The following is a 72,089-nucleotide window of genomic DNA, read 5'->3' as shown; positions in this document are numbered from 1 at the left end:
GCAGAATTTTGCTTTCTTTTGAAATAAAAGTATAAACAGTATGATTACGGTAATTGATGTGCACCCAAAAGCCAAGTGAGATTGTTGCTAAATGACACCATTTGAAAACATTTTCATTTGTTTTCATTTTGAATGCCAGTTACCTAAAGTAGGTTACTAGGATTTTAAAATTCATAGCCCAGTGTGGAGGAAAAAGATGGTGTAAATGTCTCTAGCTGTGACAATGACAAAAATTAATCTGAAATGTTTGGCCCATCCTGCCGAGGAATCAAAAGCTATATGTCTGGAACAATCCTTCCCAGGAAAAAAAAAGTGTATTTATTAGAGAATAACTGCCATTTCCAAAAAATATATATGCACAACATGGTAACACTAAACAATTGAAATTCATTGGGTAATTCATCATAATTAATCCAAGCTTTGAGTGGAATTTGCATTGGACTGGATTGGAAGTATCAAAATTCCATCTGCTTATATGATCATAATGGATAATATTCCAACCCTAAACAAGCCACAACCATGTTGAACATTGATTTTTAAGATTTCAAAACGAATCTTGAAATGTGCCTCCTGCATCATTTTTATTACCTCCATTGTTGTTATTAGTTGTGATGTTGTGTCCAGCCCATCGCAACCCCATGGACAACATTCCTCCAGGCTTTCCTATCCTCTACCATTCTCTGGAGTCTATTTAAGCTCATTCCTACTGTTTCAGTGACTCCATCCAGCCACCTCATTCTCTGCTGTCCCGTTCTTCTTTTGCCCTCGATCTTTCCCGGCATTAGGCTCTTCTCCAGTGAGTCCTCCATGCAGTGGTGGAATTCAGATTTCTTTTACTACCAGTTCTGTGGGTGTGGCTTGGTGGCCATGGCAGGGGAAGGATACTGCAAAATCTCCATTCCCACCCCACTCTGGGGCCAGCCACAGGCGGTATTTGCCAGTTCTCCAAACTATTCAAAATTTCTGTTACCGGTTCTCCAGAACCTGTCAGAACCTGCTGAATAGAACCCCTTTCTCCATGATATTAACCATCCAATTGTTAAGGTATACAAGACTTCTAAATCCTTTGCTGGCACACTCAGTGGTGGGATTCAAGTAATTTAACAACCGGTTCTCTGCCTAATGATTTCTTCCAACAACCAGTTTGCCAAACTGCTCAGAAAGTTAACAACCGGTTTTCCCGAAGTGGTGCGAAGTGGATATATCCCACCACTGGGAATACTCCTTATAGCAGAGGTAGCAGATCACATGAGGATACATATGAATAAAATCCACTTATGTCAATCAGTTGTTTTGGACTGCAGCTCCTACAGTCTGCTACCATGGGTCATATTGGTTGAGGCTAATGGCAATTGAAGGATAATATGTCTGGAAGGCACACATTTATTTAACCATGTGGGAACATAATATATCATAATATGAATATTATTATGTGGGAACATAATATACCATAATATGAATTGCTATAGTTTCCTGCTACTGCATTCAGCATAATAGATGTTGGTATAAACATAGATGCTATTAAGGAAACAAGATACTGTATATGTGTCCAAATGATTGGCATATAAAGCTCTCATGTTCTCACTTTGAAGGAGATTGGAGAGACTTCATGCTTTTCTTCAAATATAATAAAACTTTCACCCGGTAAGTTTTTTCTTATAAAAAGCTGTGAAAAAGGAACAAATTTATTAGCTTAAATTGTTATATATAGTTGTGGTCATCATAGGGCATTTTGACTGCTTTCTTCCTTCTTCTTCCTCCACCCTCCACGCTGTATTTCATTTGTTCACAGAAAATGAGAAGATGGAGAAGAACATAAGCCAATTTCCATCATACAGTGTAAACCTATTATTCAGGAGTATATGTAGTCCATTTTTTTTAAAAAAAAGTCTAGTTATGAAAACTTATCTTTGTATTTTGAAATATTTGCCTTTTGACTATTTGCACTAATCAGATGTTAATACTTTTATGTTTGCACATCGCTTGGTCTTTTGTAGGCATATGGATTAAAACTACGTTTGCTGTGTGAATGAATATCAGAAACAACTCCTTTGTTCTATCATAGCCAACCTCAGTTGCTACTGCTGCAATATATTCTGTTGGAAATTTAGATTTGGATGCAAGGTTCCAACCCATAAAAACACTAGCTCTTCTATAATGGCTGTTACTTCCTGCTCATTAAATTCTGCAGAATTGAATGCATGTGTACCCTACTTTGTGCAATGCATTGTTATGGTGCCCAGTTTGAGGTAATGCTGTTGCTAATTTACAGGACTAAAAGACGCTAATTGAACCTTTGGTTGAGCAGTCAAATAAACTCCCAGTGGCTAAAATATTCTGATGTTGCATTCCAAACATATTTGAAGACCATCTTGGATAGCAATTGCCAATCATGGAAACATTTATTGTGTTGGATTTCACCAGCGATGACATTCCCTATGAATGGCTGCAGATCCTTGGAAAGGTCCTGTACCAAAGAATCAGTTGGATAAAGCAGTAGAGTACATATGTTCTTTTCTTTGGATAAAGCAATCAATTTAACCATTTCTGCTTTTTTACCTTGCTGTGGTAATGAATATATATATATATATATATATATATATATATATATATATATATATATATATATATACATAGATATATATATATATATATATATATATCTGTTTGCAATTATTAATCTTTATGGACTACCATTTATATTAACAAAATTTACCTTAATCATAGAGATTCTTCCCAGCAATGAGAACTCATTTTATTAGAATAGAATAGAATAGAATTTTTATTGGCCAAGTGTGATTGGACACACAAGGAATTTGTCTTGGTGCATATGCTCTCAGTGTACATAAAAGAAAAGATACGTTCATCAAGGTACAACATTTACAACACAATTGATGATCAATATATCAATATAAATCATAAGGATTGCCAGCAACAAGTTATAGTCATACAGTCATAAATGGAAAGAGATTGGTGATGGGAACTATGAGAAGATTAATAGTAGTGCAGAGTCAGTAAATAGTTTGACAGTGTTGATGGAATTATTTGTTTAGCAGAGTGATGGCCTTCGGGAAAAAACTGTTCTTGTGTCTAGTTGTTCTGGTGTGCAGTGCTCTATAGCGTCGTTTTGAGGGTAGGAGTTGAAACAGTTTATGTCCAGGATGTGAGGGGTCTGTAAATATTTTCACGGCCCTCTTTTTGACTCGTGCAGTATACAGGTCCTCAATGGATGGCAGGTTGGTAGCAATTATTTTTTTCTGCAGTTCTAATTATCCTCTGAAGTCTGTGTTTTTCTTGTTGGGTTGCAGAACCGAACCAGGCAGTTATAGAGGTGCAAATGGCAGACTCAATAATTCCTCTGTAGAACTGAATCAGCAGCTCCTTGGGCAGTTTGAGCTTACTGAGTTGGCGCAGAAAGAACATTCTTTGTTGTCCTTTTTTAATGATGTTTTTGATGTTAGCTGTCCATTTTAGATCTTGCGATATGATAGAACCTAGAAATTTGAAGGTTTCTACTGTTGATACTATGTTGTCTAGTATTGTGAGAGGTGGAAGTATGGAAGGGTTTCTCCTAAAGTCTACTACCATTTCTACGGTTTTGAGTGTGTTCAGTTCCAGATTGTTTTGGTTGCACCACAAGGTAGTCGTTTGACCTCTCATCTATATGCGGATTCGTCATTGTCTCGAATGAGACCAATCACTGTTGTGTCATCTGCGAACTTCAGTAGCTTAACAGATGGATCATTGGAGATGCAGTCATTGGTATACAGAGAGAAGAGAAGTGGGGAGAGCACACAGCCTTGGGGGGCCCCTGTGCTAATTGTACAGGTATTTGATGTGATCTTGCTTCACCTGCTGCTTCCTGTTTGTTAGGAAGCTTGTGATCCACTTACAAGCCTGTTCTGGTACCTGTAGCTGGTTTAGCTTAGTTAGAAGAATGTCTGGAATGATGGTATTGAATTCTGAACTAAAGTCTACAAAAAGGACCCTTACATAGGTCTTTAGAGACTCAAGATGTTGTAGGATGTAGTGCATAGCCATATTAACAGCATCATCTGTTGATCTATTTGCTCGGTATGCAAATTGCAAGGGGTCTAATAGCGGATCCGTGATGGTTTTCAAGTAGGAAAGCACTAGCCTTTCAAAGGTTTTCATGACTACAGATGTTAAAGCAACTGGTCTGTAGTCAATCAGTTCCTTGATGGTGGGCTTCTTCGGCACTGGGATGATGGTAGAGCGTTTGAAGCAAGAAGGAACACAATACATCTCTAGTGATTTATTGAAAATATGGGTGAAGATGGGGGCCAATTGGTCAGCACAGACTTTTAAGCAAGAAGGAGTTATCTTGTCTGGGCCTGGAGCTTTATTCTACCTCAACATGCTTTTTTTTAAATGTTATTTGATATTTTAACATAATTTTTTAAAATAACGCACAATTCATATATGTAAAAGTAACTTCCAAATACTTTTATTTATTTGTTTATTTGTTTGTTTGTTTGTTTGTCAACAAGTACAAGGAAACAAGTAATAGTATAGCCATAGACATGAACACATGAAAAATTTTGCATAATAAAAGGAAATAAATAAGCAAAACATAGCCATAAACACATAAAATGAGTACATATAAATGGGAACAGTAGGACAGGGACAGTAGGCATGCTGATGCGCTTATGCACACCCCTTAGGGACCTCTTAAAAAACATGAAAGGTCCACGGTAGACAGTTTAAGGTAAAAGGTATGGGGATTAGAGAGACTAACAACAGGATCAGGTAGATTGTTCCAGACGTTTACTACTCTATTGCAGAAATCATATTTCCTACAATCAAGATGAAAGTGAATTACATTGAGTTTGAATCTATTGATAGCCCTTGTGTTATTGCGGTTGAAATTAAAGTAGTCATTTACAGGTAGGATATTTTGGTAAATAATCTTATGAACTAAGCTTAGATCGGAATGTAGACGGCATAGATCGAGGCTATCAAGGCCTAAAATTTCAAGCCTGGTGGTATAGGGAAGTTTATTTTGAGCAGAGGATTTGAGTACTCTTCTAGTAAAATATCTAAGTAAAATACCTTACTTAGAAGTAAACCTGTTTCCAAAAGCTGCTCAGTGTTGTGATGGAGTTAAATGTCCTAAAAATCATTTCCAGGGACCACACTTCCATTGATGAAATCAAATTCTGAATGTCAAGCACCTACATTTTAAGTCACAGTCAGCCTGCTTTCACTGATAACAGAATAATCTAAACTATTTCTATTGCATTTGGATGTCTTTGTTTTCACTGGAGCCCAGGACTATCTTCCTGATGGTACCACTGGATGGCAGCAAAATATTGTGGACTTCTTATTCACATTTAAAATATGGCATTTTACACTAACTTATCTCTGCGGCAGAACACTGGACACTCTCTTAAGATCCATTCAAGTGATAATTATAGTTGTCGCTTGCTAATGTGAACATGTGAACCACCAAAATCAGTTATTCTGTGATCAATCATCATGAATCATTTGTCTCAGGCAATTATTTCATTCTAGAAGGTCATAAATCTACCTTGGGGTAGCTGTTCCTCAGATTGTATTAGCTATCATTCAACTGAATGTATCTACTAAACTGTTTTAATTGTAGCTATTAAATTGATAGTTCAACACCTCTTTTACTCAATTACATTTCTATGGAATTGTGTACTTAGTATAGTAATTATTCTTGAGTTCAGTCCACATTGCTATGTAGTGGCTTTATCTACCTTAGATAAAATAAGAAAACCTTGATATTTTTTACTGTGGGCACACTAGTCCACCCACACATACATAATACACACACATCATATGTATGTGTGTGTGTGTGTGCAAATATATATACAGACATACACACAAACACATTTACATTTTACATATTGGTTAAGGAAGCAAAGAATAGCAAGTTTAGTTTAGTTGTTAAAGCACAGGCTAAAAATGAGTTCTAGTCCTGCCTTAGACATAAAGCCAGCTGGGGGACCGTAGGTCAGTCACTATACCTCAGCCCTAGGAAGCAGGCAATGACAAGACACTTGTTAAATCTTTCCAAGAAAACTGCAGGGACATGTGTGGACAATTGCCAGGACTCAAGACTGCTGACTCAATGGCACACACATGCATGTGTGTACACAAACAAAGAAACACACATAAACAAAATTTGGTCTGCTCAAAAATCAGCTTTCTACTAGGGCCCTAGTGCAAGATTTGTGAAAAGCATGAGGGAATATGCAGCATTCTTTACTTTTTAGCATTTTTATTTTCCATGCTGTTCAGAGGTCTTTATTCTAACGCCAACCCAACTGAAAAAAATGTTTAATTCAATAAAGCATCTTGTATGTATACTTTAGAGCAGAGATGGCTAACCTTTTCTGGACCGAGTGCCCAAAGCATGCACATGCGCACAAATACGCATGAATGTGCATGGATGCATTCACATGGCTCCAAACCCCCAAAATGCAATGCATGTGCTGCCCATGCACATGTGCCTCACCCCCCACACATGAACATGCTGCCCCCTGCATGGGCCTTCCCTCCACACTGTGTGCATGGCCCCTCCCACATGCGCCCCACTCCCGTGCATGCACAGCAAAGACCAGAAGACCAGCTGGCTGGTAGGAGGCGCAAGCACATGCACACTGAAGCTGAACTGGGGCAACAGATCACATGTTATCAGAGAGGGCGCTGCGTGCCACTTCTGGTATGTGTGCCATAGGTTTGCCATCACGTCTTTAGAGTTATTAAAAAAATACTCCCAAGATTTCATTTCTTAAAAGTGCTTTTATCTTGAATCTTAAGATTTTCATTTGTGGGTGATCCATGGAGACTTCTGGGTCATTTGTTTCTTTTAATTTGTAATGAAGAATTAGAACCAAATTGAAATATTTCCTTCCAATATATAGGATGAAAGAGCTATAAAGCCATCAATTTAAAAATGATTGCCCAGAAATAGATAAGGGATACATTAGCTAACATTGGAGAAGATTGTATTTAAAGTAATTGTGCTATATATTATGCATGCTTATTTATGAATTTTTAAGCACTGCTTTTCATAAAAGAAGTCAAAGTAACATTTAAAATAATTAATTATTCATATTGATGAAAATGGTGAAGTTGGCAAAGCACTCTTTTGACCTTTAATTGAAGCCAGACTATGAAGCAGCTCAAGAGCAGCATATACATTTATTCCTCTGCGAGGACAGGAGGGGGCAAAGGTTTGGGTTATGCAACACTGAAATACAAAGATGAAGCCAAAAGATATTAACAGTCCAGAAACCAATGCCAGCACTAGAAAAGTGCACAACACGTTCCCAAATGCAATATCCAAACAATATCAGCTGTGTTTTTAAAGGAAATAAATGTTTAGCTCCTATTATTGCAGATATGTTAGAAGGTGCCTGGCAATCCACAAATAATCTAAGGAAATCTTCTAGGTATTAGTGGATAAATTTCCATTCTCCATTAGCTGTTTGACTGGTACAAAAATGAAGATATAATATCACATAAGGGAATACTTTATTTCATTTGTCAAAGCAACCAGTATTTTGTCAAGCTGTATACTATATACTCTAAAAATTTAGAAAATTATATTCTAATTTTTTTTCTGTGTCAGCAATTTAACCTATAGTGAGAAATATGTCTCAGGATTGGGAGAAATTTTCTTGATTCATGTCTATGGAGATTCTCAGTCATCCAGGTCATGATTGTCCCAAAGGTGCTTTTTCAAGAGGCAACTGGACTTTCTGGTTTTTCTTTGAAGACGTTTCACTTCTTATACAAAGAAGCTTCAGTTTCAATTTGAATTTTACTAATTTATATTTATTAAGCCAATATACATCAAAAACCTTTCTCCATATTTTGTGAAACTGTTTTTTAATAAGCAAAAATTCATATAAGAAAATATACACCATCAATGTACAGTAATAATAATGATTTAATACAAGACAGTAGGGAAAACAGCCTCCAGTTTCCCATGCTGAAATCAAACCAAACACACGTTAGTGGAAATGCAATGCAAGAATATATTGGATTAATGTAAATCAGTGGTGGGTTGCTACTGGTTTGCTCCAAATTGGGTGAACCAGTGGAGGTGGCGGTGGGAGGCTCCGCCCACCCACCCGGACAGTTCTGTGCATACGCGCACACACAAACCAGTAGTGATGGGTTTTGAAACCCGCCCCTAATGTAAATGGCATATAAGTATGAATAATTTATAAGAAATATGCACAAAACTGCACTTTGGTGAGTGAATATTTAAGTCTCAAGAAAGATGGCAAGTTTCAAAAATGAGGGAGGGGATCAAATCGACAGAGTGCCCTATATTTGTTTTCTTCTTTCGAGAAATTGTTTAAAGGGCTTTTTTTACTTTTCTTCTTCCTTTAATCAAAACTGCCTCTTTAGAATTGAATGGACTTATAATTTGTTACTGAATTTAATGCAGTATTTTGTAGATGATGACATAAGGATGGTAGAAGAGCTAATCAGATTTTCCACATTTATAAATTAATGGAATAATGAACTGATAAAACAGTTATGAACCTATTCTACAGAGAAATGACATTTTTGGCTCTCTTCATTAAGATTTGTATCTCTGGGAAGCAGAAAGATTTTCTTAGACTAAACCCTTTAGAAATCACCATGACCTAGTTTTGAGAACAAAATTCTGAAAGATAAACTACTTTATTTGAAATATTAAGGCACTGCAGGAAGAAAAATGTCTGACAGAATTAAAATGAATACTTGGGGGGTGACTGAATCAATAGGGTCTAAAATCTGGGTAATGTGAAGTTTCACTGGGGTCATTCAGTTTGGAGGAAAGTTCAGACTGAATATTAGGTGTCTCTGAATCTTTCAAGAGAGATTCAGAGAAAATTCTGCCTTTGTACTGTCTTAAACATTGTTGCTGCTTTTCTTCCATGGGTGAATGAAGCCAGACTGGAGCTAAGTGATGTGATGAGCTCTTTCATGATTGACATGAGAGGTCAACTAAGGTTGGAGAGTTTGGGTATCTACTGCACTATTTCTTTCGCTCACTATTCTTGTTGAGAATGTTTAGGCAGATACAGCTGAGGAAAAAGGAAATGGCAAAGAGACATCTATTTTGCTTATCTTTTCCATCTTTCTTACGTGAACTTCCACCAACTTGTCTGGTTCCATTTCTGTGTGTAATACTTTGCTGTAGTTCCTGAATTCTTTTAGCCTCTATTTCTTTTCTTCTCATTAATCATTCTCACTCTCTGGAAAATCACACTAACACACACACTTCTGTTTTGTATTGAATAAGACATGATAGCAGTATTCCAAAATCTAAGGGTCTGCCACAAAGAAGAAAGAGTCAAGCTAAAAGTCAAGAGCCAGCAGTGTGCAGCAGCTGCTAAAAAAGCCAACACAGTTCTGGGCTGCATAAACAGAGGGCTGCATAAAGGGGCCTTAATAGGCCCCTTTCCCTTACCCTGTATGGTGCAATGATACATCTCATTTCCTTAACTATTTTACATTACAAGACCACGTGAAGTATTATAATGCCACTTTATAATGCCTTGGTAAGGCCACACTTGGAATACTGCATTCAGTTTTGGCCGCCGTGATGTAAAAAAGATGCTGAGACTCTAGAAAGAGTGCAGAGAAGAGCAACAAAGATGATTAGGGGACTGGAGGCTAGAACATACGAAGAACGGTTGCAGGAACTGGGTATGTCTAGTTTAATAAAAAGGACGAGGGGAGACATGATAGCAGTGTGCCAATATCTCAGGGGTTGCCACAGAGAAGAGGGAGTTGGGCTGTTCTCCAAAGCACCTGAGGGTAGAACAAGAAGCAATGGATGGAAACTGATCAAGGAAAGAAGCAACTTAGAACTAAGGAGAAATTTCCTGACAGTTAGAACAATTAATACGTGGAACGACTTGCCTGCAGAAGTTGTAAATGATCCAACACTGTAAATTTTTAAGAAAACATTGGATAACCATCTGTCTGAGAAGGTGTAGGGTTTCCTGCCTGGGCAGGGGGTTGGACTAGAAGGCCTCCAAGGTCCCTTCCAACTCTGTTGTTGTTATTGTTATTGTTATTGTATTCTCCAAAGCACCTGAAGGCAGGACAAGAAGCAATGGGTGGAAACTAATGAAGGAGAGAAGCAACTTAGAACAAAGGAGAACTTTCCTGATATTTAGAACAATTAATCAGTGGAACAACTTACCTCCAGAAATTGTAAATGCTCCAACACTAGAAGTTTTTAAGAAGAGATTGGATAACCATTGTCTGAAGTGGGGTAGGGGGTTGGACTAAAAGACCTCCAAGGTCCCTTCCAACTCTGTTCTGTTCTGTTCTGTTCTGTTCTGTTCTACTCTATTCATTGGCAGGGAGGTCAACCATGGCAAAAACCTGATAATCCAAGAAACATGAATGGTCAGAGCATGGGAGTTTGTTATGTTAAACGGTTTAACAAAAGGTGAATGTTGACACATTTTTACATTAGTTCAGTGTGATTTCTCTCTAAGCGTTTTACAGGAGACTGCTTTAATAGTCTACCTCATTCCTGCTAACTGTGCCTTTCAAGAGGGCAAACAATTTGGTTAAAACTTTGAAGAGTTAATGTTCTCTAAATAATCTATAATTGCCTTTATTTTTCATCTCATTACTAAAAGACTCTTGAATTAGCTACAAGTATTTTGATGGTCACCCGGGAATCTTTCACCAAATGGAATCTTGAAACTCACCATCTTTGAACAATGAGAAGATGACTGAATTGTAGACTCCTAATGTTGGCTACTTGACATAAGGACAGAGGAGAAAGTTGAACGTTATTGGAAAATTCTAAAGATAATGCCGGCTAAAAGCTGCAATATCATAAAAACATGTAAAAATTATACAACAGAATAACAGAGTTGGAATTGGACCTTGGAGGTCTTTTAGTCCAACCCCTGCTCAAGCAGGAAACCCTATACCATGTCAGACAAATGGTTTCCAATCTTTTTTAAAAAAAACTTCAGTATTGGAGAACCCAAAATTTCTAGAGGCAAGTTATTCCACTAAATTATTCTATCAGGAAATTTCTCCTTAGTTCTAGTTAGTTCTGTCCTTGATTAGTTTCCATCAACTGATTCTTGTCCTGCCCTCAGGTGTTTTGAAGACTAGATTGATCCTTCCTCTTTGGGACAGCCCCCCAGATATTGAAACACTCCTATCATGACATCCCTAATTCTTTTCATTAAACTAGACATGCTGAATTCCTGCAACCGTTCTTCATATGTTTTAGCCTCCAGATCCCTAATAATCTTTGTTGCTCTTCTCTACTCTCTTTCTAGAGTCTAAACATTTTTTTTTAATACTGTGGTGACCAAACCACAGTTCGCAATATTCCAAGTGTGGTCTTACCAAGGCATTATAAAGTCAAATTAACACTTCATGTGATCTTGATTCTGTCCTATTAATGCAGCCTAGGCATTAATAGGCATTAATGTAGCATCATATGTAAAAGATTATCAGCACATGGTTCACTACAACAATAAATGAAGCAATGTTGTCATTCCATGCATTGCAGGAATATTGGAAAAGCTCAGGAAAATCTTCAGCCAACACAACATACGTGCAAATTTCAAACCCAGGAATACTAAGGCAGAAGCTTGTCTGTCCACCCCAAGGATAAAACACCCAGATACATAATCATGTTATTATGGTATATGCAATACAATGCAGTGAGCCATATGCAGAACTGAACACTGGAGAAACAAAACAGCCACTTCATAATACATACATAGAACAGAACAGAACAGAACAGAACAGAACAGAACAGAACAGAACAGAACAGAACAGAACAGAATAGAATAGAATAGAATAGAATAGAATAGAATTTTTTATTGGCCAAGTGTGATTGGACACACAAGGAATTTGTCTTGGTGCATATGCTCTCAGTGTACATACTGTAAAAGAAAAGATCATCAAGAATTCTAAGGTAAAACACTTAATGATAGTCATAGGGTACAAATAAGCAATCAGGAACCAATCAATATCAATATAAATCGTAAGGATACTGGCAACAAAGTTACAGTCATACAGTCATAAGTGGAAGGAGATGGGTGATGGGAATGATGAGAAGATTAATAGTAGTGCAGATTTAGTAAATCATTTGACAGTGTTCGGGAATTATTTTTTAGCAGAGTGATGGCGTTCAGGAAGAAACTGTTCTTGTGTCTAGTTGTTCTGGTGTGTAGTGCTCTATAGCATCATTTTGAGGGTAGGAATTGAAACAATTTATGTCCAGGATGCAAGGGGTCTGTAAATATTTTCACAGCCCTCTTTTTGATTCGTGCAGTATACAGGTCCTAAATGGAAGGCAGGTTGGTAGCAACTGTTTTTTCTGCAGTCTAATTTTCCTCTGAAGTCTGTGTTTGTTTTGTTGGGTTGCAGAACCAAACCAGACAGTTATAGAGGTGCAGATAACAGACTCAATAATTCCTCTATAGAACTGTATCAGCAGCTCCTTGGGCAGTTTGAGCGTTCTGAGTTGGTACAGAAAGAACATTCTTTGTTGTGCTTTTTTGATGACGTTTTTGATGTTAGCTGTTTTAGATCTTGCAATATGGTAGAACCTAGAAATTTGATACATACACACACACACACAAACATATACATACATATATGCATACATACATAGGTATAGGTAAAGGTTCCCCTCGCACATATGTGCTAGTTGTTCCCAACTCTAGGTGACGGCACTCATCTCTGTTTCAAAGCCGAAGAGCCAGCACTGTCTGAAGACGTCTCCGTAGTCATGTGGCCAAAATGACTAAACACCAAAGGTTCATGGAACGCTGTTACCTTCCCACAAAAGGTGGTCCCTATTTCTGAACTTGCATTTTTTATGTGCTTTCGAATTGCTAGGTTGGCAGAAGCTGGGACAAGTAACAGGAGCTCACCCCACCAGGGATTCGAACCGCTGAACTGCCAACCTTTCAATTGACAAGCTCAGCATCTTAGCCAGTGAGCCACTGCATGCCTTCACATACATACATACATACATACATACATACATACAAATATGCCATAGGGAGGATGGACATGTCCCACTAACAAATCATTCCCCGATTATCACTTTTATGATACTTCTTCATGACATTTCTTCTTCTCATCCCCAACCTAAAGACATCTTAAAATTATCTGATCCATTTTCAAAGTGCAGAGTTTTACCTCATAGATAATTTTGGACATTATCTAGACCACTTCATTTATGATGCAGTGGATGACACATTACGGTTTATCCAGTCTCTAGTCGCAGTTTGAGAATGCTTCAGGCAGCAGTTCTTTCTTGTAGACACTGGGCGCAGTCCTCCATGGTCATTTTTATTTCAGCTGCAGAAGAAATTAGGCATCAGGCTTCTGCAGAGACATCTGCCACTGTAATGCCTGAATGGTGCTTTCCAAAGCACTTGTCAGGTATGATTTGATTCTTTACTATAAATATTTTAAATGCTCTTTTGAAGGGTGCTAGATTTGTATTAAAAGAAACAGGACTAGTAGCCCCTTGAAAAAGCAGTAGCTCTGCACCAAAGATCAATTTAATTATAAGTTTTCTGCTGCTTCTGCATGGCTTCAATTACTGTTTGCTGAGAAGAGAGAGCTTTTACGTCTCCATCCTGCTCACCAGATCTGGGAACAATGCTCTGAGAGAGAGAAGGTTAGGCAGAATAATATGTCAACTACAAAATGCTTATTGATAAGAACTAGCCACAGCGTTATTGAAAAGTTCAAGGAAAATACATTACCTAATTCAACATCACTACATAAATTATGCAGAGATTATTTAAAGAGATATTTTTTGACAGAGCAACATACCTAGAGAATTGTTTGTGAGAGCCGAGAGACTTTTCCATTTCACTGTAATACATATTCCTTGGAGCAGAAGAAAGCTGACCATCCATGTTGCTTCCTCTCCTGAAGATATATGTTAATTTCTTTTAGTTCTAAGAGAGTCTTGATGCTGTTACCATTCCAACTAAGTATAATCATGATGCAGTTTTCCTAGAACAGGGGTCTCCAACCTTGTCAACTTTAAGACTTGTGGACTTCAACTCCCAGAGTTCCTCAGCCAGCTTTGCAAAATTCTGGGAGTTGAAGTCCACAAGTCTTAAAGTTGACAAGGTTGGAGACCCCTGTCCTAGAACACTGTTCTGGTTTGTTGCTGTTATTCCATTGCAATATTCCTGGGATTTGCTTTGGGGATGGAGGAGTGAAAGCAGAGTTGCACAAGTATCTAAAGTGACCATCATCAGACTTGATACATTGAGGAAGAAGAAATCAATGCTTTGTCTTGGTTGAACATTCAAATTCCTGTGGGCCATTGTGTTTCTTCTTCCTCTGTTCATTCTAACTTTCAGGAAAGGTAGAAGGTTCCATGTTAATAAAATTATGCTAAGACCTAGTGTTTGAGTTTATAGTTTTGTTTCTTTTTGTTTACATTTATACCCCGCCCTTCTCCGAAGACTCAGGGCGGCTTACAGCGTATAAGGCATATAGTATATGAATATACTATAGTATAGTATAGTATAATATAGTATATAGTATATGAACCAGGGGTAAAATCCAGAAAGTTCTGACAGCTTCTGGAGAACCGGTAGCAGAAATTTTGAGTAATTCAGAGAACTGGCAAATACCACCTCTGGCTGGCCCCAGAGTGGGGAGGGAATGGGGATTTTGCGGTATCCTTCCCCTGGAGTAGGGTGGGAATGGAGATTTTGCAACATCCTTCCCCCAGGAGTGGAGAGGGAATGGAGATTTTGCAGTATCCTTCCTGTGCCACACCCACCAAGCCACACCACACCCATCAAGCCATGCCCACAGAACCAGTAGTAAAAAAAAATGGATTTCACCATTGATATGAACTTTCAGTTTATTTAATTGAGAGATTCAAAGGCAACAGGAGTCATGCAAACATATTTGGAGTCCCAAGTTCCATATTTCTGATGTTTATAATTTATAGGACTTATAAGAATAAAATAGAGATGGAAAGGGCCATCCAGGCAATAAAGTCCAACTTCTTTTTCAGTGCAGGGATCCAAATGAAAACATCCCAAGGTGGGCTATACAGAGTCTGTTTGAACATACCCACTGAAGGCGAACTCATCAACTTTCTGAGTAATTGGCTCCACTGTTGGACTGCTCTTGCTATTAGGATTTTTCTTCTTATATCCAGTTAGAAACTTCCTTCCTGTAACTTAAGCAAGTTCCTTCTTGCAGTCTAGAGCAATTATGAAAGGAAAAAAAAAGAGTTGTTATATGATATACTTTAGGTATCTCTTTTCATAGGCCTCAATTTCTAGTTCTTGGATTGTTCTCATTGCCCTTCTCTAAATCTGACCTACTTTCCTGAAACTTTTTTTTAAAAGTTTGGTGGCTAAAACTAGTTATACTACAAGAGGTGGAATACAATAAGAGCAAGAATGTATTGTGATTTGATATTATTATTCTGCTTAAAAAGAATAATAAAATTGCGACTGGCTCTTATTTTGCAGCCATGTCACTCTTCTGAGTCATATTCATATTGCAATCAACTACTATTCCCACCCCCACATACAGAAATACCATGCCTAAGAAAGAAAGATATATGCAGGGGAGTCCACAGTGATGGTCACCCACTTCAAAATGGCAGATGCGACTGGGTGAGCAAAGCTGTCCCCACTCCATTTATTGTTCTGTCCCCCTCACCTCAATCCAAGGGATGACTTAATTAGCTGGCACTATCAGCTCTGGCAGCAAACTAGCGAGCATCTGCCAAGTGTCTCTGTTATCTCCCTTGATGCCGATGAGTCAACAAACAGTACTTCAGCTCTAGTCAAGCAGTTGATTTGCCTGCTACAAAGCGGCATAGCAGCCTTTGCTGCTTTTATAGCCTGTGAGGTGTGGCTTTATGACTCAGCACTCCCTAGGCTTGCCCCATCCCTGCTTCTGTTGTTCCTGCCTACCTAGGGTCCAGCCAGGCCTGATTGCCATCAGCTGGGTCTGGAGGCATGGCCTGGGGGAAGAAAGAGTCAGGGGATGGAGGCCTCGTTATCTCCTCCACCTGGCCTGCCTCTGGCTCCTGGAGCTGAGCCAGGGAAGCCGGTGCTCCCAAGGTAAGCGTGATGGCCCTTCCCCCTCACTTTCCAAGTCACTTTCTGGCAGGGGGCCCGGCTCAGGGGTGCAGACACAACATTTATGTACATGGAAAGCATGCAATTCATGTTTTAAAAGAGGGAGCTTTGATTGCCCTGTTGCATCTATTGTGGCCCACAAGAATTTGGATGTTCAATCAAGATATAGTTGGTTGCATTTAAACGAAATGCTTTAGAATTTTGAAAACAAAATCTCCAATAGAAATTATGTCAATTGATATATCTATGGGATAATATCTTATTACTATGGTCATAAATATAGTCACCGACCCGTAAGCTCACACAGAGAGGAACTTCTCAGGGTGCCGTCCGCCAAGCAATGTCGGCTGGCGGCCCCCAGGGGAAGATCCTTCTCTGTGGGGGCTCCTACCCTCTGGAACGAGCTTCCCCCGGGCTTACGCCAAATACATGACCTTCGGACCTTCCGCCGTGAATTGAAAACACATTTATTTATTTGCGCGGGGCTGGCTTAAATTTTATTGGTTTAAAATTTTTTTTTTTTTTTTTTTTTTTCATCCAAAAAGTTTTTATTGGTCAAAAAAGGTTTATACAAATACATATCAGGTATGGTAAATTTTCATTTTTCTTATACAAGATAAGAATTTTACTCAAAATTTTAAACACATACAACAGCCATATGGCAAGCAGGTGATACGAAGTAGCTAAGTTTATCAATCTTACATACGCAATAAAGAAGGGTCAAGAATAATCAGAATATCATACAAAGGAGAATAAGGAAAACCAACACAATACCAAATATCATTGTCACTTCCTAGTTTTGGATCTCAGAACTCTGGGTTCAGCCTGACCCAACTCCAGGGCCGCAACAGCGGCAGCCGCCTCCTCCCCATGGTCTATAACCTCCCCTTCTTCAACTCCTGGGTCATCTAATTCCAGGAGGGCTTTGTGTTCCTCCACGTAGGCCGCAGCCTCCGCAATTGTACTAATTTTTTTCGTAATGCCCTCCCGGAAAATCATCAATCCCTCTGGCATCAGCCATCTGAAGCCTACTCCCTTCTGGTACAATTTGCTTGACAAAAAGTAATATTTCTTTCTCATTTCACGTACCTGTCTGGGAATCTGCCTCAGAATGGCTATCTCCCTGCCCCTATAAGTCAGTGCCCCACTCCTATGTTTTCTAAGAATTTCATCTCTCGTCTCTCTTCTCACAAATTTGACATGAACCTCTCTAGGAACTGCATGCGTGCATATTTTGAATTAACTCTATAAGCTCGATCCACATCCCAATTCATAAAGTCAACACCTCTCCCAAGAAATTCTCCCAACAGTTTAGTCACAACATCTCTCAAATCTTCTTGGTCCACTTCTTCCAGATTTTGAAACCTAAGGAAATAAGACATTTTATCCATCTGTAGTCCAAGCACAGCATTGCCTGTCGTCTCCTCTCTTTTCTGCACTGCCCGCATCTCTCCCTCCAGACCTTCCACTTTCTGCTTGTTTTCTGCTGAGACTTGTTGAGTGTCCTTTAAATCCTTTTGGATAGTCACAATTTCTGCTCTTATTTCATCCAGTTTCTTGTCCATATTAGATAACTTTTCCAAAATTCTCTCCATTTCTCCAGCAGTTGGTCTCTGACCTTTTGCCATTTAAAAGAATTTTTTAAAATCCTCAGGCAAGCACAGTATCCTTGTAATTTCCTCCGGATCCACCAGGGGGCACTCACAGGAGCAACGAGTCCAGAGTACAGTTAGTCAACCAGGAAGCCGAAGGGAAGTGATGTCATCAAGATTCTCATAGTGAAGGAGGAAGCTGGACGCCACCATTGTTCCCCAGAGGGAGGGGGGGCCTCAAACCCTCCCTCCTAAATTTCTCCATCACCTCTTCTCTCCAGAGCTCCACAAAACCGGTAATCTTGTTATTTTAAGTTCTCCTCTCTCCAAAGTGATTCGTGCTCCTTCCAGTCGCAGGGGAGAGAAACCCCCCCGCACTCCGGAGCACTCCACTCACATTTGCCGATATCTCCTTCCCTTCTCCCTTCCTCAATTCTTCTCCGTTCCCTGTTCGCCACCAGGCTGCTGCAATTATAAATCCAAAGCCCCGGTGTCACTGGGCACAGCGGCCTAGGCGACGACCAAAATAATGGCCGCGGCCTGAGGCCTCCGAACCCCTCCGAGCCTAGGACGCGCCAGCATCGGTCCCCCCAGTCCTGTATGTCGGCTGGGAGACCCCTGGCGAGCCGTCCGTGCGGCAGGTGTCCTTTTCGGAACACCTGGCCCCTAAGGGCCTCGGAGGCGGCCGGATTCGGACACTGGAGGCAGGAGAGGCACCTCCAGATGTCCGTTGCCGCCGGATACCGGAAGCTAGTCCCCATTGGTTTAAAATTTTTATTATTAATTTTTAAGGGGTTTTAGTTTTTATGTTCCAAAGTTTTAGGCCAATTATGTAATAAGTTTTTTAATTCGTATTTTAAATTGTATATTACATTGTTTGTTTTACCTTGGCTGTACACCGCCCTGAGTCCTTCGGGAGAAGGGCGGTATAAAAATTGAAATAATAATAATAATAATAATTAATAATTAATAATAATAATAATTAATAATAATAATAATAATAATAATAATAATAATAATAATAATAATAATAATAATAATAATAATAATAATAATAATAATAATAATAATAATAATAATAATAATAACGGTCCTTGGCAGAAAGTTAAGGTTTAAAATTGTTAATGTCTCGTTCTACTGTATCTCCAACACTGGAAACTTTATTTATTTATTTTTATTTATTTATTTGTCACAACAGTATATATAAGCATAAGCATGAAATAACTATATGATATATAAGCATATATATAAGCATAAGCATGAAATAACTATACGAATTGGATACAATCAAAGGGAACATTAGGACAGGAACGGTAGGCACATTGGTGCTCTTATGCACGCCCCTTAGAGTCCTCTTAGGAATGGGGTGAGGTCAATAGTAGATAGTCTTTGGTTAAAGCTTTCAGGATTTTGGGAAGAGACCACAGAGTCAGGTAGTGCATTCCAGGCATTGATAATTCTGTTACTGAAGTCATATTTTCTGCAATCAAGATTGGAACGGTTCACATTAAGCTTAAATCTATTGTGTGCTCGTGTATTGTTGCGATTGAAACTGAAGTAGTCTTCAACAGGAAGGACATTGTAACAGATTATTCTATGAGTTAAACTCAGGTCATGTCGAAGGTGGCGGAGTTCTAAATTTTCTAAACCCAGGATTTCAAGTCTGGTGGCATAAGGTATTTTGTTGTAATCAGAAGAGTGGAGAACTCTTCTTGTAAAATATTTCTGGACATGCTCAATCGTATTAATGTCCGAAATGAGGTGTGGGTTCTAGACAGGCGAGCTGTATTCTAGAATTGGTCTAGCAAATGTTTTATATGCTCTGGTTAGTAGTGTAATTTTTCTGGAGAAGAAGCTACGCAAGATTAAGTTTACAACTCTTAAAGCCTTTTTTGCGATGTAGTTGCAGTGGGCTTTGGCACTTAGATCATTTGATATGAAAACTCCGAGGTCTTTAACAGGGTGAGGGTCATCTACAAGGTAATGTCCATCGAGCTTGTATTTAGTGTTCTGATTCTTTTTTCCAATGTGTAAGACAGAGCATTTGCTGGTTGAGATTCGGAGTTGCCAAATTTTTGACCATTCCAACACAAAGTCAAGATCTTTTTGAAGGGTAGTGGTAATGTTGGTAGTGTTAAATAGTTCAACATCATCAGCAAAAAGAACATAATTACTGATAATATGGTCACAGAGGTCATTAATGTGTAATATGAAAGGCATTGGTCCTAGAACACTGCCTTGGGGAACACCGCTATTGACAGGAGCAGGATTTGATAGGGCAGTGCCTATTTAGACCATTTGTTGTCTGTTTGACAGGAACGCTGTTATCCAATTATGGAGGGGTCCGGAGATGCCATAGGATTTTAGTTTTAGAAGAAGTTTGTCATGTACCACAGAGTCAAAAGCTTTACAGAAGTCTATGTAAATTGCATCTATTGCTTTGCTCTGATCAAGATTTGTAGTCCATATGTTTTTGCAGTGAACTTGTTAAAGAGTAAGAGCTTGGGATATGCCATGTCTGGAGTATTGTAGAAAAGGGTGATTGAATGCCTGAAAGGATGAGTGAGTACTACATCTAAAGACTGGCTTAATCAAAATTCATCCATTTTCAGCTCACAAATTGGCCCTATGTTGACAGAAAGGAAATACTGCATAATAGGGGTCTAGGCACTTAATTGTTTTGTTCCAAAATTGAGTTTTTAAATTAATATGTGCATAAAAATATAGTTAAGATTCTTGCACTGAAAAAAAAAATAGTGTTGGTTTTTTGTTATTTTCCTTTTTCCACTATTTTTATTTTATTCTTTTTTCACATCTATTACTTGTTTTTTCCCCCTACAGATAAATTCTCAACTTAAAACCAGTTGCTTAGCAATCATTCAAAATTATGATGGATGTCCTGCCCCAAAGGCACTTATGATCAGGTTCTGAAGCTCCAATGGATGCCCAACTTGCAGTCAAGTGACTACATTTTGACTGCTTGCACTCAATCAGCCTGCATTGGTACAGCTTTCCTTAGTCATATGATTGTGATTTATGACATTTTTGTTGAAAATGTGACATTTATTTCTGATTTTTGGTAAAAAATTCCCTATAGCAAATGATAGATTTCCTTAAATTGAAGACTGCACTTAGATTTTAATTTATAGTCTTGTTTGAATTATGTGATGCTCTGCTTGTATCTTGTAACATGTGTAGCATCTTTCTGGAACTTAATCCAAGTCATAGTCTTCATAGTCTAAGAGACACGTTCTATTATGTTGTTTTAGTTTTAAAATCAAAATCATACACTTTCTTTGGTTTCTTACCTCCATGGTTAATACCTGTTAATTCTCCTTGTTCACTTGAAAAGTGACTTCGTCTTAAATCATCCATGCTGCACATGTCATGATTAGATGGAACTAATGTTGTTGCTAAAATGTATTATAGAATAATATGAATTGGGTAACCACAGTCATATAGAAAATGTTTTGTAAGTGCTGAATTAGACTAAGTGGAAAAGCTGAACAGAGGAAAGAGATGAATGTAAACAAACCTTGACATGAATTGGCCCAATAGTCAAGGATCAAAATTCTCATTATTAACTCATTTTTTATTTTATGTTAATTCTTTCTTTTTCTCTCTAAAGTGTAATGGGTGAAGGTAAAGAAAATATAAACAAAAGCACAATGTATTCAATTAAAACTGTAGTTTATGAAATAGCAGATTAAAATAAAATACTTTAAAATGCCACCTGCTATCAAATCACAAGAAAATCAACAAAATGAGACAGTAACAAAGACTTTAGATGGTAGAGAATGTACAACAGGCTGGACATATGGAGAATCATGGCTGAGGGGTGCCAGTGAAAATTCTGCTTTTAAATGCTAACAGTAAATTAGTTTTTAGAACTCACTATAAATTCGGATTATAATCTTCAAGAATTACCTAAGCGATCAAATAGAGATATATGGAAGAAGCACTACTTCAAATGTGAAGGTCCAAAGTATAGTAGGCACCAGAATTGTGGAAACCTTTTGGGAAAAGTGTATTTTTGAGGTTTGATGGCTAATAACACCACCTTTTTTTTTTTTTTTTTTGAGTTTCAAGATAATCATATTCCGCTGCTGGAATGGCCTGGAATATTCCAGACCTTAACCCAATTGAAATCAATGGAGCTGACTAAAGAAACTTGTTAGTCAGAAGTGACTCAGCAATAAAACACAGTTAATAGAAGCAATCATTCAATCTTGGTTTCATATTATAACAGCTGCAGAACTAAAAGACTTGGTTCATTCCATGAGAAGATGTAAGGCTAAAGGTTTCATGCTAAAGGTTACCCAACTAAGTATTAACTGACGTGATAATTTTTGTATATCTTGTTTTTTTCTACGTTTCACTTTCCTTCTTTATACTGTAACTGCTATTCTAATAGCAAATCCTTCATAAAAGTTATTGCATTAGATTCTTGATTAAATTATCTTTCCATTGATATGTATAATTTTATGTTACTACTTGAAAAAAAAGTGGTGTTAGTAGTTAGTTTTAGAAAATACACTTTTCCCAAAAGGTTTCCACAATTTTGGCCACTGCTATACAACCATGGACCACTATGATATGACAAAAATCAGTAGCTAATGTTGTGGCCTGTCAGCTGCCGGCCCCTCTAGCAGGAGGTGTGGGAGTCAGGGTCAGCATCAGGGCAACCTGGAAGCTCTGAGGGGGAAGAGGGAATGGAGCTGACAGAGAAACAGAGGCAGAGGCAGAGCTTGGGCCATTCATCAGCCCTCAGATGGAGAGTCAACAGCCTCCAGAACTAGAGGTGGTTGATGAAGAAGAGGAGGAACAGCTGGGTCCAGTCCCTGATGCGCGACTGCCCAGAAGGCAGAGAAGAAGAGAGCAGTGGAAAGCCATGGGCTGATCCTGGAGAAGGAAGAACCATCACTGTTAGCTATGCCGCACCCTAGCTCTGGGGGTAAAAGTCAGGAGGCGGAGATGAATAGGTGTGGCAGACAACTATTCATCTTCCAGCCAGCCAGACTTATTAGCCTGTGAGAGAAACATTTTTCAGGGACTGCTGGCACTCCTAATAAAGGATTTTTTTGAATTCACATTTTATCTATCTATCTATCTATCTATCTATCTATCTATCTATCTATCTATCTATCTATCTATCTATCTATCTTGTCAAATACATATTAGATAAAGTGTTGCCTATTTTAACCACTTGTTGCCTGTTTGATAGGAACACAGTTATCCAATTATGGAGGGGTCCGGAGATGCCGTAGGATTTTAGTTTTAGAAGTAGTTTGTTGTGTACCACTGAATCAAAGGCTTTACAGAAGTCTGTGTAAATTGCATCTATTGCTTTGCCCTGATCAAGATTTGTAGTCCATATGTTTTTGCAGTGTAGAAGTTGTAGATTACAGGATATTTTTTTTCTGAAACCAAATTGTTTATTAGAGAGTAGGTTGTTTGTTGCTAGGTGGAGGGTAATGGATTGGTTGATGATTGATTCCATTACTTTGCAGGAGATGTAGCATAAAGAAATTGATCTGTAATTTTCAACTAGGCTGGGGTCTCCTTTTTGAAGATAGGGATGACTGTGGCTAGTGACCATAGATTGGGAAGGGAGCTGGTCCTGAAAGATTTTTCAAAGATTATGCTTAGGGGTTCTGCTATAACAGTGGAAAGCTTTTTTAAGAAGCATGCACATATTCCATCAGAGATGGTTTCAGACTACGTAGTGTCTTTTCAACATTATCTTCTGTGAAATCTATTTATGTTAGATTGTTGTAGTCATTATTGGTACAACTAGGGAATGTTGGGTATGAGCCATTGCTTTTAACAAAGACTGAGCAGAAAAATGTGTTAAAGAGGTTTGCTTTAACTGCTTCATCATTGCATTCTTTACCGTTAGATCCTTTTAGGGGTGGGATGGATCTCGAGTCTTTAAGTTTGTTGTTTACAAAATTATAGAAAGCACGATTGGATTTTGTGTGCAGAAGGTTTTCTTCTTGTTTGATGTGGTAATTGGTGCATTCAATCTTTATTTGGTGGCATATATTTTTGTAGCGGCTTTTAAAGTTAGCCACGTAGCCAGTTTTGTTTTTTCATCAGTGGGGTTTTTTTGGGGGGGATTGGAGCTTTTTTATTGATATGGGTAATTTGTTTTTCCTGGTTTTGGTGGTGATTTGTGGTACATATAATTTGATAACTCTACTGACTTCAAGCAAGAAAATATTATAGTAGTCTTTGGCAGTGATAAAGTTAGAGAATAGAATTTGCCAGTCAAGAGATGAGAGGTTAGTGTCTATGAGATCATAGTTGGCTTTTTTGAAGTTGTAGTTTGGTGTTCCATTATTATGGAGATTTTTATAAGGGCGTATATTGAGATAAAAGTCTACCATGCTGTGGTTACTGTTGGAAAAGGGTTCTTTTAATTGTAGTCCATAATTTGAGTTTAAGTTGTTGCATCAGAAGGTTTCTCAGGTTTGGGGAGCTGGATCAGAACAGCTAATTACTTTGACGGGGACTGAGAAATGCCTGCTGTTTTGTTTCCTTTTTGTGAAAGATCCATACACCATTTGATAGAACAGTTGCTTTACATACAAAAAGAAAAAACGTAGGTTCATTTCACAGTATAGATAATATACTGTACCTGGTAACCTTCCCTTTAAGCAAAGTGGAGCTGGATGGATTAACCATACAACATTTTATAAAATATGTTCCTATATTTCCTGGTACCTCATTTACCTATGGGAAAGTGGCTTCACTAAGTGGTAACCCCATTTGTGCTCAAATTTGGGTGTAAGTCACTAACAACTCAATATAATTATCCATTGTTTCACCGCTGCAAAAAGTGCTTACATCTACTCTTTAACCATACTCATTATTTCCTTAGCTGTAAATTCTAAAATGAATACATAAGCTGGCATGCCTTACTTCCTCTAACCTAATTTCCACTCCTTCCTTTCTGTTAATGAATGGATTGGGTAATTCAAAAGTCCCCTTTGAGTTATGTTGCCTTTCTGACAACAATGGAAAAATGTGAAAGCCGTTGGATCTAGTTTCGCTTTCTCCACTGAAAATACAGATTTGCATTATTGTTAGCATGACACTCATTTATTAGTTAATTGACTCATTGCACTTTTATCATCAAAGTTAGTTAATAGTAAGGTTACTTTGTTAAACATTCTCTCGTTGTTCTTTATCTACCCTACTATTTATCTTCTCTTCTATCTTACCTTATTTTTCCAACAGACAATCCAAAGTGTGCACACTAAATAATTTTTTTTTCTGTAGTCTTATAATTACTTTGGTATCCTTCTTCCAGTTCTGTCAATTTAATTATGCTGAGAAGGATATGAAATCAACCGATTTTTAGCCAAGGGCAAAAGTGACCTTTTAACCATACACACAGTTACTCATCATTTGTCCCCAACCAATGTCATTTCAGGTAAGAGGGCTGTCACCAATCCAACCATTTTATTTCTTGATATGCATGGTTTCCTTTTAGAGTCTTTGGCTCAATAATTTTGAAAAGGCAGAATCTCTCAATTCTAAAATGTCCTTTTCACCATTTTTGTGGATTTTGTTTGTTCTATTTTTAGAATTTGTCATTCCTTTACTTTTATCGTAAAAATCACTGTATAGCTATAACCGTATTCTTGAGCTTTCTTCTCTGGCAGTAAAACAATGTTCCTTATTTATGAGTAAGGATGACTGGTAAAATCTTATGCATTGTAAAGTGGAAAAGGTCACTGAATCAGGTTTCTGTATTTGATCTTTTTTCAACAGCACAAATTTGTTATTTTTTAAAAAATGCTAAAGGCAAATTTGTTAAAAATTGAAAAAAACATAGCAGCCGGTTTTGGGATTTCAATAAAACTTTACTTTTTTAGACAGAGAACTCGGGATGGGCTTCAAAAATTTTAGCAATTTAGCCCAATTACTTGGTGGGCGTGGCCATGGTGGGTGTGGCCTAGTCAGCCTCCTGCACCATGCGGGGTATTTTTGCCCTCCCTGGGCTCCAGGGGCTTTTCTTGAGCCTCTGGGAGGGTGAAAATGACCTCCCCAGGCTCTGGAGGCCCTCTGGAGGCCAGAAACAGGCCCATTTCTGGCCTTTCTGAACTTCCAATGGGCCTGTTACCCTTCCAGAGCCTCTGCACATGCCCTGTACTTACCTGCATCCAAAACAGGCCATGTGGGGAATCCTGGGAGGGGAGGAGTGGGCAGGGCCAGCCGGGAGTGGGATTTGGGGGTTCTCCAAACTGCACAGAATTTTAGCTAGAGGTTCTCCCAAACTCCTGCGAACCTCCAGCAGCCCAGCCCTGAGAGAACTCTGCAACCAGTTTTGATGAGACCCAGAAATAGGGTCTACCTGAGAAAAGTCTCCCACAATAAAAGGAGTTTATGGAAATTATTGCAATCAGAATAGAGCTGGAAGGGACCTTGGAAGTCTTCCAGTCCAACCCCCTGCTCAAGCAGGAGTCCTACAAGAGGTCTCCACTGCCAGCAAACATTATCCTGATTGCTGCAGATGAGACTGAATACCCTCAGCAGCTTCCATTGGCAGATTATTGTACATGGAACAGTTATTCAGGTTATTAACTATATTGCCATAGCTCATTATCTGAAGTTTAGACAGAATAAGATGCAAACTCTTCACTGAGATAACCAGCAGGTCAAGATAGTGGATCTCAGTAGGAGGAGTAAGAAAAATATGCATATATTAAGAACATTTAAGTAATGCATTACATTAATTATTTTTTTTAAAAAAAAACTCAGTTTAGGAATAGTATATTACAATACTTATAACAATATATTACTGACACTTAGGCCTGGATTGTTCCTGGATCCTAAATCCAGTATCTTTTCTTTTTATGTACACTGAGAGCACATGCACCAAAGACAAATTCCTTGTGTGTCCAATCATGCTTGGCCAATAAAAAATTCTATTCTATTCTATTCTATTCTGTTCTGTTCTGTTCTGTTCTGTTCTGTTCTGTTCTGTTTTACTCTACTCTACTCTACTCTACTCTACTCTACTCTACTCTATTCTAAACTAGTAAATGGAGAGCCTGCACTTCCATTTAGGAATACCCTAAAGAGGCAATTTATCTTCAGAAGTTTCAAAAACATTCAGTCTTTGAAAGGAAGCACGCCAGTAAAATATATTTAAAGCCAATGGCATTTGGAATCAGAGAAAGCTTTGATATGGAAGGCGAGATCCCCACACCAACCAAATTGTTTCTGCTATTGAATGAAATGTTATTGAATGGTATAAAAATATTAAACTGTAAACATTCACTTTCTACCTCTTAATGTATTTTGTTCTGACATTTTGCAAGGGAACGATGTCCAGAAAGGAAATTTTAAACTTGTAATTAAAGCAACCAGAGCTCTGAAGACATCTACGGTATATAGTATGTGCAGTTTAAAAGTATGCAAATTGCCTGTACTATGTGTGACTTCAAACAGTCTATTTATGAACATAAATTCTCTATTCTCTGCTTTAGACCTTCAGGGAATTACAAGTCACAACAGAAGCAGAAGGGTGCCAAGAAGAATGAAAGCAAGGACTTTGAAAACATAAACATCACAAACATGTAAATTGAGTTATTTGGGAGTATTCATTGTTGTTGTGATATTTGCAGTAAAGAATTGGAATGCTTGAATTCAACAGTTTATTTGTTTACTTTTAAAACTGCAATGCTCCTATGATATTCCACTCCAAAAAAAATGTAAAAATGGGGATGCATCTGTATGAAATTCCATAAAAAGCCTTGCCATTTTGTATATCTTCCAAGATTCTTCTGATTGTAAATTATCAAGCCATGATGAATATATTTCTCCTCTTTGTATTCAACACAAAACCTACATCAGGGATGTCAAACTTGATTTCATTGAAGGCTGCATCAGGGTTGTGTTTGACCTTGGGAGGCCAGGATGGGCATGACCAGGATGGGCAAGGCCAGCTTGATGTCACTCATGTCAGGGGTGCCTGTGGTGGTCCAAGTGCTCTGCCAGTGAAAACAGGCTCCAAGCTCTGTTTTTGGCTGCGGCGGCTTCCTGCAACCCTCTGCCAGCTAAAACGGAGCTCAGGAGGCCTTCTGATCTCCATTTCTGCTGGAAGAGGCACTGCGGGCTGGTCCTTTGCTGTTTCCAGGATGGCTCCATGGGCCAGATCTAAGCACCCTGCAGGCCAGATTTTTTTATTTTTTTTTATTTTTTTTATTTGAATTTATATCCCGCCCTTCTCCGAAGACTCAGGGCGGCTTACATTGTGTAAGGCAATAGTCTCATCCTATTTGTATATTTATATACAAAGTCAACTTATTGCCCCCCCCCAACAATCTGGGTCCTCATTTTACCTACCTTATAAAGGATGGAAGGCTGAGTCAACCTTGGGCCTGGTGGGACTTGAGCCTGCAGTAATTGTAATTGCAGGCAGCTGTGTGTTAATAACAGGCTGCATTAGCCTGGTGAGCCACTTCCCAGCCCTTGGGCCTTGAGTGTGACACCCCTGAGCTACATCTTTTGCTAGCTATATTCAATCAATAATAATGATAATTTGATAGCAGTTTTGCATCAGGACCCTTTGATCGAATTAAATACCCTACTATCATGATGGTACACTTGAAAGTGGAAGAAGCCAATACTCCAGTAGGGGGAATAGAGATCACTCACTGAATAAACAGCTAAATGCCTTCTACCAAAATACAGCTCCCTTCATTTTGAACTTACTTATTTCTGAACTTATAAGGATCTAAATATGTTGATACTAGAGAAGGTCTAAAGATGTATGGTTAGATGTCAATCGAATAGGTCATTCATGCTTGACCAATGTTTCCAAAATTATAGAATACATTGGTAACAATATTACACTACAAAATGATTCAAATGTGCCTTGAAATTTAGAAACATCATGTTAGTTAAATCTAGACTTTAGTAGAATTGTCTCCTATACTTAGGAAAAGAAAGTTTATATTTTCTCTACATGTATGCATTAAGCAATCTTAATTACTTATAGCAGCTTCAGGTGGAAAAACAGTATTGTTTACTTATAAAACTGCAAGGCTCCTATGATATTCCACTGCATATTATACATATCTTATTGTTTAGCTCTCAGTTAACAAATGATAAAAGCAAGATACCTCATTGTAGGCTATCATGAGTAGAATTATAACTGCCCATTCTTTGAAAAACAATCAAGAAGTCCTTTCTTCATCCTGAACTAAAGAACATTGCTAAAATCTGTTTATAGGAAATGTGTTGACAGCTGTTCTTCCTTTGGGGCAGAAGCTCCCAACTGAAATCTTTAGGGATTTTTTTTTTAATGAAATGTAGGTAAATGTTGATTTAATGGTAGCAAAGCAAATTTTTTCACATGTGTTTCCTAAATAAAGTAACCTCACTTCTTGCCCCTAAACATCAGACAAATGGATCTTTCCATGCTTCAAAATTGTTGTGGAAATACCTTTAAATAGATTAGATAGGATAGATAGGATGGATGGATGGATGGATGGATGGATGGATGGATGGATGGATGGAGAGAGAGAGAGACAGACAGACAGACAGAGACAGACAGACAGACAGACAGATAGAGTCCCCACACAGCCTGTTTTGGATGCCTAACTTGAAACAAGGATATATGATCAGAGAACTCCAGTAGAGAAAGTCCATCAAAAAGCAAAAAGCAGCATTTATTCTGGCTAGGACTCAAAAGAGGAAGACCATCCAACTTCACCATCTTACAAAAACTTCATAGACATAGTTAAAAAGTTGTTCATACACAGGAAGAGATTATGCCTAGTGGTATGTAGAAACTCAAAGCTTCTGTTTCCCCTCAAGCTCTTTTTTAAATTAATGAGAATAAAACTGCAATCATCCAAAGCAGGCAACTTTAGTGATTGCATTGGTATCCTGAGAAGTAATATGTTTTGGGTTTTTTTAAAGAAAAAATGCCATTGCCCTTTAGTAGCACAAACACTTTTATCTGAGCTCTCTTAGATCATACCATAGTTTGTAATATGTTGTTACACAGTTAACCATCTGTCATGGCAGCCTGAAAGTGTCTTATGGCAACCATTTATTACTGCTGGTCACATTTTCAGCCAGATGTTTAGACTGGATTTTGGCATTTTTTTCCACCTAATGAGTCCTTCTCAAGGACCTGGGTTAGGCAGAGGTTGCTGTTTAATAATATTAAAGATATTGTCACAGGATGTAAGCTGCTCCAAGTAAAGCTGCCTTTTACAATAGACTGATGGTGATTTTGTCATTGTCCATGGTCTTCAAGTGGTGGTCCAGATGTTTTGGGATTACACCCAAGGGGCCTATTACTGTTAGTAGTATCTTTTCTTTCTTTTGCCACAGTTGTTTTATTATTATTGTAGTTGATTGCAATCAGCCAGATGTTTAGACTAGATCTGGCATTTTTATCAACTTATTGCTCTTCCACCCTTTCTAACCCTCTCTCTTTCCCCTTTCTTCTTCCTCTCCTTTCCCCCTCTTCTACCTCTGTCTTTCCTACCTACTTTCTTCCTTCACTCTCTCCTCTCCCTTTTCATTCCCTTCTGAAATGGCAGCTGAGCAGCCCCGATTCCATTTCAAATTATTTCTATTTCTTAATTACATATCTTCAATCATTCCTTTACATTGATCCTTCATCTCCCCCCTCTCCCCCCTTCCCCCCCCACCCCCCAAGACTTCCCAGAACAAAGTACAGGATATAAAATTAACAATCATGAATTAAAATACAACATAAGTCATAATCCATAGTCACTCCTCTCTCTAAGACCTTAACTCCCTTTCCAGAAACAAAAAAGTACATTCTTCTTCCAGTCCATTAGATATCAGTCCATTCCACTCCTAAAATCTTCAGAATCTTCCAATTAAATTAGTATTTCCGAGAGACGACTTCCGGTGTCCAGGGGCAACGGTCGTCTGGAGGCTTCTCCTGCCCCCAGTGCCCGAATCCGGCCGCCGCCGAGGCCAGGGCCAGGTGTTCGAAGGACACCTGCCGCACGGACGGCTCGCCAGGGTCTCCCAGCCGACATACAGGACTGGGGGACCGATGCTGGCGCGGCCCTAGGCTCGGCGGGGTTTGAGGCCACGGCCACGCCATTACTTTGGTCGCCGCCTGGGCCAGCCCGTGACACCGGGCTTTGGATTTATAACTGCAGCAGCCTGGTGGTGAACAGGAACGGAGAAGAATTGAGGAATGGAGAAGGAAGGGATATCGTAATGTGAGTGGAGTGCTCCGGAGTGCGGGGGTTTTTCTCCCCTGCGGCTGGAAGGAGCACGAGTCATTCTGGAGAGAGGAGAACTTAAAATAAGAAGATTACTGGTTTTGTGGAGCTCTGGAGAGAAGAGGTGATGGAGAAATTTAGGAGGGAGGGTTTGAGGCCCCCCCTCCCTCTGGGGAACAGTGGTGGCGTCCAGCTTCCGCCTTCACTATGAGAATCTTGATGACATCACTTCCCTTCGGCTTCCTGGTTGACTAACTGTACTCTGGACTCGTTGCTCCTGTGAGTGCCCCCTGGTGGATCCGGAGGAAATTACAAGGATACTGTGCTTGCCTGAGGATTTTAAATTTTTTTTTTTTCAAATGGCAAAAGGTCAGAGACCAACTGCTGGAGAGATGGAGAGAATTCTGGAAAAGTTATCCAATATGGACAAGAAACTGGATGATTTGCAAAGAGGCCAAACGGAAATAAGAGCAGAAATTGTGACTATCCAAAAGGATTTAAAGGATACTCAACAAGTCTCAGCAGAAAACAAGCAGAAAGTGGAAGGTCTGAGGGTGAGATGCGGGCAGTGCAGAAAAGAGAGGAGACAGGCAATGCTGTGCTTGACTACAGATGGATAAAATGTCTTATTTCCTTAGGTTTCAAAATTTGGAAGAAGTGGACCAAGAAGATTTGAGAGATGTTGTGACTAAATTGTTGGGAGAATTTCTTGGGAGAGGTGTTGATTTCATGAATTGGGATCTGGATCGAGTTTATAGAGTTAATTCACAATATGCACGCACGCATGCAGTTCCCAGAGAGGTTCATGTCAAATTTGTGAGAAGAGAGACGAGAGATGAAATTCTTAGAAAACATAGGAGTGGGGCACTGACCTACAGGGGCAGGGAGATAGCCATTCTGAGGCAGATTCCCAGACAGGTACGTGAAATGAGAAAGAAATATTACTTTTTGTCAAGCAAATTGTACCAGAAGGGAGTAGGCTTCAGATGGCTGATGCCAGAGGGATTGATGATTTTCCGGGAGGGCATTACGAAAAAAATTAGTACAATTGCGGAGGCTACGGCCTACGTGGAGGAACACAAAGCCCTCCTGGAATCAGATGACCCAGGAATTGAAGAAGGGGAGGTTATAGACCATGGGGCGGTGGCGGCTGCCGCTGTTGCGGCCCTGGAGTTGGGTCAGGCTGAACCCAGAGTTCTGAGATCTAAAACTAGGAAGTGATAAAGATATTTGGTATTGTGTTGGTTTTCCTTATTCTCTTTTGTATGATATTCTGTTTATTCTTGACCCTTCTTTATTGCGTATGTAAGATTTGTAAACTTAGCTACTTCGTGTCACCTGCTTGCCATATGGCTGTTGTATGTGTTAAAAAATTTGAGCAAAATTCTTATCATGGATAAGAAAAATGAAAATTTACCATACCTGATATGTATTTGTATAAACCTTTTTTGACCAATAAAAACTTTTTGAATAAATTAGTATTTCCAATTCATCAATAAAATACATAGTTTTTAATATCCAATCTTTATCGATTAACACCAAATATATATCAATCCATTCCACTCCTGAAGTCTTCAGAATCTTATAGTTTTTAATATCCAATCTTCATCGATCAAGACCAAGACGATATTCCATCTTCCAGTATTCATCAGAAATTCTTTTATAATATACCTTTCTTCCTTAAACAGTCTCCCAAATATAATTCATATTTCCAGCTTAAATTCTTAAATTTTTATCCACTCTCCAAAAATAAACAATATTCTATCTTCTCATATCTTTAATATCACTTACATAAATCAAATAACATTGCTAATATTAATATTTCTTCAATTTACCTTACATCTGTCAAATAACATTATTAAAATTATACTTATATCCATTATACTTATATAAAATTATACTTATATCCAAAATATATCAATTATAACAATTAAATTCTATTTAACCAAATACCAACATCAATAAATTTTTCTATCTGTCCTCCAAAAGTTAAACAATATTCAATCTTCCCATTCCTTTATACCTCACATATATCAAATAGTAACACCTTATACCCAAAATAGATCAGTTGTAAAAATTAAACCCTATATATATATATTTAAAAAAAGAAATACCATCAAAATCACATCCTAAGCATTCTCTTTCCCCTTGTCTTCTATCTTACACATTTTCCACCATCTGCTCACCAATCAGCTTAACATCTAACAATGAAGAATTTCCAATCTTTAATATATTGGTGTAAAAATCTCTTGTTTAAAAACTTATTAAGAAAAGATAAGCTTCCAAAAGTTCCTATAAAAAAAAAATCCATATTTGAACTGAAGAAGTTTCCAAGATTTTAGTAGTTAGTTCTGTTTGCTTAAGAGCCATTTTTAAACTGTAAAATCTACCAAAAAGAGAAGAAAAAAAAATCAATAAACTTTTCTTCTTAAACATTGTGATAAGAAAAAGGTAAAAAGAAAAAAAATCATTAACAGTTCTTATTCATTCCATTTAAAAAGTAGCTTGTTATGTTGTTCTTATAGGTTCCACGCCAGCAGTTATAATAAGCATTTCCTTAACTTTCACTTCAATACACAAAACGCCATTTGCTAAAATCTTCTTACAAGCAAATGCCAGCACACTCCAACACTTTTAAAAGCAGTTGTTTTTAATTGCTTAATTGCCATCTTCTTTTAAACTTTATTTCTTAAAATTAAAATTAGTAAAAAATCTTTTTAAATTTCTCTGCAACCATAGTCTTAAAATCTCTTCCTTTATCCATTTGTATTTTCACTTTCCTTTGTATATTGCAAACGCCATTTTAAATCCACTCAGGTTAGTTCAAAGGAAGGCTATTTAAGAGCCGAAGTTAAGATTTATTACTTGCAAATTCTTGCTAGTCCTTCTGCTTTGTTCTGTCTGTGTTAAGTTCTCTTTAAAAATAAATCTTGGCACAGAGATGGTCGCGGCTTCTCGTTCTGTATAAACAGAAGCACCCTGGGCACGGAGCTTCGTCAGGCTGAAGGGGAGCTCTCACCCTTCGATCCCCTGGTTAAATTCCAGGGGCTCCCGGGGAGCTCTACCCAGACCTGACCACTCTTCTCTCCCCCTTCTCCCGGGGGAGAGAATTCCAAACCTTTTGACAGCCCATTTACACTGTCAGGGATGGTTTGACGAAACCCAGGGCAGACGATCCCAAAGGAACGTCCACGAAGCCTGCGTTGCCAGTGGAAGTCCGCATTTTTATCAACTTATTGACTCCTTATAAAGGACCAGAAGTAGCAAATGTTGTTTTTTGATGGTTGTTATTATTATTCTAGATCAGTACCTCCTAAAAAATGACACTATAAATGGATGTTTAGCATTACAATGTTATACACACACCTGGAAGTAAATCCTATTTAACTCATACACATTATTTATTAACACTAGCAATATTATTTATTAGTAGTATTTATAGTCCATCTCAAAGTACAGTTGGATAAATCTTGGAAAAATGCATACATCACTTAAGAAAGAACTGAGAACAAAGTAGGATGTCATATCAGTTTCCATCCATAGAAGGGCATCTGAAGAAATACGCTACAAACTGATTCTGAAATAATTTCCAATACTAAGATTAAGGTCATCTAGAAGTAAGAGTAAGTGTAGCTGCAGGGTGGTAGAATTCAGCTGTATCTGGAGGCTTACCAGTTTTCCATTCATCCCTGCCTTTTTCAATTGCAGTAACTTCTGGGGAATTGTGTTTAAGGTTATGGCATAACAGATATATAATTATAAATGTGTTCAAGTTTCTACTTGCCTCCACCCCAAGGAACCTTTGGTTTTTTTTTTTAATTTATATCTGACTTTTATAGGAAACCTTAAAAAGTCCATACCTGAAGAAGCATCTTAGTTTTCAGTTTCTGCTTGTCTTCAATTTTCCCCAGATTCTACCCCTTTTAAAGATTGAAAGAGGGATAAAGGGTATCATATGAAGAAATTACTGCCAAAGGTATATATTTAGTTAAAATGTGTTTGAATATTAGTAGTTTGGTTGGTAGTTAGGCTGTTGGTTTGAGCTCTGAGCTTGGCAATTTGGTTGCAAATGCTTTGTCACCATTCGAGGAGACATCATCAGTGCATTTTGAGTTGTGCTCATCTGTCAGAAGACAGGTCTTTAAATATCATATTTTTTGGAGTATAAGACACACCTTTTTCCTCCTAAAAGGGGGTGAAAATTTGGGTGCACCTTATACACCAAATATAGGCCTCCCCACCCACTGCCACCCCACCCTTTGGCCTCTGCCTCCCAGCATTTTACTTTCTTGCAGCAAGAAGAAACAGCCAATTTCAGCTTCAGCACAGCCTAATTAGCACAAATTGATTGTCCATTGGATCGGCCTCCTGACTCTCAGCTGTTTCTTCTTAACTTATTTAACTTTATTAAAACATTTTCTCTATTTTGCTCCTCTACTTTTTTTCCACTTTTCGTATTTATTCTCTAACCATTGATAAAATAATTCCCATATGTTATAATAATCAAGTTGTCCCTTGTCTTTAATTTCAAGTGTTAATCTATTCATTTCTGCACATTATAATATTTTCCTAATCACATAGGAATCTCTTCATTTTTCCAATTTTGTGCAAATACAATCCTAGTTGCAGTTATTATGTGAATTATCAAATATACATTTCAGGGGTGAAATGGTCCCAGATCGGACCACCACGCGTGATCCGGTAGCGATGGCGGCTGCTAGTTTGGAGGACCGGTAGCAAAAATCCCTGGCCCCGCCCCCCTGCCTCTGCTGAGCCGCACCATATGCAGAGGTTTTTTTTTTACTTTTAAAAGCCGGTTTTGCTTCAGCTGAAACATGCCTTTAAAAGTAAAAAAAAACCTTTGAGGATCCCGCCCCTCAGCTGAGATCGGCAGAGACTTTAAACTTTTTTAAAAAAATTAAAGTCTCCTATGGCGATCTCACCTGAGTTCTTCATTAGCAGAACCTTACTTGTACTCTTGTAGAAAACATGTTTTCTACAAGTAAGAGTAGAGATGCTAAGGCACTTACCTGATTACTGATGAACGCATGGCTCTTTTTCCAGCCCAAAAGCAATTTCACTTTCAGCCAGACAGAATCAATCGCTTAGCTAATCTATTTCCTCGGTGATCAACTGGCTGGCTTTGCTGGCTGAGGAACTCTGGGATTTGAAGTCCACAATAAAATAAAATAAAATAAAATAATAAAATAAAATATTTGTGCAGCTTTTTGAGATTTGGTGTGTTTCTGTAGTGTTTCACTCTAACTACACAAACACACAAAATCTCAGAAAGCTTTATGTGACATTTTGTGTGTGTGTGTGTGTGTGTGAGTTGTTTGTGTGTAAAGTGTGAAAGTTGTTTTTTGAGCTTTTTGTGGCTGTGTGAAGTGTGAAGTGCAGCTGCTTTTACATTGTGTGTGAGTCAGTTGTGTTGTGTTGTGTTGTGTGTGTGTAAAGTGTGAAAGTTGGTTTTTGGTACCTCTTATTGTTTTTTATACTTTGTTAATTATTTTTATTATTTATTGTTATTGGCCATGCCCACCCAGTCATCTGACCACCAAGCCACGGCCACCAATTTAGCCACGCCTACAGAACTGGTAGGGAAATTTTTAGATTTCACCCCTGATACATTTCCTTTGTTGTAAGTTTCTGGTAAAATCCCCAACAAAAATAATTCAGGTTTCAGGTCAATATGCTGTTGTATCATCTCCAACCACGTACATATTTTTAGCCAATATTTATTCAATTAAAAAAAATAGGAAAGTCAATATTCTTACCCAACACTCATTATCTATTTCCTTGTTCTCCCTAAGTTTAGTTAATTTAGTTTTCCATTGGACAAGTCTCTGAAAATTTTCTCCAGAATCCAGTCAAGTGTTATGTGACTTGTTTTCTTTCTGGAACCTAAAAATGTGGCACAACAATCAAATTAATAAATGAGAACAATGAGTATGATAGTGATAAAATAGAGGAAGACTCCAGGTATTAGATGGATTCTATTACTATGTTTGATATAATCACTAATTTTAAACTACAGATCCAATACATACAACAGTTTCAACCTTCATTGGTTGGCCCTTGGAAACTGACATTATAATATTATAATTATAATATAGTCATTGTCTTAGACACCATTTCAGGTACTTCTATTAATTCCCCTTCCATTTTCACATTTTAAGCCAAAACATTCTCTATTCCTTTTCACTCTTAAAAGGTAAAATCATAGCCATGCAGAGCTGAGTGAACAATTTCTGCTATTTTTTTTTTAGAAATTATAGTTTTGCTGAAATGACATCATGGTGCTGCTTATCTTCATGTATGTCCCTCCAAATCAATCTTGTGACTACAAGTCCATTCCATTTCTTCGTAATATGTTTAACAGTGGTTTGCCATTGCCTTTTTCCTGCTTTGTGCCTAAGGTTGGTCTAGAATTCACTGGTTACTTGCTCAGTACCTTTCATTAACACAGCAAAGGGGCTCCTCTTTAATATTTACCTTACAATAAATATTTATGTTTTAGAATAGAATAGAATTTTTTATTGGCCAAGTGTGATTGGACACACAAGGAATTTGTCTTGGTGCATATGCTCTCAATGTACATAAAAGAAAAGATACCTTCATCAAGGTACAACATTTACAACACAAATGATGGTCAATATATCAATATAAAGCATAAGGATTACCAGCAACAAAGTTACAGTCATACAGTGATAAGTGGAAAGAGATTGGTGATGGGAACAATGAGAAGATTAATAATAGTGCAGATTTAGTAAGTAGTTTGACAGTGTTGAGGGAAATATTTGTTTAGCAGAGAGATGGCATTCGGGGAAAAACTGTCCTTGTGTCTAGTTGTTCTGTTGTGCAGTGCTCTATAGCGTCGTTCTGAAGGTAGGAGTTGAAACAGTTTATGTCCAGGATGTGAGGGGTCTATAAATAATTTCACAGCTCTCTTTTTGACTTGTGCAGTATACTGGTCCTCAATGGAAGGCAGGTTGATAGCAATTGTTTTTTTCTGCAGTTCTAATTATCCTCTGAAGTCTGTGTCTGTCTTGTTGGGTTGCAGAACCAAACCAGACAGTTATAGAGCTGCAGATGACAGACTCAATAATTCCTCTGTATAACTGTATCAGCAGCTCCTTGGGCAGTTTGAGCTTTCTGAGTTGGCGCAGAAGCTTTATTGCTAGGTCCTAGGCTTTTCCCCTCTTCCCCCAAGCAGAGATGTAGATTTCACTTAGATGCCTGCCACAAGACAGCTTTCCAGTCCAGACCTTTCTGTCAAAACTCGGTAGGGGGTAGATGTTCTTTTCTTCCTCTCAAACAAATAATATTGAATGAAGCTTTATTGCTAGGCTAGAAATAACAGATCATGCTTGGAAGGGCGGGGGGAAGCTATGCTTAATTGATTGCACTTTCATTCTTTCCTTTATACTTTTGTGTAACATAGCATCAATATAAGTGGAATTAAAGTGAATAGGTTGGAAAGCAGTCAGTAAGCCTGAGCAGGTTACATGGGAGATACACAGAATGATTAAAAAAAAAAGATTATCAGGAAGAACTTCTTGTTAAATACAAAGCAAAAGTGAAAGTGTGAACAGATCACAGATTCATGTACAAATTAAATTATACAGTAATACAGATAGTACCTCAGTATTCAATTGCTTCAAAACGCGTCAAATTTGGTACTTGATGCATTTTGACATAAAAATGTCTCAGTACTCGGTGTTTGTTTATTACTTGATGTGCTGTAATAGGAAGAGCTGCAGAGAACAGACAGGAAGTCAGCCATGCTGGGAAAATCACTGCATAGGAAAAGGGACAGACAGCTGGAAAAAAAGGGTTACATGGTAAGTCACGTGGTTTGTTTGGGGCTTGTCCGTTTTAGTACTCGTTGTACCTCCCAGAACCAATTAATGCCAAGTACTGAGGTACCACTGTATAATAAAATAACCTGATTCCTTTTAAATTGACTTGAGTTTTTATTTTCTCTGACTGAAAATATATGCTACTTGAAACATGTATGTGAATATGCTACATAGATTCCAGTTCTTTCTTGTAGGTGAGATATCATCTTTTAAATACCGTATTTTTCAGAGTATAAGACGCACCTTTTTTCCCCCTAAAAGGGAGTGAAAATTTGGGTGCTTCTTATACACCGAATGTAGCCCCGCCCACCCAATGACCCCCACCCTTTGGCCTCTGCCTTCCAGCAATTTACCTCCTTGTAGCAAGTAGCAAGAAGAAACAGCCCATTTCAGCTTCAGCACAGCCTAATTAGCACAAACTGATTGTCTGTTGGATCGGCCTCCCGACTCTCAGTTTCAGGCTGCAGGGATATTGCTGCATGGGCTCTGCTGCTTGCTGCAAGGAGGTAAATTGCTGGGAGCAGATTTTTTTTCTTCTTGTGCTAATCAACCTATGCTGAAAACGAAAATGAAAGTAAAGCAGGCTATTTGCTGTTTGCGGCAATGAGGCAAAATTGCTGGGAGGCAGAAGCAGATTTCTTTTTCTTGTTTTCCTCACCAAAAAAGGTAGGTGTGTCTTATAGTCCGGTGCGTCTTATACACCAAAAAATACAGTAATACATAGACACTGTGAATGTTGAATGGAAAATTTCGTGCACAATACCTGCTTGCATATGTAGTTCCCCACACTATCCATTTAATTCATGCATATCCTCGGTCAATTTGGGCATTCAACCCTGCAGTATTATTGAGTAAGCTTTCAGGGAGACTAACCCGCTATAGTTTAGGAATATATAAATAAATGTAAGGATGTAGGAATTTACAGAACATCCTTTGAAACCAAACAGTATCTTTCTATTTCCCAAAAGACGGATTTCTGTAGCACAATCTCTTCTATAAACTTGGTAACAAAAAGCAAACTTTAGCACAAAATATGTGGCTTTTTCCTTTCTAAGGTTACTGTGCAGTAGTGTGTGTATGTGTGTTGGTTTAAAAAAAATTAGAATATTATTTTTGTATGGCAGATTTTTCAAAACTTTTCACTTTAAAGATTTTTTTTTTCAATTTGTGTGAAAAGTATGTTTTCTGAATATGTTGGTGTGATTCAATAATTTCTACTGCTTGTTTTCCTGTATGTATACCTGCAATATATTTCCCATAGTTTTATTTGCTCCTGAAACATGGAGAAATCATGATAATTTTTGATACGCCAAGGATATATGCCAAAATATTCATGTGCTCAGGGGGCCTTTCGCATAAATAAATAGGCAAATGATTGCAAACATCAAAATAGAAGAAAGGTGGAACTACATTTAAGGTTGACATCTATAAAAAGTGCATGAAAAAATCTCACACACACATACAGAGAGAAAGAGAGATACAGATATGGACACACACATAAATCCACTTTCTAGGAAGGATGCTATTCAAAATAAGATCTGTGGATAACATTGGTTTGGCCAAGATATTTTAAATCACTAAAACCTACATTGACATCACAGCAGTAAGAGATTCTCCCTTAAATCTGTTTTTCTTGCTTGTGCAATCTTAAGCTATAAAAAGAGCAATTCTTAAATCTTGTTTACTATACACAGTTCCTTGGAGCTGATGAGGAGAAATTGAAGCCTGCATCAGCTTGTTGGGGAAATTAGCACATAAATTATATTTCAATCAAATAATTAATACAGCACTACAGAAAAATATTTCTGTGTATATTATGTGATGTGAGATTTGTGGGATCAACATACTACAGATTCAAGCTGCCAGGCCTTATAATCATTTTCAGGAGCTTTTAAACTTTGCTTTTTAAATTTCAAATTAGATTTTGATAAATTCTTTTTAAATGTTGTGTTGCTACAGTCATTACTGTGACATAAACATTTTTACAAAATGTTGTTAATGGACACCTCCGTTCTGGACAATTATTATCCATTCTATACTCTTCCTTTTGTGGGGAAGTTGTAGAGAAAGTGACTGCCAGTGTTCCAAGTGATGCATCCATAGAAAACAAACTCCGAGACATTCGAGCACCTCAAAGAACAGTTTATTGCCTTACACATTGTAAGCTGCCCTGAGTCTTCGGAGAAGGGCGGGATATAAATGTAAATTAAAAAAAAATTGGATACATTATATTGGTACTAACTTGTGAAAGCCGACTCTGAGTTTTCCCGCCGCTTTCATCTAATTAAAAGTTAAAGTTTTCCCTTTTCTCCCAAGTCACTGGTCACGCTATCCAATCCAGGTGCTGGCTAGTTGCTCGGTTATTTGCTCCTCCTCTGGCCAGCTACCTGTGAGAATGTTCTTGTTTCCCAGAAGAAAACTTTATTGTTTTGGCTACAAAATCCCGTCTAACTATTTTGCCCCTTCCACTACTGTGAGGCAACCCTGAGACCTCCAAGATGGCTTCAGCCAGGCTCACTTCAGAGTTGACTGTGATTGGATAGCAGCCACAAAGGTTCTTGGGGAAAAGTGATTAGTGGGACCCACTATAGTTGGATTTTAGCTGGCCCCCTATAGTAGGGGCCAGCTAGTCAAAGATTTTTGGTGGAGCTGACATGGGGATGGTGCATCCATCTTTGTGCTTCTTGCTCTCTCAGCACTTTTCATTATTGTTAACCATAGTTTCCTTCTGCACTGGCTAGGGGCTTGGGAGTGGGAGACATTGTATTATAGTGGTTTGACTGCTTTCTCAGCAAATGGTTCCAATCAGTTTTGATGGGGGCAGAGAGAGTGCACCCATGGCCCTTCCCTTGTGAGGTCCCTCAGGACATAACACTTTCCCATCTTCTATTTAACATCTTTATGATGATGCTAAGTGGGTTCATTCATCAATCCAATATCATCAGTATGATGACTCTGGGCAGTTTACAACTTTTAAAACATTTTAAAAAGAAAATACCCACACATACACATATCGGTAGTAAGTTTCAAAACTTTTTACTACCGGTTATGTAGGTGTGGCTTGGTGGGCGTGGCATGGCTTGGTGGGCATGGCTTGGTGGGCATGGCTTGGTGGGCATGGCAGGGGAAGGATACTGTAAAATCTCCATTCCCTCCCCAGTCCAGGGCAAGGTTACTGCAAAATCCCCATTTCTTCCCAATCAGCTGGGACTCGGGAGACAGAGAATAGATGGTGGCGGGGCCAGTCAGAATTTTTACTACCGGTTCTCCGAACTACTCAAAATTTTCACTACCGGTTCTCCAGAACTGGTCAGAACCTGCTGAAACCCACCTCTGATACACATGTACCCATAAACACAAAAACATGAAACAAAAGAATAATGATGGCAAAGAAAGTAAATCCAGAGAAAAACAGAAAGGAAGAAAAGGGCATCACTTGTCCTCGAAAAAGCCAAAGGCAGAGAGCCAACTTGTTAAGGTCCTTCAAAATACTAGTAGGGTGGGAGCCTTTTGTGTTTGGGAGAAACCTTGATTATAGAGGGCTAGCATTGCCAGAAAGAAGTCACATCTCAAGGATCTCAATATATGGCATTGTTGAAACCTGGAGTGCCCCAGTTCTGCCAGATAAAATCAGTTGTGCAACTTTATTTGCTGCCCATCTCATTTCGAAGTTAGATGAGCAGCATCTCTGGATAGCTTTACAGCATTAAAAAACCATTAAAATAAACTTAAATAAAATTAAAACATTTTAACATCTTAACAATACTCCTCACTTGACTATGTCAAAACAAAGTGAGAAGAATGTCCCGCTTGTTGTAGATGGGTGATTTGAAATGATAGGGAAAATCAAAACCTGAATCGAATCCTTAATACCTGAAGATAAATCATGATGTCATGATATCAACATGTAATCTGGATTTGACAATTGTGTGATACTCAGCATAAAGATTTCATTTGCTTGATAACCTTTATGGAGCATTTATTTAAATTAATTTATGAAGAACACTTGTCACAATAAAGATGCTTTCCTTGTAAACATATAAGGAAGATATTGGAGAGCTTCCCCTTGCCATTACATTTTTTAAAATCCTTACATTTTTATTCTAGATTAGAATAAATCTAGAATAAAAAGTCATACACTGAGATACTATGAGTTTTAATCCCACCTTAGGTGCAAAACCCACTGGGTGACCTTGGGCTAGTCAGTTTCTCTCCACTCTAGGAAGGAAGCAAACTACTTCTGAAAAAACCTTGCCAAAAAAACTGCAGGGACTTGTAGCTGAGAATCAGACCCAATTGAAGTAAGACCACCACCCCCATCAGCTGTTCATTGGATTTTGAGCTTCCTGCCTTCTTTGGAGAATCTCCACCTTCCCCAGCATGTTCCAGGATGTCATCAGAGCCAGATGCCTTTCCTTCATTGCGGCCGCCTCCCATGTCTTGCAGATGCTGCCCGCCGCACGGACTACCTCTTGCCGCCTGGACTACCTCCCGTCACCCTCCCAGGAGTCATTACAGGTAGCTCCAGTGGCTGCATCTCCCCCTCTCCCCCCACTGGAAATTGAGTCCTGGCCGGGCCTTGACATTAACCTGTTCCCAGTTCTATCATTTTCTGGTGCAGATATTGCCTCATGATGATGATATTCAATTTGTACAGGTAGTCCTTGACTTATGATTGGTTACAGTGACCATTTGAAGTTATAATGGATTCCCCCCCCCCAAAAAAAAAGTACTTACAACCTTTTTCTGAAGTTCCAACAGTTATGCACCCCCCAACTGCCCCAGTCATATGACTGTATTTGGAAACTCCACAACCAGCCAGTGTCTGCAGCATTCCACACTCATATGAATACATTTTATGATTTATTTATATATATTTTTTGCCAAAAACTTCTGATGTTTGCATTTACTTCTGATTTTCAGCAAAAGGAACCCATAATAAACAGTACTGGTGTATTTGCTTAATGATCACAGCATTTGCTTAATGACTATAGATTCACCTCACACAAGCAGGTTGTAAAATTGGATTCACAACTCTTCTAAACAACAGCACACTGGAAACCATTTGGATCTCAGGAGAACCTCAGTCCAGGGGGCCAGTGTGGCTACCGAGAAGATATGCTTCTAGGGTCCTGATAGATGAGATTGTTTAATCAAAGGAACCTGGAGAACCATCAAAGAGAAAAACTACACTCAAAATTGGCAGGGCAAGCTACTATACATAAATAATACACCCCACTTGTTAAGTTCGGGAAGTAACGAGGCTGGAGACCAGGGTAGTGACAACAGCTCTTTAATATATGGTGAACCCAGCAACCTGGCTGGGGAAAAACAACCCTTTATATACTGTTCAACCGGCGGCTTCAACCAATCAGCAACGTGCTAGTTTCCCGCCTAAATATTTAAAGATACATAACACTCCTCCCCTCCCAGAAAACACTTTACCACTATTTACATAATATTTACATGTTATTTTTCGATGTAGTCACGCAAATAACCTGGGCGTCTCCTAATTCTTTCGGACCTGCGCGGTTCAGTCCTGGGTGGTGTTTTGAGCTGGTCGGAGGGGCTTTTTTCTCCTCCCAGCTCTTTCTCTAGGCCATCGGGCCCTGGATTACTGGCAGTTTCTTTTTCTTGGCCCTCCGGCCTTGGATTACTTTTGGAGTTTTCCCTGCTGTTTCCATCGGGAACCTGATGGCGTCGCTGGACCTCCGGGACCTCAGCTAAGTCTTGCGCCTCCCCCGGGTTATGGTCAGCTGTGGGTTCAAATAAGGAGCGGTCATAATCTGGCTCGTTTAGCTCGGGTTGTTCAGCTATTCGTTTCCTTATCTGATCTATGTGGCGCCTCCATACTCGGTTGTCTTGTAACTCGACCAAGTATGACTTTGGACCGGTTGCTTTTATGATTTGCTCTGCGAGCCAACTTGGGCCGTCCCCATAGTTGCGGGCCCACACTCGGTCGCCTATGCCCATTTCTCTCGTTTTTTCTAGTTCCTCCTTGTAACCCTCTGGTGTGTAATGGGGATTCAAGCGGTCAAGTGGGCACCGGAGCTTCCGTCCCATCAATAATTCGGCTGGGCTTCTGCCTGTAGCAGTGCTTGGGGTTCTGTGCTGAACGGCCAGGAAGAAATCTATCTTTGTTTGCCAGTCACCTGGCTTGAGCCTGGACAATGCCTCCTTAGCGCTCCGGACGGAACGCTCTGCAAGGCCATTCGACGCAGGGTGGAAAGGCGCAGAGAGGGCATGTCGGATGCCCTCCTCTGCCAAGTATTCCTCAAACTGGGCTGCTGTGAATTGCGGGCCGTTGTCGGACACCAGAGTGTCAGGCAACCCGTGGGTTGCGACAGGGTGGCGAGGGCTGCGATTTCTGCCTCAGCCGTAGTGGATTTCATGAGTATGATCTCCAACCATTTAGAGAATGCGTCGACAACCACTAGGAAGGTTTGGCCGTGGAACGGGCCAGCAAAATCAATGTGGATTCTTGACCAGGGCCCTTGGGGTTTGTCCCATTCCCTGACTGGGGCCGCTAGTAGAGGTCTGACTCTTGGCAAGCCTGGCATTTCCTACCCTCTCAGCAATCTCTGAGTCCATGAGTGGCCACCACATAGCTTCTTGCTAGCCCTTCATCCTTACGATCCCTGGGTGACCTCGTGGAGGAGGTCCTACCTTTCCCTTAATTTATCCGGGATTACCACACGATCACCCCATAACAGGCACCCCTTGAGCCGAGAGCTCATCACGCTTTTCACAAATTCTTAAACTCGTCTCGCAGGGGCCACCTCTTTGTACCCAACCGAGTACAGTCCTTAACATAATGTCCCGGTGCATGATGCCCGAGCCACTTCCTTAGATGTGACTGGGCCAGAGTCCAAAGAGTCAATAAGCAGGATGGGCGCCCGGTGGGATCTTCGATCGCCCCTGGTAGTGGGCATCTGCTTAACGCGTCCGCATGCCCCACTTCTTTTCCTGGTCGATGTTGCAGCTTGTAAGAATAAGCGGCTAAGAAAATAGTCCATCAAGTCAATCGTGGCGAAAGTGCCACAGGCGTTGGGCGGTCGCCAGCCAGTATTCCTAACAGTGGTCTGTGGTCAGTCACAATTTCAAAATCTCACCCAAAAACATATTCGTGAAATTTTTTCACCCCTGACACAATTGCTAGCGCTTCCTTATCTAACTGGCTATAGTTCCTCTCTGGGGAGGACATCGTTCTAGAGTAGAAGGCTATAGGGGCTTCTGTGCCGTTTGGCAGTCTGTGGCTGAGTACAGCCCCCACCCCATAAGGAGAGGCATCGCAAACCACACTAGTGGCAATGAGTTATGGTACTGGATGAGCAGGCTGTCGCTCGAGAGCAGGTTTTTTACTGCTTCGAAAGCCCTACTTTCCGACTTCCCCCAAGACCAAGCAGTATTTTTCCCTAGAAGCTTATGCAGCGGTTCAGCAACGGTCGCTTTGTTTTTTAAAAAGACCGCGTAAAAATTCACTAGCCCTAGGAATGCCTGTAGCTCTGTTTTGTTTTTGGGCGCTGGAGCCTTTCTGATTGCCTTGACCTTGCTCTCAGTTGGGTGAATTCCTTTCTTGTCTATTCGGTAGCCCAAGAATTCGACGGATTCTACCCCTATCTGGCATTTGTTTGCTTTAACCTTAAGTCCGGCTGACCGGAAAATGCCCAGAACTTTTCTCAAACGCTCCCCAATTCCTACGCCGGGCTGATATCAATACATCATCGAAGTAGGGAACCACCCCTGGGAGCCCTTGCAGAAGTCGTTCCATCAAATTTTGGAACAGCCCTGGTGCCACACTCACCCCAAATTGTAATCGGGTACACTTGAAGGCCCCCCTGTGCGTTACAATTGTTTGGGCTTCAGCTGTGTTGGCGTCTACGGGCAGTTGTTGGTAGGCTTGAGCCAAGTCTAACTTTGCAAAGACTTGCCCTTGCCCCAAAGAGTGCAGCAAGTGTTGCACCACGGGAACTGGGTAAGCGCTTTTCTGTAAGGCTTTGTTTAGCGTCGCCTTGTAGTCAGCGCAGATTCTAATTGACCCATCTGATTTTACTGGGGTGACGATTGGTGTCTCCCACTTTGCGTGATCGACCGGCACCAAAATCCCCTGATTTATGAGCTTATCTAGCTCCTTGTCAATGTTAGGTTTGAGGGCAAAAGGGACTCTCCTTGCCTTTAACCTAATGGGGGCTACCTGGGGGTCTAAGTTGAAGGAAATAGTCCCTTGTACTTGCCCAGGCAGTCCTTGAAGACATCTTCGAACTGCTCATGAGTATGTCTTCAGGTTACAGTCACTTTTGTAGATGCCAGTCACCCCATGCCCAGTGCACGAAACCAGTCTAGTCCCAACAAACTAGGCAGGGTCCCTTCGACGATCGTGATGGGCAGGGTCTTCTTGTGTGGTCCGCATCGACTCGGACGGAGGTGGTCCTCTAACAGGGATGCGATTCCCTTGGTAGTCGTGGACTCGAGCTTGTGTTTGCAGGTGGCGCCGCGACTGCTGGCAGCGACTTCGCCAAAGTGTCCCAGGACATGATGGTGATCGCTGACCCGGTGTCCACTTCGAGTCGGTACCGTACTCCTTCTATTTTGGGTTTGGTGAAGATCTTCTTCTCCAACCGGGTTGAGGCGCGGCCTATGATCACCGTCGTTGGTTTGAATCGCGCTTTTTGTTTGAGCCAATCGGGTCGCCTTGCCGATCCCGCGCTCTGATTGGCCGATTTGAATTTTCGGCAGGAAGGTTGGGAGCTCGACAGACTTGAGCTAGGTGCCCTTCTTCTCGCACCGCCGACATGTTGCGCCTTTTGAACTTGCAGCGTTGGCGCTGGTGTTGACCCCGCAACTTCTGATTCGCCCCGGTCTCTTGGCCCGCTTTCAGTTCGGCAAACCCTTCCTCATCCTCACCGTCAGATTCGGTTTGATCTCTTCTTGGTGCACCGGTTGACTTTGTGCTCGCCTTTGGTGTGAGAGGCTTTTGCAGTGTCTCCGCCGCTTGGGTGGACATTTCGCGCCTGGCTTCGCCCAGGGCGCTTTGCCGCCAGATTGCTTTTCGATAGCAGTCGCCCGCAAACGCATGTCTCGACCCCTGATGAGTTGCTCCAGCAGCCTCGCCCAGGTCTCGGTACCCACAGTCTTTGGAGGCTTTCCAGGGCGGCCATGTAGTCGCCGATGGATTCGCCCAGCTGCCGCGCCTAAATTCAAAACGCACATATTTGGACGGCGCTGGCGAAATGGTTTTAAGCAGGGTTTGCAGAGTCTGCCACGATACCGATTGTAACGGCGTTGGCTCTGCCAGGGCTTCCGCGATGTCGATGACCTCGGGACCGCAGTGGCTCAAAAGTATGCCCTTTTGTTGTCTGAACTCCTTGCAGTTCGTTGGCTTCTAGAAAGCTTTCGAAACGGGTCATATACGTTCCCCATTTCTCTTTAGCCGGGTCAAATGGTGCGGGCGGAGTGTAACTGGCCATCTCCGTTTTTCTGCCCTGTGTTTGCTGGGTTTGGTTCTTTCGTGCTTCTTAGCCTCGAGATCCCACCTTCGTCGCCAATGTTAAGTTCGGGAAGTAACGAGGCTGGAGACCAGGGTTGTGACAACAGCTCTTTAATATATGGTGAACCCAGCAACCTGGCTGGGGAAAAACAACCCTTTATATACTGTTCAACCGGCGGCTTCAACCAATCAGCAACGTGCTAGTTTCCCGCCTAAATATTTAAAGATACATAACACCACTCTTACTAGCATTGATGATATGTTTGGAACCCTCACCATATCTCTGACATCAATACAATTGAACGTGTCCAGAAATATTTTACAAGAAGAGTTCTCCATTCCTCTGTAAACAACAAAATACCTTATCCCACTAGACTTGAAATCCTGGGCTTGGAAAACTTGGAACTCCGTCGCCTTCGACAAGACCTAAGTTTAACTCATAGAATCATCTATTGTAATGTCCTTCCTGTCAAAGACTACTTCAGCTTTAATTTCAATAATACAAGAGCAACCAATAGATTTAAACTTAATGTCAACCGCTTTAATCTAGATTGCAGAAAATATGACTTCTGTAACAGAATCATCAGTGCTTGGAATACTTTACCTGACTCTGTGGTCTCGTCTCATAATCCTAAAAGCTTTAACCAAAAACTTTCTACTATTGATATATATATGCTTATACCTTTATATACTATATAACCTTTATGTATGATAGTTACATATATTGTTGTGACAAAATAAATATATAAAAATAAATAAATAAAATATTACCTAGCTGGATAATGAAATGTCTTCAGGCAAATAACCAGGATCTGAGTCCACAAAGTACTCAATATTTTAGCTTGTCACTATTATATTTATTTGCAATTTACTCATATACTCATACTATGGTGCTCATATTTGTATGTGGCTTGGGAAAAAGCTGCATGAAACGATTTTTTCTGCACATAGCATATCAGAAATTAGAAAGAATATTACTGGCAGCCTGTGGTCTCTGCAGAGGGTGTCAAATGATGAAAGGGGAACTAGCATGCTGTTCAAAAGGGGTAGAATTTACAGCATGATCCAGAGAGAACTGGATACCTATGGCCACAACTAAGAGAGTATATGACTGTGTTTATGAGCATTTGTGTGAGTATATATATATATATGTATAATAAATGTATATATACAGTATATAGATATTTTGGCTAAGATGCTAAGTTTGTCGATCAAAAGGTCGGCAGTTCAGTGGTTCGAATCCCTAGTGCCGCATAACGGGGTGAGCTCCCGTTACTTGTCCCAGCTTCTGCCAACCTAGCAATTCGAAAGTATGTAAAAAATGCAAGTAGAAAAATAGGGACCACCTTTGGTGGGAAGGTAACAGCGTTCCGTGCGTCTTTGGCATTTAGTCATGCCGACCACATGACCACGGAGACATCTTCGGACAGCACTGGTTCTTCAGCTTTGAAACAGAGATGAGCACCGTCCCCTAGAGTCGGGAATGACTAGCACATAATTATGAGGGGAACCTTTACCCTTACCTATAGATATTTTTATTAGCATTGTACTGAAACCTCCCTAATTTATAATCATTTCTTCCAGTTGACAGAAAGGAAATAGCTTGTATAATTTTTTCAAAGAAATGATATGGGTGAAATGTCCTTACAGTAAATTTACCCTTGTCATTAATAAAAGAGGGATGCTATATGTCTAGCCACAGTATGTCCCACTGATTATATGATTTCAGTTTAAATGGCTGAAAGTGGGTGTGACTGTCCTATCTATCAATGTACAAAAAGAATCATCATTAATTTTCAGTCTCTTTCCTTCACACACAGTTCAATTATATACCAGAGAATATGTCAGGAGGTAACTTATTTTCTTTTATTTTCCTTTTTCAGATCAAAAAGCCTAGAGGGTATGATAGAAAGATGTATAATTATATGAGACAATCATATGATATCCTCTGCCTTCTTACTGTAATAAGATAAGAGTAAAAACATCACCCCCAGAAGTTCAAGTCTTCAGTTCTTCTGATAAACACAGAAACTTCTCTAATAGAGTGAAAACAACTTTCAGAAATATGGGAGAACAGATTTAAGTGTTGCACGTGTGTGAATGGCACTTTGTCTAAGCAACAAATTCTTATTATTCTCATTGTCATTCTAGCATGATTTGGTTTTACATTTTTAAATTATTGAATTGTTTGAATATTTCCACAGTAGGCTGCATTATTTTTAACAGTAACATTTCCATCCTAACTGACTATTCAAGTTTGGAATTCTTTTTCATATAACTAATTAACTATCAAAAGAACTGTCAAAGACACTCAAGAGATCTTGTAACTGGCTCAGAATGATAGAAAGCATTCCATTATTGTTATTCAAATCAGTTTCGTGCTTGCTTCCAAGACTTAAATGACATGTGCATGAACTTCCATTGAATCCAGAAGAAGGGTTTCATTGTTTAAATGTGTTTTAATTTTCACTGGATGTGGTTTCATTGTCAGTCAAAATAAGATAATTTTCATAAGATAATTTCATTTTCTCATGAAATGAGATGGCGACTGGCGTTTAGGCAGACACGATTCATTTGAAGAAACTTCAAGTACCAGGTTTTTCGTTCTTTTCTACTTTGCTCTGCCAACTTTAACCTTTCTTCTCTTGTGACATTTAGTAAAGTTGATTTGCATCTATTAAATTTTCCTAGCAGTATAACTAGGCATATTAAATCATTCCTGGAACTCATACAAAAAGATTCAAATAGCTGTCTAGAAAGGCAAATCATGCTGCAACCTGAAATGTCACTGCCATTTTGTACCTCCTTTTAAAGATGCTTGAATAAATTCTATTATATCAGATCAAGTAACATTTAATATTGCCTGCCAAAATAATTTTAAACTAAAAAAAAAATCATAATAAATCCTGAATTGACAGATGATGATAGAGGTGTGATGGTTACTCCAGGCCTTTAAGGAATCTAATACTTTCAGAAAAGGATTTTTTTATTATTATTTGATGCCTACAAGGTTTTTTTTCCCATGAATGCTTTGTAAATTGTTCTATTAACCCTACTTTAGTATATAATTTCTAAAACTATACCTGATTCAGAACAGTTACTGGTTTTTATCCTTGTTAGTCAAAAATCCAGCCAATTTTTAAATGTTCAAACACAATTCATTACAACGGTCAAAGTCAAAACTGTTGCTTTTCAAAGTATATTGTCCCACACTTAGATTTTCATTTTTCTTCCCTTTCAAAATCTAGATGACATGTTGCAGTCAATAAGCATATGATTTTCATTGACTTGTTGGACATGCTGCATCTCTTAAAGGATGGTTATGGAAATGGATGTAGATAGTGCAAGTGTGGTGCAGTAGTTAAGAAGCTTTTTCTACTGTGGAAAAATCCAAGTCTTGTTTTACTTGCAACAGCTTACATCCTGCAACCATACCTTTTATACTATTGTAGGAAGTTAGCACCCACCCCTCTCCTAGAAAAATGAAATGTTTTAGAAAATATTAAAAAGGGCAGAATATTTTATTTCCCTGGATGAGAAATGGAGAAACCTGTTTTAAAGACAAGGCAGCTTCCTGTCTCCCCTCATCTTTGCCAATGGGCCAAAGGCAGAAACTCATCCCCGCCCCCCTTTGTCAATGGGCCATTAAGGCCTCAGCCAAGCTCACTCATTCCCCCCACCTTTGTCAATGGACCATCATCTGCAACACAATAGGACCCATTTAGCAACAGAAACTCACCACATGGCAAGGCTCAAGCAAGCTTGAGAGACAAAGTTAGCTAAGACCCCTAGAGCACCTGGGAGTTTGACAACCAATCAGGATACATTTCTTATACAGGAACAGGAAACATTAAGGTGGGGCCCCACAGAGAGTATAAACTTGGGCACTCAGCATCTTGGCTTCTTCTTCTTTCCATTTTGGTTCTTCACCCAACACCTTGAAGCATGTGATCACTTTTTCTGTTCGGAAACTCAAGCCATGTGATCTTGTCCACCATTAAACCATCTTTCCAAGCAGCCTCCAAGTTTCCAGAGTCTTTTTCCTCACTTGGAACTGAACCCAGAAGGACATTTCTTCCAACACTATTAAACATCGGGAAGGGGTCATTAGGTAGACAAAAAATGCCAAATACAGTATAAGGATATGACTAATTGTACAACCAATCATAATAAGTTAAAGTTGTACATCACCCAACTTATTTAATGAGATATTTTATGAGGAAAGAAAGATAGTAAGTAAAATGATGGGTTCCAATCTACCCTCAATCATGGATATTTACTAGGCAACTTTGATCCTATCCTTCTGACTCAGTATAAGTTTAGTACTTATACTGAGTTTAATACAAGTTTAGTATTGTGTGGAAGAATGGAAAAGAGTGTTCTTCATTCACTGCCTTAAACACCTACAGGAAAAGAAATGTAAACCTGAGGCAAAAAGACAATTTGTCTTTGCCTTTTTTTTCAAATAAGGATCAATTTGTTCCAATGCCATTTTTCTTTGAAAACCTCAAAACTGTATGATTTTGTGTATGTTGGAAAGCTTTAATATATGCTGGTCATTAACTATTATGTACCATAGCAAGTTTGCTGTCTAAGTAACAAAGCAAACATTAAGTCAAATCAAGTAATGGAATATTGTTATTTCTGAATTTTGTTATAAAATCATAGGACAGATATTGAGGAAAATGCAAATTCCCATGCTACAAATACCATCCGACATAAAGAAATAAAACCTCCTGTTATGTTGTGCAAAAATAATGTTTATTCATCTTAAGTCAAATGAAGCGGGATCTCTCTTGATTTTTTAAAAGTCTGTATGGGTTTCTTATTCCATCCTTTCATTTTATTAGGGGAATTTAAAGGTAAAGGTAAAGGTTCTCCTCACACATATGTGCTAATCGTTCCCATCTCTAGGGAACGACTAGCTCATCTCTGTTACAAAGCGGAAGAGCCAGCACTGTCCGAAGAGATCTCCGTGGTCATATGGCCAGCAACGCCAAAGGCGCATGGAACGCTGTTACCTTCCCACCAACGGTGGTCCCTATTTTTCTACTTGCATTTTTTATGTGCTTTCAAACTGCTAGGTTGGCAGAAGCTGGGACAAGTAATGGGTGCTCACCCCGTTACGCAGCACTACAGATTCGAACAGCTGAACTGCCAACCTTTCGATCAACAAGTTCAACTTCTTAGCCACTGAGCCACCGCGTCTTACTATCACCCAAAATATACAATTTAAATAACATAGAACGTTTGCTTTTTTGTTGGAGGGATTAAGTACCATATTTGTTTCTTCAAAGTAATTCTTTTGTTTAAAATCATTGTCAATTGAGAAACTTTTTACTTAAAAAAAATACATGCAGGAGAAATCTAACATTAACAATTGCTTGGGAATTATTAATAGCTATCCTGAGAGCACTTGTCTTATTACTACATATCCCCACCTTATCAAAAGGTCATATTAATTATAGGACCCTTGCTGAGAATAAATCAAAGTGTCATTCAGAAGGACCCTCAATGATGCTTTCAATTGGGAGATAAATAGACGGTCTTACATTCTTACATTCATATACATGTATGCATATACAGAATATAGGAAGGAAAACTGCCATGCAAGACAAACATAAAGAACCAATAGCCATATTTGTATTCATAAAATCATAAACTCATAAAATCATAAAATCTCCAGTGATGGAGCACCCATGATTCCAGCAAACAAGGTGTTCAACTATTTTAATAGCTTTCGTGTTTAGGCAATTCCTCCTAATTTTGAGTTTGGATGGTCTTTTGCAAAATTTATACCTGTTGGTTCCCTCAGGGACTGTGGAGAGCAAATTCACATTCCCAAATGTTTTACCGTATTTCCCTCAGGTATCTGTAAATTTGGACTAAACAAACCAAGTTCACTTAACTATTATCAGAATTATTTTCAAGACTTTCACTATCTTTGCTGCTCTTGTTTGCATCCTTTTAGTTCATCATCAGTCTTTTTGTATCATGCTCACCAGAACTAAATTTGATATTCCAGGTTTAATCTGATTAGTGTAGCATATGCTTAGTTTATAAGTTTATTTACCAAAATGTTCTACCTGTAAATGAATACTTTAATTTCAACCACAATAATACAAGGGCCATCAATAGATTTAAACTCAATGTAATTTACTCTAATCTTAATTGTAGGAAATATGACTTTTGCAAAAGAGTAGTAAATGTCTGGAACAATCTACCTGAACCTGTTGTTAATCTCTCTAATCCCCATACCTTTTACTTTAAACTGTCTACCGTGGACCTTTCATGTTTTTTAAGAGGTCCCTAAGGGTGTGTGCATAAGCGCATCAGCAGGCCTACCGTCCCTGTCCTACTGCCCCTATTTATTGTAATCATTCTATGCATTTATGGCTATGTTTTGCCAATTTATATTCTTTTTGTGTGTGTGTGCCAAAAGTTTTTCAGGTGTCTATGTTTGTGTCTACTCTGTTACTTGTTTTCTTGTATTTGTTGACAAATAAAATAAATAAATAAATAAATATAGCAGAACTATCACTTTCTGTGACGATGTTATAGTTTTATTGATTGAATACTTTTGTGGTCAAGTGTGATTAGACACACAAGGGATTTGTCTTCGAAGCTCTAATGCAAACTCAGAATAATGATAATCATAATAATAATATCAATAAGAGGGTGGAGTAAGAAAAATAATAATGAAAAATAATAATGCTTCACTCACACTATGTGGAAAAATACACATAGATGTTAGAAAGTACTGTGAGAATTAGGTGTTGAGTCGAGTGACGGCATGATGGGGGGAAAAAACTCGGTGTCTAGTTGTTTTGGCCTGCAATGCCCTGTAGGAGTTGAAAGAGTTTATATACAGAATTTGAGGGATCTACAGATACCTTCTCAGCCCCAATTTTCATTAGTTTTTTGGGGGGAGTGGCAGCTGCACATACTTCTGGCTCATACTTAAACTATGCTTTACCCACTCACACTCGGGGGTGAAATCTAAATTTTTTTGCTATGGGCATGGCTTGGTGGGCATGGCTTGGTGACTGGGTGGGAGTCATGTGACTAGGTGGGAGTGGCTATGTAACCATGTGACTGGGGGATCAAAAGACAGAAACTCACTAACAATGTCCTCCTGGAGCAGGGTTGGACTAGATGACCCCCAGGTCCCTTCCAGACCTGGATTATCCTGTGAAGCTGTGTCTAGTACCAGGTCTGTAGTCCTTCCTTCCTCCCTTTTCCCTCCCTCCCTCCTTCCTTCTTCCTTCCTTCCTTCCTTTCTTTCTTTCTTTCTTTCTCTTTCTTTTTCTTTCTCTCTCTCTCTTTCTTTCCCTCCCTCCTTCTCTCCCTCCTTCCTTCCTTCCTCCCCCCCTCAAAGAAACCCCCCACCCCCTTTTTTTGTCTACACCCCCATTTTTGGCCTAGCTGGCTTCAGCTTTTTTAACCTTTTAAAAAATGCTTTTAAAAGTAAAAAAAAAAAGAGGTTCTGACGATCCCGTGGCTCAGCTGGGCATGGGGGGGGGCACAGATTTTTGTTACCAGTTCTCCGAATCACCTACCGCCATTGCTATTGGCTGATCCAATCCAAACCGGGAGCATTTCATCCCTGCTCACACTCAGATGTTTTTCACAAATAATACTGCTCAGCTAAGTATCTGTGATCCTGTTTTTTAAATCTTCCTACAATAAAATCAACAGAATCCTAGATTTTTCACCACCACTGGTTTTTGTTTGTTTGTTTGATTGATTGATTGTGCCCAATATTCAAGTCTACCAAGATCCTTTTGAACTTTCAGCCTGAAGTATTAGCAATCCTCCCTCCATTCCAGCTTTTTGCAGATTTGATGAGCACCTATTCTATCTCTTCCTTTTGTGGGAAAAATAAAAAAGGAATGGAGTTAGATGCAACACAGTATCTTTTATTGGCATGTACAATTACAGTGGTTACTGAGCTCTTCATAAAAGGAACTTGCAGAACAGCCCCAAAATCCTAAGATTACAGGTTATATAGTCTCTGCAAATGATATATAGGACTTCAGAAGTAGTATAAATCATGGCACAGCTTTCACTACAAGAATATAGAATCTGATAGCAACATGGGAGGACTTTACTATGGACTGATCCAGCATCTCTACCTTTTACTCTTTTAACAAAACTCCAGTCCCAATTTTCTATTGATACTAGAAACTTCCAACATAAATAGTGTCTTTCATTGTACCCATATTTTAATTCCCTTCACAAGAAGGAAAAAGACAGCAACCTGGGATTTGTTATCTATCTCATTCTCTTCCAGGCCGCTTCATTTTGCCTACTCAGTTTGAGATGGACTTCAGCCTTGTGTATGTAGGAGAATATTATTTGTCTTCCAGAAGTCATATAAGTGCTGTATCAAAATGATAAATAGCATTGGGCCGAGTCCAGAGACTTTGGATACTGAATTGAATGCATCCATTCATATTGATATGAAAGCATTAAGAACCATGTTTTTTCAATTTGCTGAGAGTCTATTTGGTAATCGGATCATCCATTTTATCAAAAGGAAATCCATGGTCAGCTTTATCAAATGCCTTACCAAGTCCAAGAACACTATTCCAGACCATACACACACAGACAAAGAGGTTTTTTTAAATAAGTTTTTTATTTTTAAACAAACAATTCATCATTAATCAATCAATGTAACATCTGGATACAAAAAATTTTGTGTCATCATATTCAACATTTATCATCATTTTCTTAGTACATATTTATCTTTCTTCTTACATTTAAATTTAATTACAACATATTTTCCCATGTTTTCTTATTTTTACATTGTCTTTTGTCTATATTCAATCTCTATCCATTGATAAAATTGCCCCCGTATGTTGTAATACTCCAATTCTTCTTTCCCTCTAATTGCTAATTTATTTATTTATTTATTTATCACATTTCTATACCGCCGTTCTCTGAAGACTCAGGGTGGTTTACAGCCAAGATAAAATCGCACAGAAACAAATGTTAAGAACATTATTAAAAATCTAATTCAAAATTTGGCCCAATAATTTAAAACTAATAAAATATAAAATAAACCCTAATGAAACCACCCATGTTAAAATTGCGATTAGGCCAACCCTGCACGATGGAATAAGAGAATCTTAAGCTCGCGCTTAAAGGTCCGGAGGTCAGGGAGTTGGCGTAGCCCCAGAGGTAACTCATTCCACAGGGCAGGAGCCCCCACAGAGAAGGCCCTCCCCCTGGGAGCCACCAGTCGGCATTGCTTGGCTGACGGCACCTGAGGAGGCCCTCCCTATGGGAATGCACAGGTCAATGGGAGGCTATTGGTGGCAGAAGTCTATTGGTGGCAGAAGGCGGTCCCGTTAATGTTAATCTATACAGACAAAGAGTTTAAGGCTTTATTTAAAACCACCATCCCCTAATGTCATTCTCCCAAATCTGAAACTTGCCTGAAAACATCTCCCACAATGTTCCTGTTGGGTTAAATAAGGGCCATGCTGGTGTAACTCATTAGGAGGGATGAGTAACCTCTATGACCTCCATTGTGCCTGCTTTCTTTCAGCCCTGCAAGTCCTGGGATCTGGGGGAGCAGTCAATTCCTACTCACACCTGCTGACCAGCTGCAGCAGCCTTCCTTCTCTGCCCTGCATTCTGATTGGGTCCTCCAGCTGCAGCTGCCTCTCTCCTGTTCCTTCTTCATCCAGGAGCTTGTCCAGTTGTTCCCCTGATGCCCCTCTGAGGTTCCTGGCCTCTCCTCTTCCTTTGGCCCATTCACTCGCTGCTTGAAGACCTCATCATCTTCTTGATGCTCCCCTGCACCCTCCTCCAAAGTTTATGGAGTCAGCTCTTCCTCATCACCTGAGCCAGCATCCGGAGAAGCCACCACAAGTATAACCATGGCATTTCCTTAGACTTCTAATGTGGTCAGTTTGTTAAACAAGCAATAAGGTCTATTCGGCATTACCTGCTTTAACAATCTCTTGCTAGTTTCTAACCATCACTTTATTCCTTTCTAAGCACTTGAAAATCTATTTTTCAATCTTTTCTAGAATTTTTCCAAGTATCAACATTTCTTAGGGCCATATTTAAAGTCATAACATTAACTCTTTCTAATCTCCTAGTGCAGGGGTCTCCACCCTTGGTCCTTTTAAGACTTGTGGACTTCAATTCCCAGAGTCCCTCAGCCAGCAAAGCTGGCTGAGGAACTCTGGGAGTTGAAGTCCACAAGTCTTAAAGGGACCAAGGGTGGAGACCCCTGTCCTGGTGCATTATCTGTATTAAGGAGTTCTCCAAGTCAGTAGTTATGAAACGACACCCTCCAATTCCTTTAACACCTCAGGATATAATTCATCTGGTCTGACTTGCATTCATTCAAGGTTTCAAAAGATTATTAAAATTACTCCTAATGGTTTGTACTCTGATTGGTTTAAAAACCAACTGCACTGCTAAATGCAGTGTTTATAGCAACTATACAGCATACAGTTTATGCTTGTTTATAAACATGCAAGTGGATGCCAATTCACTACTACAGAGTTCAGTTCACACTAACAATTTGCCATGACATCAAGGTTCAGCCCTTATTGTTTTAAATTGATCATTATAGCTAGGCTTCTGTTAATTGAGGAGAAATAATTAAGCCTTATTGAGTTAAATGTGTAATTATAATGGGTGCTCTAAACTGAAAAGGACAATTTAGCGTATATCAAATGGAACTGGCATATGCTTACAAGAGCCCCAAATAGTTATAATGAAAACATGAATCAGATTCAGCATTTTCACTGAAATCACGGGGAGATATCATTTATGATAAATTGATTACAGTAGTTTTATTTCAAGCATCACTAAGTATGGATCAAAATGATTTCATTTACAATGCTTACTCTCATTATTTCTTAGTTACAGTTTCTCATTATTATTTCACTCTAATAACCCAAACATAATGTAATTAAGGTGAAGTCACAACTTTATAAAGTCAGGTATATAGCATCATAAAGATTCTCTAAACATCATTTTTTAGACTCACGAGAAAGCCTGAAGAAAGATATGGCTGCTTTAAAAAGATTCTGCACTTTCATTATAGAATTCTCTTCTTGAATAATTTTTGACACAAGCACAGACTTAATATATAATTATAAAAAGGTACTTGGAGTAGAGCACTATTCCTAGAGAGTGTAAATTGCTTGGCAATGTATGGAAGTGACAAGGCATTGATTTGGGATAGGGTGTTGTAAATTTGGGTGGGGGCAATAACAGGAAAATGTTTGCATTTAATGAATTCACACTTCCTGAAACCATATGCTAATGTTCCTTGAATGCTGTGTTGCATCCCCAAAATATTTGTGGAAAATGGCTTGTGTTAGGATAGCGTGTATACTTTTTGAGGGGGAAAAAAACAGTTTGCAAAAATGGGTTACATCGAGTAAACTTCATATGAAAATGAATATAGACTGTAGAAGGAAAAGCCTGAAACTTGGCTCAGAATTATTTTAAGGATAAATTATAAACTAATGTAATCCTTAACCTTAAAGGGATAGAAAGATGTATTTATGTATCTATGTGTAAACCAGTTTGGAAACAAAATGGAGCAAACTATACTTTGGAAAAAATAAAATAAAAATTAAGAAATTTTAAAAAGTAATAGACAAAAGAAAATCCAGTTCACTATAAATATTATCTTTACTATTCCCTCCCTTTCCCATTTTAATTAACACTTTTACAACCCTTAAATTCAGGTATATTATGTTGATTCAAAGGATTCTGAGTCATGCAATACATAAACATTCTTATACGGAAAACTATTAATCACTCTATCACAAGAAGATTTGATTGAGGTCTAATTTATGTGCTAATTTTCCCAGCAAGTTAATGCAAGGTTCAATTTCTTCTCATCAGCTGCAAGCAACAGTGTACTGTAAACATGATTTAGGCATTTTCCTTTTTAGAGTGTTTGATTGCATTGGAAAGAAAAAGAAAAGAAAAAGCTTGAAAAAAAGCTGGTTCTCTGCTGTAGACTGTTTAATGTATTAATTTAGGATTCCAAGCCAAAGAGTTTGTGTGAACCACTGCACCACCACAGCTCATACTTTGTGGATTTCAGATGCTTGACAACTTTTGATGGAATGTGTGGGTCGAAACACAGGTGAGGAGCTGAACTTCCAGCAGCAATGTTTTATTAAGTTTCCAGTTTCCGGCTAACAGCCCCTTTTAAAGGGAAACCATCAACCTTTAACCAATAGCTTTAAAATATATCCCACATTTGCGTGGTGGAAGGCAAAGCCTCTGCTCATGCATGCGTGGACATAACATTCTATATCTTCATTCTTGGGGTTGTAGCAAGTAAGCAATTCTGAAAAGGTGATTGACTGCCTATTGGTTGGGGCATAAGTCTTAAAGTCCTTTTCACTTTCATGAGTCATCTATGGACTTGCCTTAACATTTTCCTACTAGGTGCAACAACGGTATCTGAGATTCAAAAATACTATAAATCTTGAGGTAAGCCCTGTCAATATCTCATGGTTTGCTTTTGCTTCTTTTTTAAAAAATAGCATCTTTCAGTACAAGATGTTAATACAAAGCCAGTGTTAAATCCTCGCAGTTACAACTCCGCCCAGCCGGGCCAGTTGCTACCCACTCCTGATTGGCTAAGATGCATGCAGCCAAATAGCGGGAAATCGCAGCGTGGCTATTGGTTCCCTCTGTCTGACAGCTCTCTATTTAAGCAGTTGTCAGACGACAACAGCCGGCGTGGAGTTTACCTTGTTCTGTTAGCCATTTGTTGTTAGAAATAAAGCGTTATGTTGTATTAGCCAAGCATCTGCCTACACTTGCCTAGTTCTCCATATAGAGCAGCCATGGTTTTTAAAGAAGAGGCTAATTAACCACCAACTGCATGAATAGTCTTCCAAAGATCACAACAGGTAGTAGGATCTTGCTGACCTTGCTTGATCTTGAAAAAAAGTAAATAAAGTTGGATCAGTTAGTACTTGGCTCAGAAACCACAGGAAATCTCAGGCTCTGGGCTAGGTTGGTAAATAAACATCTAAGAAAAAGTAATATCAAACAACTTTCAGATTATTGCCAAGAAAGCTAAATAGAGATGTCCATATAAGTCACCAGCAATTAACCACCAGAAACACTACACTGCTAACCAGAGCTTATAAAACATTTGCTAGACCAATTCTTGAACACAGCTCGCCTGTCTGGAACCCATACCACATCTCAGACATCAATACAATTGAACGTGTCCAGAAATATTTTACAAGAAGAGTTCTCCACTCCTCTGAATACAACAAAATACCTTATGCCACCAGGCTTGAAATCTTGAATTTAGAAAACTTAGAACTCCACCGCCTTCGACAAGACCTAAGTTTAACTCATAGAATCATCTATTGTAATGTCCTTCAGCTTCAATCATATCAATACAAGAGCAAACAATAGATTTAAACTCAATGTTAACCCTTTCAATCTTGATTGCAGAAAATATGACTTCTGTAACAGAGTTATTAGTGCTTGGAACACACTACCTGACTCTGTGGTCTCTTCTCAAAATCCCCAAAGTTTTAAACAAAAATTCTCTACGATTGACCTCACCCCATTCCTATGAGGTCTATAAGGGGCGTGCATAAGAGCACAAACGTGCCTACCGTTCCTGTCCTATTGTTTTCTTTCATTATATCCAATTAATATAGTTATTACATACTTATGCTCATATATATGCTTATATATTATATAGTTATTTTCATGCTTATGCTTATATATACTGTTGTGACAAATAAAAATAAATAAAATAAAAATAAAAATTAGGTCAGGGCAGTTTTTAGAGAGGCTTGCTTCACTGTTTCCTCACTATTCTTCTATAAAATATTTAGGCGGGCTCATTTGGAAACAGATAAATTAACTCTATGGCTTTGAACAGGTGTAGACAATCTCACTTTTTCCCTTTTGAAAATCCTTGTCTATTTATTTTTACCTATTTATGAATCTCAATTTATCTGATGTGCAGTATGATCCCTAGTGGTTCCTGTTCAAATTTATTAGAATAAGAACAACTTCATAAAAATTTCTAGTGTTGGAGCATTCACAACTTCTGCAGGCAAGTTATTCCACTTATTAATTGTTCTAACTGTCAGGAAAATTCTCCTTAGTTCTAAGTTGCTTCTTGTTCTACCCTCAGGTACGTTGGAGAATAGCTTGACTCCCTCTTCTTTGTGACAACCTCTGAGATATTGGAATACTGCTATCATGTCTCCCCTAGTCCTTCTTTTCATTAAATTAGACATACCCAGTTTCTGCACCTGTTCTTCATATGTTTTAGCCTCCAGTCCCCTAATCATCTTTGTTGCTCTTCTCTGCACTCTTTCTAGAGTCTCAATATCTTTTTTACATCGTGGTGACCAAAACTGAATGCAATATTCCAAGTGTGGCCTTACCAAGGCATTATAAAGTGGTATTAACACTTCACATGATCTTGATTCTATCCCTCTGTTTATGCAGCTCACAACTGTGTTGGCTTTTTTGGCAGCTGCTGCACCCTGCTAGCTCATACCTAAATGGTTGTCTACTAGGACTCCAAAATCCCTCTCACAGTTACTACTATTGAGCAAAGTACCACATATATTGTACCTGTGCATTTTTTTTGTCTAAATGTAAATTTTTTAGCCTTCTGTTCCATTACTGTTCTATTCACCTCGCTGTTCTATTTTAATGCTACTTGATTATCTTCTATTGTCCCTTCTTCTTTGTGTGAATAGGACTGATACGGTGTGCCTGCCATTAGGTTATACATATACATTATTTCTTTATATTAAAGTGTATTGTACTATATGAAAAATAATGGCATACATTAATCCTGAGACTTTTTTAAAAAAAAGATATTTTTCATACAGGATTTGAAGTGTCAGTCCTACAAGACAATGGCAATGGGATGTGCCAACAAGTCTACTAGCCCAGAGAAACAAGTGATGAAAAATTTCTGAGTGAGTTCTGGCTGACTGATAATATATCCGAACATCGGAGACAGTGACTGCTATGAGAAGCAAAGGATTGGTGAGTAGACCAGACCTTCAGAACCTTTCTGGAGAAGGAAGAGAACATGAGATTATCCATGAGCCCTTTTAATGGTGCCTTCTCATATGAGGGAACCATAAAACAGTGGTTTCCTACAGGAAAAACCAAGAGCTGAGAAAGATAACATCTTTGCTCTTGGCAATGGCAGAGCCTTTAAATAAGGTCATCAAGCCAGCTAAACTCATTTTCTAATGGCATTTGGAAATGTTCAATTTACCACCTTATGGATATTGAAGACCTTCAAAACAGCAAGCTTAATTTGATACCTGGTGTATTTTACCTTCTTTGGTTTTAAGGCATTTTAAATACAGATTTCAGAATTCAAAATAATATACAATTGGCTTTTGGTTTTTGATTTAAGAAATTTTAAAATGGACTAGGAAACCAAAGAGATTTGGAGTATTGTTTATTTTTACTCTAAGATTTGATAAAGAAACATAAAATATTATACAAGTGAGAAATGACTAAAACACAACTAAACCCATATTAGCAACTGAAGATTGATGAAAGTTGCAAATGGGCACTAGAGGGAACTAAAGGACCAGGCAGAAAAGATTTAAAATGACTAAGCTGGCCATAACTTTTACTCATCTGAAAGAATATTTCAAAAAATGGACTGAGATACTGATAACTAGCATGATATAAATTTCAATGATTAAACTTTTTGAAGATAGTGAGGATTTTTTTTAAAAAAACCTGTTATCTGACACAGACATTATAGAATTTCAAGGCATGGAAACCAACAAAACTGAAATTAACAAAATGGAAATACAAAAGACAAATAAAAATATTAGAAATAGAACAGCTGTAACATGAAATTCATGATAATGCCTCTTTATGAGATTTATAAAATAGGATGCTTTGAAGACTCTTCAATCCTCTTAAATTCCAAGAATCAATGAAATATTAAAACCTGCAATGTCGCTGGAACAATTTAAAAATCAAGATTGTGAAAAATAAAAAGAAGGAATGTAAAGTTGGATTATTTGATCAGGGATAAACTAGCTGTTTGATATATCTGTAACTCTTGAAAAGATTATGATTTGTGGATTACGCATTGATAAAGGTTAGGCTATGGGAAGACTTTTTTTTAATTTGCAAATTTAAAAGAGGGTGAAAACTTATATTTGCTTATGATTGGTATGACAGTTGGCAGCTACTTCTTTCATAAGTGTTTTTGTTTCTTTTTCATTTCCTTCTCCCACATCTGTTGAATTTTTATTTTTTTATTGACTTCTAATTTAATTTGTATTAGTTTTTACTATGCTCATGAAGAATTTTTTTTTAAAAAAAGAAGAAGTTGATGTACACAGACTATTGGGAGTTTTATAAACAGTATTTGAAAATGTCTATTTTAAGACATGGTCACAGACTTTATGAATTGGTTATGCACAACTTTTCTGTAGGGTCTTTTCTGGATAATTCAGAAAAAGATGTGCTCTATTTTTATTCTGGCTATTCCTATGTTGAAGGAGATACACAGAGAAAATTTCATATATATATATATATATGTATGTATGTATGTATGTATGTATGTATGTATGTATGTTTTCTGAGGTTTTCGCGGGTGTTTGTATGTAGATCTTTGGTTGTTCGGGTTTTCTCCCGTGTAAAATTGGAAGTGTCTTGGCGACGTTTCGACGAAGTCTCATTCGTCATCTTCAGGCTTCAGCTTCGTGCTTCTGGGAGCAATGTGTGATCGCAGCTGTTTCTTCCTTTTAACTGCTAGTGGGGGTTTGAACTGATTGGGTGGGAGTTTGGCTGTGCTCTGATTGGATGGGTTTTTTTTTGTGCTCTGATTGGCTGGGGGTGTGTCCTGTTTGGGTGGGGGCTTGGTTGTGCTTAGTTTAGTCTGTGTTGCAGAGGGATTTGAGCTGGTGAGCTGCACTGCTGCTGTTTGGCTTCGTGGTCGTGCTACATCTTTGTAGTGGGTGTCAGTCTGCTGTTTGTATGGATTGGAGGGGTTTGAAATGGCTAATGTTGCAGCTGCGGTCTGGCTTCTGGTCCTTGGTCGTGCTTCCTGATCAGTGTGAGTTTGGGTCTGCTTTCTGGGTGGATGTGTGGTGGTTGCTCCCAGAAGCACGAAGCTGAAGCCTGAAGATGACAAATGAGACTTCGTCGAAACGTCGCCAAGACACTTCCAATTTTACGTGGGAGAAAACCCGAATAACCAAAGACCTACATATATATATATATATCTCGCTGTGAAATCCATAAAGAAATCTGACTGAAACTTTGCAAAATAACGTCACCTAAAATGAGGATTATAAAACTTTTTCAGGCTATAGCATCTCAATCCCTAGGACCTCTGATCAAAAACAAAGATAAAAATATGTCTAGGTGACTTTAAAAAAGTATCTGTAGACCCTCATAGAAACCCATTTAGTTGAAACAGTCTGAAAAACCAATTTTAAAGAATCTTCATTTCATTCACGCATATATTCCCATCACACTAATCTCTTTCAGGGTAACAGCATTATATAGAACACAGAAAAGAAATAAGAAAGGATAACCCAAATAATTTAAAGATAAAAGATAATAAAAAGGAAGCATAGCTAAAATCCGTTGTGGTTTTTTTTTAAAAAAATCACTATACCTGCGGGGATCCATATGACATGGTTAAAATAGCTAATATGCAGCCTCAATAGTGTGACTGAATCTCTGTCTATTTTCAATGTGCATTGATTATACACATAAAAACCTAGTAGTACTTTATCACACTGTTATCACACCGTCATCTTGTTTTTTAAAAAAACTGTACTCCAAATGGACAAAATAATTCTGACTCTTGAAAGTCAAATGATGAATCACATCTTGGCTGATATCCTACCCTTTATATTTAGAAAGTCAAGGGTTAACAAGAGTGGTATAAAACTCTCATTTTAAGTCTTAATTTTGCCAGTTTAGCTACCTGAATAGAGTTAGATTTCTTCTGATTATTGCAGGGTCTTTTTTCGGTTCTCACAATAGGTTTTTTATTTCTTCATCTATAGTATTATGCTACTGCTTGTTCTAAATCTTCATCTAGCCACTTGACTTACATCAAATACTAGTTTTGCCAAGTTGCTGCCTTCTCGGTGTCAAGGCATTTAGTATCAGGAATTCCCAGGCAGCTAAATCCATACTGCTAATTTTTCCATAACATTTGTTTTTTTTCATTCCATAGCGTATCATCCATCCATCTATCTATCTATCTATCTATCTATCTATCTATCTATCTATCTATCTATCTATCTATCTATCTATCTATCTGCTGTATCTATATCTATCATATCTATAGATAGATGATAGATAGATAGATAGATAGATAGATAGATAGATAGACAGACAGACAGACAGACAGACAGACAGACAGACAGACAGACAGACAGACAGACAGACAGAGAGAGATAGAGATGATAGATAGAGATAATTTTTACCAACTTTCAGTTTCTAAAAGGCAACACTGGGGTGGTTAATAATGAATAATGGAAAAATCCAGCCAGTAATGAAAAATGATTATAAATAACCACATGAAAAGATACCAGTATATTGACAGATAATCAGTAGGATTACATTAGTATGCTGCTGGACTATGACGAATTTTACAAGAGTCAGCCGCTATGGATAGAATTGTCCTATTAAAACAAGAAAATCTGTCTAGGATAAGTATGTGCCAGATGGATCTTTCTAGGTCTATATTTATCCATTTTTAAAAACTCTATGACTGCAACATTGAAGCATATTTTAGTACACAGTCAGTCTTTTGTTATGGTCAGTGACCAGAAATCATATTTTAGTAGATTTAAGCCTCCAATTTCATCTGTGATATGATGAAACTCCATTACTATGACATGTATTCTACCCAAGATTTTGTTGTTACATAGTTGTTTTTATATGTCTTGGCATGTAGTGGTGTAATATTTTGTTTAACCAGGACTTATTTTTAAGGAAACAATTAGCATGCATCTATGGTATACAGTAGTTTAGGATCAGAAACTGCACATTGTTCAAGATTGCATTTGGAAATTTATGGCTAGTCAGAGTAGATAATATAAATTACTACATACTTTAAATCATTTTTTTTCTTATATTCTGGTTAATTTGATACAAGTTATTGTCAAAGAAATTAATCAGAGTGGCTAATGAGGTATTCTTTTTAATTATTATAATTTCCTAAGGAAAGGAAAAGTGTTCCTATGTAAATGAGGTCTCCACTTAATGAACAAAGGCACATTATCAATCTTTTGGGTGCAAAGACTTTATAGAGTGAGGGAAGGGAGAGATTTTTGTTTTGTGTTCCTTATGGGTAAAAAATTGTATGTTTCATACATTACAATTTTTGGTTAGTTACATGTATGAATGAATAATGCAAGGGCGTGCTGAGGATTTCGGACGATATCTGCATGATAAAATCGCTCAGATTCGGGATGGTCTGTACTCTGACTGGGTAGATTCGGGCAGGGTGACGGAGATAGGTCTTGAGGATGTTATCTGGGAAGAGTTTGATACTGTTGCTCCTGAAGACATGGACAAGATACTGGGGAGGCTGAAGGCGATCACATGTTTATTGGATCCGTGTCTCTCCTGGCTGGTATTGACCACCCGGAAGGTTACACGAGGCTGGCTTCAGGGAATTGTCAACGCTTCTTTGAAAGAGGGTGTCTTCCCTACCGCCTTGAAAGAGGCCATGGTGAGGCCCCTCCTCAAGAAGCCCTCCCTGGATCCAGCTGTTCTAGTGAACTATTGTCCCGTCTCCAACCTTCGCTTTGTGGCGAAGGTTGTAGAGAGTATGGTGACGCGACAACTCCCACAGTACCTGGATGAAACTGCCTATCTCGACCCGTTTCAGTCCGGCTTCCGGCCTGGGTACAGCACGGAGATGGCATTGGTTGGATTGGTGGATGATCTCTGGAGGGCTCGGGACAGGGGTTGCTCCTCTGTCCTGGTCCTATTAGATCTCTCAGCGGCCTTTGATACCATCGACCATGGTATTTTGCTGCGCCGGTTGGAGGGGCTAGGAGTAGGGGGGCACCGTTCTGTGGTGGTTCTTCTCCTATCTTTCTGACCGGTCACAGACGGTGTTGGCAGGAGGGCAGAGATCGGCCACGAGGCACCTCATATGTGGGGTGCCACAGGGGTCGGTTCTCTCACCTCTTCTGTTCAACATCTAGGTGAGATCATCCGTGGTTTTGGGGTGCGATGCCATCTGTACACTGACGATACTCAGTTGTACATTTCCACCCCAAAACATCCCAATGATGCCGCTAAAGTGATGTCCTGGTGTCTGGAGGCCGTGCGGGTCTGGATGGGGAGAAACAGGCTCCGACTCAACCCTTCTAAGACTGAGTGGCTATGGATGCCGGCGTCCAGATATAGCCAGCTGACGCCATCGCTGGCTGTTGGGGGTGAGTCATTGGCACCCACGGAGAGGGCTCACAATCTAGACATCCTCCTGGATGCACGGCTGTCTTTAGAAGAGCATATGACGGCCGTTGCCAGGGAGGCCTTTTATCAGGTTCACCTGATACGCCAGTTGCATCCCTTTCTGGACCAGGATTCTTTATGCATGGTCACTCATGCTCTTGTCACTTCCCGCCTGGACTACTGTAACGCTCTTTACATGGGGCTCCCCTTGAAGAGCATCCGGAGGCTCCAACTGGTTCAGAATGCGGCCACGCGGGTAATAGTGGGAACAACCCGAGTCTCCCATGTAACACCTGTCCTGCGCGAGCTGCACTGGCTTCCGGTAGTCTTCCAGGTGCAATTCAAGGTGTTGGTTATTACCTTTAAAGCGCTCCATGGCATGGGACCAGGTTATTTACTAGACCGCCTGCTGCTACTAATAGCCTCCCATCGACCCGTGCGCTCCCATAGAGAGGGTCTCCTCAGGGTGCCGTCGGTCAAACAATGTAGATTGGCGACCCCCAGGGGGAGAGCCTTCTCTGTGGAGGCTCCTGCACTCTGGAATGAGCTGCCTCCGAGGATACATCAACTTCCTGACCTCCGGACCTTCCATCGCGAAGCTAACAACTTTTCTATTTCATTGTGCAGGGCTGGCTTAGTGAAGTTTTTATTGGGGTTTTATTATAGTTTTATATTCCTTCAGCCTTTAATTTAAGTAGTTTTTAAATGTTTTTTAACTTTTCTGAGTTGTGCTTTTACCCTGAGTTCTTCGGGAGAAGGGCGGTATATAAATTAAATAAATAAATAATAAATAAATAAATAAATAATAAGAAAAGTTGAAATAGAAGGAAATAAGTTTGGGGCATTTCATTTAATAGTGGAGTAAAGATATCAGTTTCACCTTGCAAAGTCTATTGACAGTTTTTATCTGTAGGGCAATTGAGTTTTTACATGGCTTCAGAGAAAATCTTACAACTTGTGGCGAAATATTTGGATTTCCTATCTTTCAGGATTAGGTGAAGGTAAAATTCTGAGGCTCATCCTTTCAAAGTTTTAATAAATTGAGTTATTTCTTGGGTTTCTGATTTGCTCATATAAAAAGGAACTTTTTTTTAAAAAAAATGACCCATTGAGTCTATTTCTCTCTTCCCACAATGGCAAACTCTTTCTATGTATGGATTTTTGTAATATCCACCTCTAAGTCTTTCTTTTCACCTGTCATTTTATAGAAATAAGATTTAAAGCAGATTGTTATTTAAAGATGTCCCTAAACTGCAACATATCAAAATACTGACTGATTAATAGGCAACTGTTCTGGTCAATAGTCAAACAATAACAATAGCCTAGGTGCATCCTCAGAATAAAATTCCACCAAGTTAAAAAGAAAACAGATATTAAGTTGTAGCCTAAATCCATTGGGGCCTCAAATATCCCCAAAGCCAGTTAGATGCTGTAGATTTCTCCATCTATTAGAAGAGAAGGAAGTCCATCCATGAGGTCAGGTGTCACACTACAGGCAGAACTGAAACACTTAGGTAGGCTCAGAAGAAATCCAAACACTTCTGCTAAGCAATATTTATTGAAGAAAGTTAAGCCATAATCAAAAAAAATGTCAACAACCTCTATATCAGGGGTCTCCAACCTTGGTCCCTTTAAGACTTGTGGACTTCAACTCCCAGAGTCCCTCAGCCAGCAAAGCTGGCTGAGGAACTCTGGGAGTTGAAGTCCACAAGTCTTAAAGGGACCAAGGTTGGAGACCCCTGCTCTATATAATAGAAACAGAATTCAAGATCTATTATTTACCTTTCTCCTTCCTTTCCTACTTAGCTTCCTCCACTGAGTAGGTTAGCCTGTGTTTTTGCAATAGTCAGCTTTGCTTTTTTTAAAATTTCTTAACAGCTGTCTGGGGTCTAATCCTCACACACATTTAAGCAAGTCGCAGATGGAAACTACTTCTCCTTACCCAAAAGAAAATCATCTTTAGCCTGGAAGAAAGAGTTGCAAGAATTTGACCCTGATTGCAGGGTAAACAAAACCCACATTGGATACTCACAGGAATTTTTTTCAGAATGGCTTCTTGGCTTTTCCAAAATAAATTGAAGCTCTTGCACTCTTGTGTGCTTGCTGATCTCTTAAAAGTTCAGCCTTACGGGAAGAAGCTTTACACCTACCAGCTGAACTCCAGTACATTTGAGTACTTACAGGTATCAACAAAAGGAATGTGGTGGTGGGGGAGGAATCTTATCACTACCTGGTGAAAATGGCGGTTTGGAGTAGCAGGTGTGTGTGTGTGTGGGGGGGGGGAAGCTATGAAGCTATCACTAGAGTGGAAGCCTAGAACTGAAGGGTTGAAAATTGAGCAGGACTGATTGGAAGCTATTCACATGGAAGAGAGGGAATTGGGATGAAGAGGGCTATGAAAAGCCCTAAGAAACAACAAGGGAACGAGGAGGCAGAGACGACAGGAAAGGATCTGTTATTTTGGATGCGGAATATATATATTTATTTATTTATTTATTTATTTTGTCACAACATCATACAAAAAGATTATATAGTATATACACATATAAACATATATAGAAAGAAGAAAAGAAAAACAATAGGACAGGAACGGTAGGCACGTTTGTGCGCTTATGCACGCCCCTTATGGTCCTCTTAGGAATGGGGTGAGGTCAATAGTAGAAAGTTTTTGGTTAAAGCTGTTAGGATATATAAAAAGAGATTAAGGTAGAATTATTCTGAAAGAAAGAGAAAACAACAACCAACAAACCATTTGAGTTGATTTTTAACTGGGATTGTGAACACAAAAGGAAAGGGAGAACTATAGGTCCGAATAGCAAATATTGCAATTATTCCTACCATTACGTATACGTGTCTACCGTTCCTGTCCTAATGTTCCCTTTGACTGTATCCAATTCGTATAGTTATTTCATGCTTATACTTATATATACTGTTGTGTTTGACAAATAAAATAAATAAAATAAATAAAATAAAAATTCCGGTTTTGCAATAGGTTTCTGGTCTACTTAACTTTACCCTGTTAATCCTTTTATGAATGGACTCTCTCTGCATGACAGCCTCAACATTTCTAACATGCCTATTTCTCCGAAACATTAGGGTAACTCTAGCCTAGCAGAAAATGGCTGCCAATGCAGTTACCCATATTGTATCTTTTTGTACTTTGCAAATGAAAACGAAGTTTTTAAATCTGGATTTCACAGAAGATAAAGGATATTTGAAAGAGTTTAGCTATTGCCTAAATATTCTGGGTGGAATTTACAGAGCTAATATCTGACAAAGGGTTATAGGAAACTTTTTTAGTAATGCATGAGATCTTT

This window comes from Ahaetulla prasina, chromosome 3 (genome assembly GCF_028640845.1).
Source record: "Ahaetulla prasina isolate Xishuangbanna chromosome 3, ASM2864084v1, whole genome shotgun sequence".
NCBI lineage: Eukaryota > Metazoa > Chordata > Lepidosauria > Squamata > Colubridae > Ahaetulla > Ahaetulla prasina.
Note: the sequence above shows the minus strand (reverse complement) of the source record.